Raw genomic sequence first — 60,948 nt, forward strand, 5'->3', positions numbered from 1 at the left:
GGAAAGAGGTGACACACAGAGATAGCAGGATTTTTGTCTTTTGTGATCTAAGTCCTATCATGTGAGTGTGGAGGGGAAAACTGACAACAGAAAAAATAGACAGTCTAGAATTAATAATAATAATAATTTTCAATAACTATTGCAGTCAAAATATATCCAGCTTTATCCAAGCCAGCATGAAATATATACAATAAAGCCATTTTTCCTCTGGCCTTTGGAGATTCACTTGAAAGAGAATCTGGACATAGCTAAAGGTACCAACTGCTTAAATTCGAGTAAGTTTGAAAAGAATTGACTTGTTAGTCTTTCTTCTCTGTCCTTTCTTATCTAATTAAAAATCTTTCATGTAAGTACCTTTTCTTTGTGAACAGTTCGACTTTGACATTACAAGGATTCAATTTTTTGACTTCAAAGGACTTCACATGCTGACTTGTAATGTAAAGTCTAGTTTTATCCGTAAACTACTACTATATCTTATCCACTGAACTTTGAGGATTTATACATCTTTGTATTTTGTTATACAAACAACTGTTTTTGAAATGGAGCATGATCTGCTTTAGATTAATCTAACTGGGTACATTTTTAATTATTGTAGACTAATTTAAAGGGACTTCAAGAGTCCAGATTCTCAGCTGCTTAATATCAGAAAGTTTTCAATGGAAATATGCAAATATTAAAGATCTATGTCTATACCTATATGCATAATAGACTTTTTTTTTCACAACAGTCGGATTTTAAAGTAGTTATTTATTATACAAATGTTTTGAAAATAGGACAGTTAAAATGAGTAAGATTTAAGTTGCAAAATACATTATAAATTAGAAAGTATTTATCTCAACATTCAAGTAGGTTTTTATATTTCAAACTTGAATAGCATTATCTTGTTCTTCAATGTGTTTAGGGCTTATGTTAATTATTAGAACAAGCTTCACTGTAAATAAGACTTATATGAAAGTGCTATAAGTAGTGATACACAGAGAAACATTTCTTATAAGTAAACACAAATTAAAGTTGGAAAAGTACATTCTGTATTGCTTTATTCTCATTTTCCTTATCATAGGTTTTAATGCTTATGCTTACTTACCATTTTCCAAAATTCTGTAAAGAAGGGGGGAACACAGTAATATGTATAAATATCTATTTTAACTATATAATTAAGCAAAAATGGAAAAAGAATACACAGTAGAACTGAATTCCCTTCTGATGGGTTTAAAGGATAGGTTTACCTTTGTATCAGGATCACAGAACCACAGAATATCCTGAGCTGGAAGAGACCCACAAGGATAAGCATGTCCAACTCCTAACTTCAAAAAGGGTAACATAAAACTAAAACATATGTCTAAGAGCATTTCCCAATTGCTTCTTGAACGCTGACAGGCTTGGGTTCATAACCACACTCCAGGGGAATTTGTTCCAGTGTTTGACCATCCCCTCAGTAAAGAATTTTTATCTAGTATCTAATCTGAAATTCCAACTGCAAATTTGGGCCATTCCATCCTGTGACCAGACACCAGACAGTAGAGATCAGCACCCAACCTCTGCCCCCATCATGAGGAAATTGTCAACAACAAGGTCACCCCTCCATCCTCTCCAAACTGAAGAAACCCAGCATTCTCACCCACTCATACCAAGGCATGTCCTCCACTCCTTTCACCACTGCTGCCCACCTGGAGTCACCACATTATATTTTTATATCTGACTTATATTGTGGAGCCCAAAACTGTACAGACTACTCCAGCTGAGACCTCAGCAGTGCTGGGGTTTAGCAGGACAACTGCTTCTTTTGACCCATTCTCTGGACTGTGCTTAAAGTACCGCAGGATACAGTTGGCCCTTGTGGCTACCAGGGAACACTCACAGTTCATAATGAACTTCCCATCAAGCAAAATCTCCAGATCACTTTCTGCAGGGCTGCATGCATACCTCTTGTCTCTCAGTCTATACTTATATCCATATAAGTATACTTATATACTTATATTCATATAAGTATACTTATATATTATCAGAATTACACTGTCCCAGGTGCAGAATCCAGAATTTGTCCTTGTTTCACATGGTTATACTGTGAGGAAAAGGCTAATGCTGCTTTAATTAAGGAGAAACCTGTGAGAAAAGTATTTTCAATTACAGGTCATGCAAAACTATTATTACAAAGCAATTAAAAGCAAATTCTTTGAGTTATTTCATGCACATGTCAATGAGAAATATTTCTCCACTGAAACCAAAGCTGAGGATTGCATTATTTTGCCAGCCAGACAACCTCTCCCAGGGGAAAAATTAGTAGCAGATAAAAAATAGGCAATAAGACAGGATTGATGGCTGCTTAAAATGGGAAGCCTTCAGAAAATTTTAGAGTCATTCCTCTTTTAATGCAATGAATATTTTGCTCTGCAGAAAACCCTTGTTACTCCTGCGGATATGTTAGGAACTTGGGGCATTCTCTGACTTTAGTTAAGCATCCTACTTCAGGCCAACAAAACGGCTAAGCCAAAAGATATTTGTACTGCTCTTGAGAGATATTTTCTAAAGGACCTAGTTAATGAACTGGGTTTTGAAAAACAGGCTTAAAATTGTTGTGAGTTAAAAAAAAAAAAAAAAAGAAAAATTAAAACCCTGGCCAAACCAAACCAATCACCCAAAAAAACCCTAAACATAAAAAGCTGAAAAATTCCTTGTGTTCTTGGCTAAAGCTCTTGCTTTCACAGTCCTTGTCAGGAAATCGTTCCAATTTTGACAGTACCTATGTCCATAAATGTGATAGTCGTTACTGTTCAGAGGAATTTTTTTTAGTAACTAAAGGCAATATGGGTCTATAGGGGCTCAACCCCAAATGAATCTTTAGACTACATCATAAGCAGGGCAAAAATAATAGCAGAAGAAGAAATTACTTTTTGACTGGGGTGTAAATGGGTTTTAGGTTTAAAACCTTGCTATAAAACCCAAGTTAATGAAGAAAGTATCAAATGGTAACATTCTGGCTACTGAAAAGTGAAATAGAGCTTAGTCCCACACCTTCAGCTTCTGTCAGCATTGAAATCCAAGATGAGGTAGGCCAGATACCAGTGAAGAGAAGCAAGTTACTGCTTACATGTTCTTTAGGAAAACACCTTTCTAAAGTTCATTGTTTGATAAAATGAAAGTGTAATCTAAAGCATAATGTAAGGGTTTGGAAGATCTTAAGATGTCAAATATGACAGAAAGCCCTCAGCAGAATGTTATTTTCATTTCATGTTATTTCTTTCCTTTTTGTGAAAGACAAAAAAAGGGTCTATTTTACAACCATAAGGCGAAATTCACAATTTGGGTTCTTATTCTGTGTGTAACTATTGAGTTCATCTGTAATCTCATGAAAAAGTTATGCACCTCTGAGAAGATTAACCAGGCAGTAGATTTTTAAAAACACTGAAGAAACTGAAATTACTTGCATTTCTTCTCTCTTTTAGGATGAATGTTAGAGGGCTTCATATACCACTTTATGATTTATAAACACCAAAATTTTTGCCTAAAATGTCTTTTTTTGGCAGAAGAGATGGGATTGTACCTTCATTGTAAAGCATTTGAGAGGAAAGGTTGATGGAGATAGTTCAATACCTCAGAAGGATTCTGCTGAACAGCACTATTCTCAACCCAAAGGTACTCAGACCCATATTATCATCCTCTGGTGACTATCCTAAACATTTGTTTACAGATGATTCTGATTCTGCTCCGCTCTTCTGCTCTTCCATTCAAATTTTGCTGTACGGCCAAAAAAAAAAAAAATTGTATAAGGATAATTATTGTATCAGAGAAAAGGAACACAAAGGTTTGTCAGTCTCCTTTTAATATCTAGCCTGATTGCACACAGGGCTAAGAACTAGATTCCCACAGAGCACACCCATATTAGCATGGAATGCAGTATCAGGGTATGGCTGTGATGTGAAACCCTCCACTGACTCCCTTAGCCTGTGGTTCATCCCTGGAGCCATCCCCTGCACACGAGTTGAGTTCCTTTTGACTGACTCTAAAGATCTGCTCCTGTTCTGCTCTGCTGCTTGCTAATGAAGACATAGACAAATGCTACTCGAAAACCAGATTAAATATTTATTTGGAGAATAGCTTTAATTCCAGCCTTTTAGGGAGGAAATTCCCTTTGAGATGGAAGGTGTGTGTTTGAACTTCTCAAGATGAGGCAGTGCTTGATCTGAATTCCTTTACAGCTTTACTCACTCTGACACTTCCCTTGTAAAAGGAAAGCAGCACCTCTTCAAAGGAAAGCAGTGGGGAATAATGTGTTTCAGTGAAATTTACCTCTGCTGGTTTGCCCTGGTATCATACTCCTCCCTCCACAACAGACACAGCCATACAAGGCCACATCAAAGGTCCTCACAGGCCAGCATCCTGTCCCCAGCAGAAGCCCATAGGAAATGCCTTGGGAAGGGTATAATTATAGGACAGAAAGTAGTTCTTTACTCACTTGAAGCTGCTCCATTCCTTTGATGGTTATTACTGCCCTTTTCTGAGCACTTTGAAGGTGTAATACTTTTCAGGAGATAAAAACACAAGAATGACACAGAGTTTAATAGATTTTAGTGATTTGAAATGAAGACATAAGGGTGTTTTTATCATGATTCTTTTCCTAATAATTTTTAATATCCTATCTGCTTCCAATTGTTACTGGACCTGGAGTTTTTCAAAATCTATTACAATTCTAAGATCAGATTCCCAAATGGCTGGTTAAACTGCATCGCTGCACAGGTGAAGTTAGGGATGGGAGTTCCCTTTGCATTTTTTCACACTCATCTACATTTACTTTCTTCTGCCATTTTGTCCCCAACTAACTCAGGCAGACCTTTCACTGGTTCTCACAGTCTCACTTTGAATACTTTACATTATTAGGATACCTTTTCACCTTACTTCCCATATTATTTCCCATATTATTTCCCAAAAAGAGCTGAATATTCTGAGAAGCGTAGGCTCAGTGTAAATCTCTCTTGGAAAACGTGAACATTTATTCCTGTGTTTATTTTACAGGTTTGTATGCTATCACTCACACAGGTAAGAACCTTCACTTTCAATCCAAGAATCTCATGTTTGTAGCTGTCAGTAGCTCCCACCAAGACAACATTTCATTGCTTTACCTTCTTTCATAAGATTAATTAATTCTTAAGCTTTATGCATAGAAGCAGAATTTTGAGCATTTAAAATACTTTCAGGACTGGCTGTAGATGAAGCTGAAGTAACAAACTCTGTTTATCACCAGGCCTAACTCACTTTTACTTAGGGCAAAAACCTGGAAACATAGTGAGTGGTGGCTGCCATCACAGGCTGCTGAGGGAGCAAGAGAACAGAACAGAAACTGTGTCAGGCTAAGAGCAAGTAGAATTGTCTCTCAGTGATAGCATAATTCATGCCAGGGATACAGTGCTCTGAAATTTCTTCTGATTATCTCTTAGAGGTCCCACTACCAGATGAACTAGATGATCCTTGTAGGTTTCTTCCAATCGAAATTATTCTATTCTCCATTAGTGGTCACACCACACATTTTTGTGTCAATGCAGAAAAGCACCGAGGCCAAATACTTTGGCAGAAAAATTTAATTTTACTCAACCTGACTATGATTTTCAACAACAGGAGGAAGATTAAAAAAAAAAAAAAAAAAAAAAAAAAAAAAAAAAAAAAAAAGTTAAAAAAAAAAGACTCCTTTAACTTTTGGCATTTCTACCAACTTTTCTGACTAGATATCTCACGTCAGCCTTTGCAAAAAACTAAGTGTCTCTCTGTTTATCTAGACAGCTCAGTATTATCAGCATGAACTCCATTTCCTACCTGTGCTTCTGAAATTTCATTTCCCTTGACCAGAAGTCCTTTCATGCAAAAGTACACATCTGAAAATAAAAGGCACAGGAAAAGCGAGAATCTCTGGAGAATTCAGTTTGGTTCAAGTATCAAATAAGACTTTGGATCTTCAGATGGTCTTAAACTAAAAAATGATTTTTCAGTCTTCGATACAGAAAGGGTTTTTTCATTTCAGAGAGAAATACAGAGTTTTTCTGTCACGTAATCTTCCAGAGCATCCAGACTCATCAGTAGTATAACTCATTATTCTCTAGCTTGCCTGTCAGTCTGTATCATACTCATCAAGAGCATCTGCTACCACACTGCACAGAGAGAGTTACAGATTTCGTGAACAGGTGTTTATTCAATGCTGAATTTATTTAAAAGGTGTTCTGCTACCAACTGATATTCTTCCAGCAACACCAAGATATTTCAGGGATAAAAATATCAGGCACTTAATGAGAATTCTGTCAATAACAGGTGAGAAGACTATGAAAATTCACTCCTTGGCAACACCGGTGAAAAAGTTTTCCTAGCAAATACCCAAAACCAAGTCTACAAAAGTTGTATCTGCTAATAACAATAACCCTTCATTGCACATTGTCTCAAAGTATCTCATACACTAAGAATGCCAAGAGAAAATCTGAAGTCTTTTAAGGGTGCAGGAGAACTACAAGAAGCCAAAACTATTTTCATCAGCCTTTAACTAACACTCCTTATGACAGACAGTAGTGAATATGCAAGACGTGTATAATTCGATGAAATTTGCAAAGGGAAAACATAAATTGTATACATGAAATTTTGAGGCAGGTATCTTCAGAATCCCACATGACTATGGCCCCCCTTTTTAAGACACAGTTTACTTTATACCTCCCTTGACCTGATGAAACCATGATATGCACCTCACATAATACAATTACAAGAAAATGTGTATTTGTTCCAGGATGATAAGAAAACTACTTCTTTTTAACACAGCAGGTCATGTTTATATGAATAACATGCAAAATAAGTAGAATATAATTCCTTTTTTTACATATACTCTAGAGTTCAAACCTAAGCTGTAAGAGATTTCCACTTCATACAAGTCTGTGTAAAAATCTGCAATCATGGTGGTTCACAAAGATCCTGAATTAAAGGCAAGAATAATACTTCTTGTATATTTAAATTCCCTTTGATGTGTAAAACAACAGACTTTTTTTTTTCTGAAAGGTATGAAGAGAAAAAGAGGAAGAGGAAGAGGAAGGGGAAGAGGAAGAGGAAGAGGAAGAGGAAGGGAAGAGGAAGAAGAGAAGAGAGAGAAGAGAAGAGAAGAGAAGAGAAGAGAAGAGAAGAGAAGAGAAGAGAAGAGAAGAGAAGAGAAGAGAAGAGAAGAGAAGAGAAGAGAAGAGAAGAGAAGAGAAGAGAAGAGAAGAGAAGAGAAGAGAGAACAGAAACACAGAAAAGTGAATGCTAGTCTGCAATAAAACCAATTATTCTTCTCAAGCTAAGGGAGAAAACACAAGCCATGAAATAATGATGGGTCTTGTAGCCATGTGTTGACTTTTTGAAGTAGGACAGCACTAGTCCTATTTACTATTTTGAAATAGTAAGCACCAGCAGGATAATTTAAAATATTAACTGCAAATTTGGGCTTGAAGCAGAGGAGAGGATGGAGGAGAGAAAGGGGCTCAGGTGTGACTGGTGGTACTGACAACTGACATGGGGATGAGAACTGCCCAAGCCTCATCAGTGCAGCCAACTCCAAAATGAAACTACTGTCAACTTTATTTCATCTCCACCAGTGTCAGCACTGCACTCCCTCCATTATTACACTACCCTTCCATCTCTTTTCTGATTGCTATTGCAGTTCATACCGCAGGGAATAATGCCACATTATTTTTCACTTTGTGGATAATCACCTGTCTCTTTAAATCAATGTCAGGTGTCGGCCCAGGACCTTGACAACTAAAGAAACTTCTTACTGAGTTGGTGGAAAGTAAGACTCATATCCTAGTGCTTAATCAGTATTTTTAGCAGCTGCTTTATGAAAGCAGTCTCACAGAAGAATCACATTTTCACCTGTTTTTATTGTCCTGACACCACTGTTTTGTATGTGGAAGCATGCTTCTCTGGCTCAATTTGCTTTACTAGGACACACTGCACTGGGGCTTTCACAGCTGTTCTTGATTTGCAAAACAATTACTTACAATGACAGCAGGTCCATATTTCTGTGGGGTTTTCTTTCCCCCAGTGATGCATGGACAATTCTGCTTGGGACAATCCCAACATTTTATGGCTGAACACATCAAATCAGAAACACAAAAAACCCAACAAAAAAACCAAAAGCAGGTGAAAAAAACTCCATTTTTGAAAAGTATCTACATGGTTATTATTCCTTCTAGGAAGAAGGAAATTCTAGGAAGATGAAATCTGACCATTGAGGAAATGCAAAATGAAGCTCTGTAGATGCAGCTGGGTGATTAGAGGGCAGACAGGAACCAAGTTCTGCTGCTTGGAGAGTGTAATAATTTAAGCCAAAGCCAGCACAGAGAGCATTCATCTTCAGGCACTGCTCCTGCCTTAGGCAGTCAGTGAGGCCCAGGAACTGGCCACAGCAACAGAAGTTCATTCAAGACACATATTCATGTGAAATGACTAACCAAGGTCAAAACGCTTGTTTTCTCCAGGAAGGCAGAGAGTGGAACCTCCTCTAGATCTTTATTTCACGTCTTTTTTCCATCTGATGTTACTGGTTGACAGGTACATTACATATTAGAATCCTTCTAGTCAACCCAGATAGGTAAGAAAGTTATAAGGGTGTGATTTCTGCCTTCATTCCTTTAGAAATCCCAGAGATTCACTGGGCCAAAGAAAGAGAAGGAGAAAGAAAAGGGAATAAGGAGCAAGACAAATTATTAAGAGCAGCTTCAGCAATCACTGTATCCCCCTTGAATGGCTCATGATGAGCTGCACCTGTCCCATTTTCAGCTAAGAAGTATTTGAGATGTCTGAGAAGATGAAAAGACTGATTATGAAGGTATTAAAAAAAAAAAAAAGAGACGCATCATTTCTGCAGATATGAGAAAGAGGAATTGGAAGTTGAGCTGCGAAACAAGGGAACAGAAAGATTATAGGTGATACAGATCAAGGGGTAGAAATCTGCAGATAGAGAAGAGAATTGAGGATAAAAAATACATAAAGAGGAAATTACATAGGAAATAAGCTAAGTGGTAAGAAATGAGAAAGGAGTAGCAAAATAAGAAGATTATGTCAAAACATAATGCCATTGCTGGAGAGAAGAACATCTGTTGAGGTAATCAGAGCAGGTGTTGGCCACAGACACTGTGTTCTACCAGGTGCTAGGATGGCTCCAAAGGATCTGAGGTTACACAGACGAGGCTCTTAAGGTCAAAGTGCAACCCTTAGAGAAAGCACACAAGATCCTGCTTCATCACAGGGACAGATAAAACTAAATAGAAAAAATGAGTCAGCTTTTCTTTTTAATGGAGAAACTATTGGCATCTTTTGTGGCATTTTTTCTTTGGGTACTATATTTTCTGTTGTCTTTAGCAACAACAAGGGAAATTTACTTAATTTAATATAGTTACAGTTAGAACAAATTTGTGATGATTGATTTTGGTATTAAGAAAAAAACTGTGGTTAAACAATTAAACAAATACTTGGTGAAAAATCCTTTGTCTACCTTCCCCATGCTAACTTCATTCCAACCCCTCTCCTGGTGTACAAAACCCCCCTACTTCTCACAGTCAAATTTGAAATCAAGAAGCCTTTTATATTCCTACACATAGTCTTCTGTTAATTACCAGACCAAAACTGTTATCGATGAAACGACTCATTAATTCCAACAATAAAGACTAAATTGAATGTTTTGCTGTATATAAGCAATAAATATCTATTGTTGCAGACCATAACATACCTCTGTCCTATGTTTAACCTGCCAATTAACTACAGTAATTAAGATTGATTTCAACACCCACCTTTCCTCTACAATTAGAAATATTCCATCCACTCTATGCTCATTAGTGAATAACATAGTGTGCTTGGAAATAATTCCCTTTTTGCTTACCTGTGTCTGCCTTGACAGGCAAGAAGAGAATTCCTTGTAACATTTTTTAAATGTGTAACTACACTTTTGGCCATATAGGTCAGTTTTGGAGGTGATCTTTTGAGGGACTAGGACATCATCATTAAATTCCCTTTGGCACAAACAACTTCAATAACATGTTAGACCTTTCACCCCTGCATTAATTTCTCAGAATTTTAGGACTGAGATAATGAGAAAATAGAGGGTTTTGTAAGATATATATATAAGAAAAAAAATGTCCTAACTACTGACTTTAATTTATACACTTACTAAATAATTGAAGAGGAGAAGGTAACACTAGACCTGCAAAAGCAGGTCTAGTACTATACTCTGAGAAGAAATTAGGTAGTTTTGGATGTCTAACAAGAGCATGAGAGCCTTTAAAGGAACAAAATGTTACCTAAGCAGGTGCCTTCCAGCTGCTATGCTTTCCAAATTTCATGTGAAATGTTGAATTTCATTGAATTAGTTCAGCTTCTCTCCCTTTACTTTTTGATTTCCATAGGTGTTAACATACAGCAGGAGAGGCCATGGGTGAAAGGGAAGAGTGTGCACTGTAATGGTGATTTCTGAGGCAAGATTTTTAAATGCTGTGCAGTGCAGTTCAATGTATGTGCTTGTTTTATTATCCAGGAAAATAAGATATCTGTATAGTAACAGAAAGGTAGAAAAGCAAACAAACAGACAAGCAAGTAACAAACTTACTCCCAGCTATCATGGGCCTCTGCTAACGTTTGGAAGAAATAGACTTGTTTGAAAAAAAGTTGATGAGCTTCCTCAGAAACAGACACCTGAGCCGAGAGGGAAGGGATTATACATAAACCAGAGCAAAGGAGGTGAAGAAGAAGGATTAGCAGAACTGAGCGTAACCAAAGCAATTTACCCCTTACTGAATTTACTTTGAGCTACTTAGGAGAGAAACACTGTTGTGCTAACTTTTAAGCCTTAAAGGGACAATGTGTGCATTTAAGCTAAAGTACTGTACAGATGCACTTAAAAGTTGTTTGCCAGTCAATTGCTGTTTAACCAGTTTGTTCCCTACATGACACATTGAATGTGAAAGGACTGATATACTGCCATGAAAAAGTCAGCCAGGCATTCTCTGGGTATAACCATCATAAAACATAACCTTGGTCATAGAAACATAATAGTATTGTCTTTTGGTACATACCTTCTACTATTAGTCTTTTTGGTATCAGAATTACTCCTTGACCCACTGCTTGAAAAGGTGCATTTACCCACACACAACATATAGTTAAAAAAAATTCTTTAAAGTTTTATGATGTCCTGCTGACTAACAACACAAGTCATCCTTATTTGCTAAATGACCAGGTTAGCTGCTAAAGGGCCAGCTGATGGAATTAATTATAATTTTGTTTTAAAAGCTGACATACCCCTGTTGCCCTTTAATTGTCTTAACACAAAGTGCAGATGTTTTAATTACAAATTTCATAACAGCTGTCCTTCACCTTAGCTGCCCTACAATTGCTTGAATATCTGCAGTCACCAAGTAGTGAATTCCTCACAGCCTCCATTGATTCCCTTATTCTTACCATTTCCTCCAGTCTTCCAATTCTCCACTAACAGTCACTTGGATGACCTTAAAATTAGTCCAGGTTCTGCATATTCATATGTAATAACTTATTTATAATAACATGCCACCTTCTGCATGAGTTAGAGCCTTCCATTTCTACTTAGAGTGTGAATAACAAAGCTAAAGACATACTTTCCAGTGTTGATATGCAGGACAAAAAAGAAGACAAATAAGAAAGAAGGGAGGGGGTTTATGTGGTTTTTCAGGGTTTTCTGTTTGCTTGTTTGTTTGTTGGTAGTGAAACACATTTTGTGCCCTGTATTTATAACCAAAATATGATGAACAACAAAACTGAAGAAAGATAAAAACATGTCACCCACACATAAACAGACAGACTCACACCCAGTTTTAATAACAGGTGCCTCTGCTCCCATACATTGCTCCTGGCTTTTTTTTAATGCACATTGACTGTCCACCTTAAGTCATTCTTCATGAAGAGGAAATAATACAACTTCTTTTTATTTGTCATAGAAAGTCTTGCAAAATGAAAATTGAAAGAGCATATGAAAGGCTTTCAGAGTTTGTAGTGCTATTTTCAGAGAGCTTTTGGAAGTGTTTTTAGCTGCAATCTCGGCTTTGTTTAGTCATCCTTTTGGCAGTAGGGAAATTCCTAACTCTCTTCTTAGGCCTCATGAGCACCTGCACTCCTGACTTTCACAAAGTATGATATATTTTAGAAATTTCAACTGTTAAAAAAAGGTAACACTACACAAAAGAATATTGTTCTACGTCTTTCCACTGAGATGGCTTTGGTCCACTATGGCAATTTCTGGAAAATTTTAAAGTTGCAGTATTACTTTCAAAGAGTACTGGAGAACTTTTCTATTACTTGTTTCTCAGCTCAGATTTTCAGCAGAAGCACTTTTATTGGTAAGAAGAATTGGTGAAATCGCATTTATGATAAACACTGAAATCTAGATTTTCAAGTAGCTAATGCCTTTAAGATCATCGACCTGACAACCAAGAAATGAATTTTCACAATTTTCCCTTAAAATTTTTTCCTTTAAGTTGTTCTAAGGTATATAGTCAACTATTTGGAGCTCCACATGAGCTTGCAGAAATCTGAGCTCCAAAAATTTGGATGATATTGAACCATATTACATCTCAGTACTATCTTTTAAATTCTGAATCTTTATATAAAAATGTATTTATATATAAATATATATATATATACAAAAAGGTGTCATATTGTCTTTAATCAGGGTCTGAATGTCCTCTAAGAACATATCTTCACAAAAATAATTGTGATCTGCAAGAAACTCATAGAACAGACTTTTCACTCTTACTAGAGTAAAAAAAAAATTATGCTTATCATATTGTTTCTTGATTAACTCTTAAAATTAGTCTGTGTGAAACTATGCATTTTTTAATGACTTCTTTTCCTATGGCTATTCTTATTCAGCCGAGGCAGAATATTTTAATTGTTTCCTAAATTTTTATATGATTTTTCCCATAAATCACATAAATAGAATACTAAATATTTTTTACTTCTGTTCTCCGCCTGCCTGTATTTTATTTAACACAGTTCTTTAAAGAACAGTTTACATATAACTTTCATAGACACTTATTATAAAGAGACAAAAATTACAGAAATGTATTCTCTAGTGAATTATAAATAATGTCTAAGAAGTTTTATTTTCTTTTTTTTACTATTTTTTTATTTTTGAAGGCTTGGAATTTCCTACTTTGCATGAGACGGCTTCTGCTGAAGCTTGATTTCTGAAAATATCATTGTTAAACTAAGCACACATGTATCCACAAAATTCTGTAACTTTCAAAGTTTTGCCTCATTACAAAGGACCATCCAGATGCCAAAGCACTGGAACAGAGTCTACTAGAGGGAGCATCTGGCACTTTGGCAAACTAGTCTGGCAGATGGTTTTACATTTGCTTCTGTTACTTTTTTTATACTGCCATATCATCTTTTTTTTTTCTTGACAAAACTTCATTTTAGAAAACTAGCCACTATTTGAGTAACTATTCTATTCTATACAAATATTTCATTGTTTTCAAACAAGTACTAAAAATAAAGATAGAATAAAATAAAAAATACTTCGTCTGTATTGTAATTACAGTGAACTCACCCATGTAGTATGCATTTACATGTGTGTAGACATTGAATTCTGAATTCAGAAATCATGTTGATTTTTTTAAAACAGATGAGATATGTGTGTCTTCTTACAAACTTCCTCACAATATATTTGTATATGAGAAGCATAAGTAAGGTTCTAAACTGGGGAAATTTTATAAACTTCTGTTTTCAAAACAGTTAACAAAAAGACACACTTCTGTCTTGATTTTTAAAAATAAGCTCTTTTATAGCTGTGATGAACAACTCCACACTACTGAGTTTAAAGTTGTATAGTGTTTCAGAATGAAAATATTACATACTTCTGTTATTCATGTTCCTGAGCAAAAAGCTCAGGCCTTACTACTGGCTAAAAAAACCCAAAAAAATACTGCATCTGGATTTGAAATCCAAAGCTTCACACTGAATTTCTACCTTGTCCAAGGAAGAAGCAGCTAATTCAGACCCTGGGGAGCTAGGAAGTCTGTTTAAGCGATTCCAGGACTATGTCAATATCTGAGATTTGCAAGAATCTTTAATGCCAACAAATTACTAACAGTGTTTGGCAGCTGCAGTGTGGTGTGACATTTGCTGGTGGACTGGTTTATCAAAAATCATTTCATGATGCCTAAATACACAACTTTACTACTGAAATAGTAGTTAGGTGCTCTACCAGCTATGTCATTAAATGTGTCTCTACTGCCACCTACCTGTGTCAGCATATTAAAAAAACCTATGGAAACAATGAAAGCAGCAATAAAAGAAATGCCAGAGATCATCCAAAACTGCACAAACAGACAATGTTTTTCTATTTCCTGCCAGGCAAGAAGGATCTGAATCTAATCATGCTGTTGCACAAAGGTAAAATTTTCTGCACTGGCTTGCCGTAAGTCTTCAGTGGTTTTCGGCTCAAGTCTTCATCTCACTTACTTGTCAGACTTCCAGCAAAATCACAGGAGTATTCATTAAAAAGATGAGTTACTTATACATAGAATTGATGTACTTATACAGATGAGTAAAAGGAGATCTTAAAATAAATATAAAACAAACAACCCTCTCCCCCCCCCAGTGCAGTTAATGATGAATCAAGTGAAAGGAGTAGACAATTTTTATCTTTTCTTGAAAACAGAAAGGTTGAAAAAACATAGCAAACTATTATAGTAAGGGAAACATGGAGAAGGAAGCGACATAAGAAGATTAAGTAAAATTCAGGACACAATGTGGCACAAAAGTAGAGAAAACAAGTGGGGAAGCCCTCAAACTTGAGAGGAGTTACTGCCCTGATAATGATAGGACTTAGGACTGATTCTGTGTCATTGCCAAGAGACCAAGCACTGGACAGTGCAGTCTGAATTATGTGGTAAGGTTTACAAATAAAATCTGGTCATTTGCCTAGGCCGGTATCAGTACATTATGTTTGCTCACTCTTTGCAAAATAGACATTTTGTTGCCTTTAAAATTTTACCTTTTTTGTACATTGATGAGCTCTGGGTCCTGAGAAATTGAATATGTGTGAGAATTTTGCCACCACTGTCTCAACATGATGATTAATATACTGAGGCTTCTCTTAACATTTTTCTTGTAAATAGCTGACAGAAAATGTACTATTTCAAAGCACAGCAAGAACAACAGCAATAACAACTATTTTTTTCCCTTTACAAAGCTTTCTTTCCAGTGTTTTTTCATTTCAGTGGGGAGCCAATTCAAGCACTGAAAAGAAGAAAGAAAGCATTGAAAAGAAGAAAAAAAACATGAGGGAGAAACCAGAACAGGTCCTGAGAGCATTGCAAGTGGCTGCAGACTTTTCTATGCACGTACGAGGCCCTACAGCCTTTATGCCATTAGATAGGTGCCACATTTGAAACAATATTCCTGTATTACTTAACATGTTATTATAATGTTGGCTGCAATTTACTTCTCAATTGAGGTGTGAAAGGCTCCTGGCAAATGCATGTATTTGTTTGTGTGAGCTAAAGCTACTATGCAGATTTTGTCTGAGAAGATCCATTTGAGGAAGGGGAAGAAAACTTCTTGGTCTCACACCTGAAACATGTTGACAGTGAATGCCAATGACACAGTCAGAAGTGTGAGCTTTTATTGTCACAAATTATTGACTGGGACAAAAGTGACGTCCACTAGCCAGGAGAGTGCCACTGCTTGGCAAGGACCACCAGACAGGCACTGTAAGGGGTGTTGGAGGGCACACCAGCCAACATGGACCTGAGACAGAGCCCTGCTGCTCAAAGCAGAAACTCACCATCAGAAAGAGGGTGGATAATGCCTGTGTGGAACTGAGTGACTGTCAGACATTATCCCCATGGACTGTAGACAGCCAGCAGTTCAGCTGAATTGGATGAAGAGAAATAAGTGCAGCCTTTCCAGGAGACATTCCCAGAGCAAGGCCAGAGCTACCCCATCTGCATGGATATATTGAGTTTGCATGGCAAAGTTTCAGTAGTGGAAATGGGGAGGGCTAAACAGGTGGCTTCTGGGGGAAACTGACAGAGACTTCCCCCATGCACAATGGAACCAATACCAGCTGGCTTCAAGACAGGCCCACCACTTGGCAAGACCACAAGTCAACATCAGCGGTAGGGTGTCTGGGGTAACAGATAAGTTGGGGATAAAAGATGCAGTGCAGCAATAACTGGAGCCAGAGAAGAGAAGAATCAGGAAATCTGAGAGAAACAGACCTGCAGACACCAAGGTCATTGAAGAAGGAGAGGAAGGAGCCGCTCCAGGTGCCAGAGCAGAGATTCCCCTCCAGCCCATGGACACCATGGTGAGGCAGCTGCGCCCCTGCAGCCCATGGAGAACAATGGGAATGCAGAGATCCACCTGCAGCCCATGGATGACCCCACACCAGAGCAGGTGGATGTCAGTTGGAGGCTGTAGTCCCATGGGAAGCATGGACTGAAGAAGACTTCTGGTAGGACCTTGCCCTCTTGGAAAGAGGGGGTCATGCTGGAGCAGGTTTGGTGGCAGGACTTGTGACCCCATGGAGAATCCACACTGTTTCTTCCTGTAGGACTGAACCCCATGAAAGGGACCCATGCCAGAGTAGTTCATGGAGGTAATTGTCTCATGGGAATGACCCCATGTTGGAGCAGGAGAGGAGTGTGAGGAATCCTCCCTTAGGAGGGAGAAGGAGCAAAAGCAATGCATTATGACCTGACCAGAATTCCCACTCCCTTTTCCCCTGCACTGTTCAGATGTTTCAGCTGTAGTGTCTCTGAGCCCAGTTTGCACACAGGCTTCAAACTCCCTAAGGGGTTTTGGGAGAGGTTGCAGAGGCAGGGAGTGCAAAAGAAGGACATTACAGACTATTCAGAGCAACTGGGACCTCCCCTGCCTCCAAAACTGACAGTTTGGATATTAAATTATATATTTAAAAGTAATTTTGGGGAGGCAGGTGGAAGTCCCAAGAAGTGTGCAGCATAGTCAAGGTGGGGTGAACTGATTGCTGTGAGATCTTTGGGGACATGCATGGATTTCGGTACAGGTGTCAGGTGACACCCTCTCTCGGCTGGACACAGTTATGGTATTAAGGATGTTGCAGTTTTGGACACAAAAAAAAACATTTTCCAGAATGAGCTTCTGCTGACAACACCATTTGGAAAACACACATGGCATAACAGGTGAAAGAGAGCAACTAATTGTGCAGAGGTATAAGGTAAACTAGCTGTCTTATTGTCTTCTTGGGGAAAAAAAATCACAAAAAACAAACAAACAAAAAAATAAAAACAACTTTGTCTCCACATTGCTTAAAAGGTCTCATTTGAAATATGAAATACAGTATACAAATTCATAAAGGTTTATTTGGGATATGTCTGTTTCTCAAGGTATTTCTGTAGTGTTACCTTCTATATTCCTGCATGGTCAAGTGTGGTACCCTGTAAAAGTCAGACATGATATTTGTGATTATTTGCAGTCTACACTGTATGGAAATCCCAACCTCCAAAAGCATCATCCAAGACTTCCTGAGGAAAAGGTTTATCTCTGTTCTCAGTCCTTCACCTCAGGAGGTACACCCTGGGGCAAGCAGGGACACTGTAAACATGGCCATCTGTTGTGACTGAATGTTAGAATTACTCTCTAAGGAAAAAAGCCAAGTAACCCACAGTATCCTACAAGTCATATGCAGTGTGATATATATCTCTAAAAATTCACAAACGAAATGATATACAAAGAGAATGAAAGATTTTTAGACAAGTGTAAAAGGCCTCACCTTTAATACCCTACTATTAAAGCAACATACTTTTGAATGTTGTGTCTCTTAAATAAAAAAATCATTTGAGGATTTTACAAGATCTGAAAGTTGGTTAGCTTTGACTTCCAATCATTCTGTAAGGTGTGACTTAGCTTCCTCACCCCACTGAAGTATCTAGAAAAAACAGAATATAAAAGGATCTAATATTACAATTTCTGGATTCTGTATAAAATACCATATCAGCTTAAATAATAATGTTATTCAGTACAAAAAAAAAACAAAGCTCTTGCTTACTACTACATTATGTAGTCAACAGTCAGAAATTCCAAGCTGCAGAATCGAGTAAGACTCCCACAAACCACAGTATCATAAAAACACCATGGTTAAATCATCATCATTGTTAAAAACACCTAGGTTAAATCAGCCATTTCAATTCCATTCTTAGCTATATTCCATCAAGGCTTTCTCCTCACACGAAATGTGCAGAAATCCCAACACAGTGAACACTGGGACTGTTGTACTTTGAAAAGCTCAACTAAACATTTAATAACCATCTGAGCAGATGTTCTTGTTTATCCCACCAGTATTTTACTTGTTTAAAGCTGCACAGGGCTAGAAATCTGTTGATTAAGGCCACTGTGCAATGCCTCCAGCAAGGGGGAGAATCTCAACAGATGCAGAATAACTCATCTGACCTCCTTATTATGAGGGATGTACGAGTAATGCTGCAAGTGTATTGGAGAATGGAAGCATGGAATTCAGTCTTTCTCTAGAAAGACTGAATTCTTGCAGAAGCTGCCAGCTGGCATGAGCTATAGGAATGAGAACCTGAAATATCCTAAACTGCAGATCTTCCATCAGAACTGGACAACAACAGCCCCTAAGGACCTTCTTGTGGGATTTCTTTTACTCCTAATTAAAACGTTTTTGAAATACAAACCCAAGTTTTAGTACTTCTCTGAATCTTTTTTTATTTTCCCCATCTGCAACACTTTGTTTGTAAATTTCTCCTACATTTGGCCAATCATGCAATTTTTGGCTGAGAATGGTATGGCAGCTGTAGCTAAAAAGACAAACAAACTCCACTACTAACCTGTGGTATAGAAAATATGTGGACATTATAGAGGAAATGGTGATGTATTATCACCTAAACCACTTTAATATAAGCCAATATGCAGCAAAAAGTTCACACCTAATGTCAAGTGGAATGTACTCCCACCTTGTTGAACAGCTAAATATATGAAGTTGTTACAGATGGTAGGCAAACATCTGTCATGATGCCTTACCTACCCATTGTCCCTGCTCAACCTTTCTTTTCCTTTCTGTTCACACAGTAGAATTTGTCAGCATGAGAAAATAAAGTGCACAGAAGAAAAGGGCTGCATAAGCAAATTTATTCTGTTCCTTCATCACAGGAAAAGGAAATTTTGGGAGAAGAATTATAGGTGGGAAATTTCCATAGTTAAAGCTTCCATAATTAAATTTTCCATAGTAAAAGCTGGATATTTATATGCTGACATTTGGAGGGTTCTGTCAGTAACAGAACACAGGAAGCCTTTTTGATCTCAAGCAACAGCTTGGCTTATGTAAAAATCAGATCTACATTTTCTCATTATTGGGTAAGTTGAAAGATCAAGTCCTGTGTGTTTACTAGGTGGAGTTGCTTTTAAAAGTTAGCATATATTCTTGAAATGAAACTGATTTATAGCACCACAAAATGAACACTTACAGATTGCATGTACAGTTGTGCACTGTGTGGTGTGTAAACCCCATTTCTCACAAACCACAAGAGAGAAGCCGATTCCAGGGCTCCCAGCTGGGTCCCTACTCCCTCAGGCGACCTTGTTAGCAGCCTCCCTGCCAGCTCAGTCCCACACTGTACACTCTCCAGTCCCTCTCCCTCTCTTAAATACCAGGTATCCTAATGAAACATGGATTGCCCGTCAGCAGGGAATGTGAAGCATTGCTTGTCTTCATTTTATGCTTTAAACACATCATTTGTTTTGTTGCTTTCCTTCCCCTTCCCAGTCATTACCTGCTGTCATGTCATCCTGTCTCAGTTCTTCCCTGATGCTTTATGTTTCATTGCTTTTCTTTCACCTTCTCTCCATGCTCTGCTAAGCACCTCGGCTCCAGCCAGCTAGAGGAGATGCTCTCCCTCATTTTGTAGCTTAACAATCATCAGGCTAAACCCTGTTCAGTTTTACTGGGTGCATTAGGATTAGTAACCATTTGTTGTCTCCATGCTTTTTTTACTCTGTCACTGATTTAACGGAGGGAAAAAAAAATGTTTTTAGTGGAAGAAAAAATCTACAGCAAATTATGTAATTTTGGGGTATATCAAATACACTTTCCTCCCTTAATTGCAAAATATATTTTCATATCATTTCACATCGGTCCAAACTTTTTAGTGTAAATGTGCTTTGAAGTCTATGTTGGTCTTAGGCTAAAATATCTAGAAAATCAGGGATGAACATGATAAATCTGGGAACCATTTTGAGAGGATAGGAAATAGATTTTGCCTATATATATGAAGAGGCAAAAAATAAGGAAACAACTTATTTATCGCCTTTTTCCTTCCACCATGCTTCCAACCTCACCTTCTCTTGGCATGACATTATACTCAAAGCAGGACAAGCTGTAGGTTTAGTTTCTCCGCAATTGTAGATGATCCCCTGTCTGATGATTCAACTCAGCTGCCAGTCTCAGTGGTATTTACATTCCAAAACAGAACTCTTAATGTATGTCATGTCCATAAAATGGAAATATTTAGGGTGATGCTACACCCTGTAATTCCTGATGCTTATAAACTTGCCTGGGAAAGCTATATTAACTCCAGCTGTTCCTTTGTGTTGAAGCATGAAGGGGATTTTTGGCATGGATTGTTTATGTGTTGACAGGGAGTTCCGAGTGACTTAGATATCCGATCTTGACCTTAATAGTTTTTTGACCTAGTTGTATAGGTTTAAGTGGTAAAAAAATGTAAGATATATGGGTTTGTTCAGGTTTGCAGTAAAATGGTGTATACATAAAATACTAAGGTTCTTTCAGGCTCTTTCTCCTAAAATTCAGTTAGAGTAAGGAATTAATCTTGGCAAAAATCATACAGGTTTTTGTGACTCAGGAATTATTGTGATTGATAGGCCCTTAACTTGACTGAAATTATCTTTTCTCACTGGAGTGTAAGTTCAATGCATGGCATATGCAGTCAGTGAATGAATAAGTTTGTATCATTTTTCCAGGGCATGCTGATAGGACACAGCATGACATAGTCTGCTATATGAGGAATTGATAAAGAAAAATCACGCCTATTCAAGCAATCACAAACAATTGCTTCTGCACTTGCAGTCAGGGGAAGAACCTAGAAAGCATTCAGGAAAAGACATTTCATTCACCTTGAATTTTACCACTGTGTGAAAGGGACAGTAAAAGCAAGCACAGAAAAAGAACAGCCCAGCTAACTGGGCAGAGGCCTTCAGGACTGTCCAACTCTGAGTGAACACAATGCTCAGCAGTGCAATATCACTGTGTGATACATACACATATGTTTATAGTGTGTGCATTTGCACTAGAATTACGGGACAGAGATGTGCTTTTAAAACTAACCTCTCAAATCTCCCTCTTGTGCTTTGCTTTATATTTCAATGTCATCTTGGAACACATGAACAACATTTATTATGTGCAAGATGATGAGGAAAATAAGATCCACCCATTTAGATGTACTATTGAAGCACATTTTTTTGGGACGTTGGTTTCTCAGCATCAACTGTTCAACTTTACCATTTCACTTGCATTTCCATGTAGACCTACTTTTAAGAGCCAAGGAGAAAGTTAGTGGGCACAAAAAACACGGTCTGTATATACTGTACTCAGTGAAGCTTTTCCAGAAGTAGGGAGGCTAGCCTACCTCTTAGAAGGCAGCTCCTCTTTCCTGATACTCCAGTACAGGTCTACCTGGAAAAGGAAGAATGTAAAACATCAGGAAGAATGTAAAACCCCATGTTCCTTGGGAGTTCTTTTAATTACAAATTGCAAACATGTTTCAGTAGAATAGTTCATTTTGAGTAACTTTTATCTTACTGTTATTTGTTTTCCTCATTTGTCTTAATTAAATAGTATTTTTCCTGTACTGGACAACTACAGTTTTTATTAGCAAAGAGAGACGCTGGAAAGATTCAAAGAGGGACACAAAAGCATCTGGACTAAGTTCTTAATGACAGAGACATTCATAAACAAGTCCTTCTTAAAAACAGTAGGGATTAAAATTTGTTTGCGCTCTCATTTTTTCTTCTTTCTGTATTTGTTTAAGGAAAAAGGTTGCAAAGGTTATCCAAGTGACTCAGACTCACTTATTCAAATAAACATTTGCAAATACTTCCTGCTCTCGATTGTTCTACACATTTTGTTAGCAAAAGCATTCAGATTATTCTGACTACTTGCCTGAGCACAGAGAAACTAAGCATTTCTGAGGTACATTTTGTGGTGGTTTTGTACATTCTGTGCAGTAAAATGCGTATAGAAGTTTACATACTCATATTTGCAATGAAACCTGTTATTTGTAACTCCTTGAGGGGGAGTATTGCTTTTTGTTCCTTAGTTTTGTAGAGAAATCTCCTGTACTGTTTGGGTAAAAATAATCAGACTCGGAGGAATGTTCAAATATGTGTTATGGTGGTAAACACACCCTGTAGACTCTCCAAAGCACAGAGCAGGCACTACCAATAAAATTATCTTCATGGACAGGGACTGTAACTAGCTCCATAGGTATCCTGCCAGCAAAAAAAATTAAAGCTCAAAGCTTGAATGAGAAGTGTTGTTGAAGTCACAGAAATGAAAAGGGTGTAATTATTTGCCCTCCTGAGTTTCATTTTGTAGCGTGTCCTCATGTACATATGTCTATGTACCAAAATCCATTCAGAAATAAGTAATAGTTAGGAACATTTTAGTAGTAACTGTTCACTTAACTGCTTTCTCCTACGTTTCCTGGTTTTACTCATTACTACTGTGTAAATTATAGAACTTACAGAGAATTTCTATAAATTATGAAGACCCTGACTATCGTGTTTAAATGGAGTAGCTTTACACAGCAGTTTCATAACCAGTTTAATATGACATAAGCCAGCTCAATCATCAAAGAGTCATCCCACCACCCCCTCATTCCGGGGTGATTATTTCTCCACCCATAACTGCAGGCACATGAAGTCATACGGCCTTGCAATGAACTACCTCAGGGAAGTCATCTGAGAGAATTAACCTGGAGAAAAAGCCAACAGAAAAAAAAAAAAAAAAAAAAAAAAAAAAAAAAAAAAAAAAAAAAAAAACACCAACAAAGACTGTATTTAAACCTCTTTCTTCCAGCTGGGTGTTTTTTCAAAGAACCTTCTTCAGCTGCCTGGTGGTGTTGGGGGATTTTTTTATTTGTTTTTTGCTTGGTTGTTGTTGTTGTTTCGTAGGTTTTTGGGGGTTTTTTTAGCACAAGGGACAATATTTGGGTCAAGAAAACACGGCCAAGAATTTCAGGTAGTAGTGCTACCTTACGCAGACCTAAACTAACATGAAATTATGTCATCATTTTTCAGTCCCTTCTGTGTACTCCTAAGAGATATTAGCTAAAATGAATACAATGCTACTTAAAGTAAAATGAAAATAGCCTGCTTAAAGAAAACCAATGAAATATGAAGTAAAAAAAACCATATCACATAGACTGCATGTCATGAAGAAACAGTAAATGCAATGCCAGCGTATATGTCTATGGCTTAAAAAAAGAAGCAAGAAATCTGTGAATTTTTCATATATTAAACAAAAAATCAAATTAACTGCGTTATTTCACAACCCAGCCTCTGTTTCCTGCATAAGTAAGAAAACAGAAAGGTATCTTGCATCTTGAGAATTCACCTTAGCACTTGTTATTTTTTCATGAAATAAAGGTGAATTTCACAGTGGGTTAATGCTCATAAAGTGAGATACTGACAGATCCCGGCACCTACATGCAGAGTTCTGAGGACTTTTGCTTGAAGGCACTGTAATTCTGTATGTGCCCAGTTTGTTTCTTCAAACTGGGCAAACTTTGCATCTTGCACATCCCACTCGTACTCTCTGAGCAGTGTGAGCAGCTGATTTGTACCAAAGCCAGGTCAAGATATGCAAGCTAAACATTCTTTAACACACTTGGCACTGACAGCACTGGTATTCCTATAAAGTGCAGCTACTGTTTTCTTTTGTGCGGGAGGAGACAATATTAGGTCTTGTATTCCACAGACTGTTGAATAGCTCATCCTCACAGGAGAAGGAAGTACCTACCCTTAACTAGCAGAATGATATACCTAGGCTGTTTTGTGCAACAAATCTAACATATCGTTCATTTCTCAGTTTAAATTTCTGCTGCTGAACTGAGAGAAATGTACAGGTCATGAAATTTTTGAGCTATAGAGAAGTGATGAGAATGTCTGAGTGACTGAATATTTAAGGTATTATCCTAGGAAGAGAGAATCCCTGTTTTCCTGTCTGCACTCCAAAAATATCTTCTGTTTTTGCTTTTCTTAGAGACTTCAGCAGTTACTGAGTAAAATACAGATGTTGTGTTTAGAATCAAACGTTTCCTCCACCTTAAAATCTAAACTATAAAATCATACTGTATCTCAGCCTGAGTCACATACAACCCTCCATAGTTCATTCTTCTGGTCCATACCCCCTGCTAGATAGTTCCAGAGTCCTTTGCTATGGTGAGTTGGATGGGATAATTTTGAGACAGGCAATTTCTTTTGTTCACTGTATGGGATTTTACGACATTTTTTGGTGTGTTTGATTACGTTTGGGGGATCTGATCACTAAAAATTCAGCACTGAGACAATCTGTCTATCTGGAAAGGGCCTGACCATTTTCTTGCTGGTTTCTGTGAATTATTTATACTGTACATTGGGAGCCTAAAATGCAGGACCATAGTAATTAATAATAATGTTTAGTAAATCATTAATAACAATAATCACTATTGATACACCCATAAAAATAGAAGTAGCAAATAGTTCGCAATTTAAAAGGCAAATTATTGTAGAATAAAGTTATAAGGAAAGAGGAAACAAGGTTTATTTAAGAACTTCTGCCTTTCAAGCAGATAACTTCTTCAGCAGAAATTGTTTATTGATCACTTCAAGTATAAAATCAACCTATTTTACCTCAAATTTTTCTTTCAAAAGTTCTATTTTTTTTTTTTGCTTGAGACACATTTGCTTACTTAATATTTATTATGAGTAAGGCTGTCATATTTATTCTTCACAGGCACATGTTAAGGTTGAAAATTTATTGGAGGCAGAGATACTAACATTTCAATTCCAAAGCTCTATGTTAACCCGATTTTCCAGGGATTTTGTCAGTAATTAGTATTCTTCTGTGTCAATAAATCATTTATATTTTCAATCTCAAACATAATTTCAGCCAGAGTGAAACTGTAATAAATACTTACTATGCACATGATACATTACTAATGAAGAAGATGATAAATTGCTAATGGAAAAAAAAAAAGTATTGTGAAAGCCTTGCTGAAATACAGGCAATAAATTACTACTAGAATACTTAGAATACAATTTTCAGGTGATCAAACATTCTTATTAGATTTCATATGCCTTTTATAAACACAGTGCTCCTCCAGTAAAACTTTATACAGGTTTCTTCCTGCTCCACTGAATCCAGCAGGACTGCGGACACTGGTAACTGTAGGAGGCATGTCAAGCTGGGAACTGCTCAAGGAAGAAAGACATCTAACGTGATTTTATGCATCAACAGGTTGTCCCACTGTCCTGCATGATATCAGGTCTGCAATAAAAGAAAATCATCCAAGGAATATTTAGCAAAATCAGTCCTTGAAGAAGATGGGAGGAATGAAAATTTTGACTGGAGGTCATCGTGCTTGTCAGGAAGCTGCTTGATGGAGGAAGCCGAGAGCCAAGTGTGAGAGTGCTGCCAGCAGGGCAGGGACGCAGGAAACTTTTGAAATGTTATTATGTTCCTTCTTGGGGTTTTAATCACACAGACATCAACTATACAAAAACATTTCCCAAGTGAAAGACCAGATACCAAAGCGATTACAAGAGGTCAAACAAGTAGAATCATCTCTCATGTATATATAAAATACAAATTCGAATTTCTTATCATCTCAAAAAGAAATATTCCCAGTGAACATCTGTCAAAAAAAGAGTTTGACATGCAGTTCAATAATCTTGGATATAAATAACACAAAATGGAGAAAGACTCACATTTTAATGCAAAATCCTTAATCCAGAAAATTTAAAATCAAGGATTTTAACATTGACAGATGTTAGGCAAGGTCAAAACTTGGAGTACGAGTTCTGCATTCCCAGGAAGCTCAAGCAGATTTCCTTAATATATACTCAAGTATATTCAATGCAAATCTTTACTCTTTTGAGAGTATGTATATTCTACCAGACATTGGAAAGTAGATGTCAAAATTCCTTAAGTAAAAGAGGATATTTTAGCACCATTACATACTGATTTTAGGCACTAGGAATGTCAACAACAGGATGTCAATTATTTCCTTCCAAATAACTTACTTCAATGCCTTGATGAGGTTTAATTTTGAGGTCCTTCACATTCAAGCTCTAAGTACTTCAACATTTTAGTGTTATCCCTCAAAACGCTTTTTTAGACAAAAATACACATTTTGGTCTTGCCCTCCAAGTCACTTGAACTACTGAATCAACACACAGGATGTTTTCTACTTGGAAAAAATAAAAACACTTACATTAGTAAGTACATTACATTACCTCTTTTTCTGTTTAGTATTACTTTAATCAGATTTTTTGTCAAAAAAAATCTCACTTGTGTATTATTCTATATTGTTTTTAAACAAAACCAAGTAATTATATTTTTCCAATCCAATATCACAAACCACCTAGTAGTTTTCCTTCTTCTAATATCTGAGACATGTGGTTTAGAATTAAAATGCTCATATTTCACTCTCTCCATTATCTTCCGGATATAGCATTCACAGCTTATTAACTAGGGATTCATTAAGCCATATGGTGAAAAGTAGTTTCACACCAGGTACGACTCAGTCAAATAATTAAACAGTTGCTCTGTTTTAAAAGCACTTTTCAGTCCCAATGAGACAGGTGAAGATAAAACTTACTTAAACATTATTCTACTTAAGTACACTTAAAATAGATTCATATCCTGATTTGCAGTAGCAACTCAAATCCAAACAGATGTGTGCCCAATGTCATTATCTTTTAATCAAACACAACATTGTACCAAATAATGAAGCGGGGCTCAGATCTCTCATTAAAGAAGAGCTCCTTTTCTTTTTCAAAATAATAATAGGAGTTTATCAACTGCAATTTACCCTTTATAGTTTCTGACAAAACTCTTGTGTCCACATAAAAGCTTAGCAAAAGCATCTTAAAATTTACAATCCAAATTGAGTTTGCCTCTTTTAGTTTTTTTATTGATGGGGAAAAGTCTAGCTGTGTTAAGTATAGATTGTCAAATTTTGTCTTACTCCTACCTGAGTCCTAAGATGATAAACAATTTGCACTATATCCAACATATATTGCTGAAAATTCCCATTTTCTTAGCTCTGAAGTGTTTTTAAATTAAATAACAAAAAAAGTACACCCACCTTTCCATTATCTGCTTTTATATTACAATAAAAAGATTTGATGTTTTTATTCTTATTTTCAGATGTTTGCTGATTCACACAAAGAAAACCCCAGATAATTTACAATTTGAAATACTGTTTACAATTTTAAGAGGAGTGTAACTGTTTGGGAAATTCTCCACTGCAGTGATGACAAAGAATTATTTACATTACAACTGAAAGTATGATCTTTTAACTTTTTAAGATTTATATACAAGAGATTTCAGATGCAGTATACCAATATATGTTTGTCCATACTTGTGAAAAGAGGACCAGTGCCTTAGTGCTATTGTAGCTTATTTTTAAACCCGAGACCAAACTGAGTAGAGCTACACTTTTTTAATGAAAACATACTCAATAAACCATGAGCTTTAAAAGTTGCGGAAAAATATAATCCACACATGCAGAAGTTATCTTCCTCTTATAAGTCCTATTAGCTTTCATCTACTAGCACCCTTAGTAGTTCTTCTAAAATTAAAAAAAAAAAAAAAAAAAAAAGGAAAAATAATTTGAAGATACTTTGCTGTTCTATATAACCAAAATAACACAAATGTAAACTATTTAATACTTCCAACACTAGACCATGAATAGACATTCCTATATAATTTCAAATTCGTTTGTTTTCCAGATATGGATCCTCTCTATTCAGAATACCAGACTGTGTTAATCCTTCAGTCATGGCAGCAGCAGGCCTCATGGAGCTGGGGGCATCTGTACATGACTGAGATTCTACTGCACTGACTGAAAGACTTCAGACTGCTGCTGTGAGGAAATTTTATACACAGTTAACATTTTTCTACTTAATTTTACTTATGCAGATGGAAATATATACATTTTGATAGGTATATTTGTAAATATAAAAATTATTTCATCTTTGAAGTCAGTACCTGGTGCAAGTTTTTTTGCAAATTTTCTCCTCTGTCAGCTTTCTAGAGGTCTATCGGCCAAGATACAGAGGACAAAGATGACATTTATGAGCAACTCAAGTAATTTACATCTTTACAATTTAAACCTTCTGGTCGATAACCACTTGCTAAAAAGCAGCACATAGGCCAAGCTTTGAAACAAAGCAACTGAGATAAATGCATTTAGGACAGAAGAAGCTGAACCAGAAACTTCTACTGAGTAAACAACGCCTTTTCTACATAATCTCTGTAATGACTGATGTTTAGGAGCCTTCTCCCTCATTAATACTTTCATTTCGCTCTAAAATAAATGAGGAATATGATGCTGTCTGGAAGGCAAGTGTGTTAGTAGTCCAGACAAGGAGCCAGGCAATGTCAGCAGATAGTTTGTCTTCAACTTTCTAGAGATAACCAAGTAAAAAGCATTTAGCAAAGGAGTAGGTGGAAAAACTTTGTTATGGGGATTATGGACACCACTCAAAACAATAACTATCCATCCCTCTGGGAATCAGCAGAACGAGGCTAAACCTTTCTTTCAGAGTAAAACCAGTATCAAGCACCTGGGAAATTTATATCAAGATGTAGTTTCCTATCTGATTCTTGGCTTACTGGAACTGAATATATCCTTTGCCTCCAGAAATGCCCTTCCCAGACAGACAGAGAAAATTACTGTCTCCTCTGTAATGGGGAAGAGAAAGACAGCACCCTTCTGTTATAGATGGGAAAAAAAAATTATATCATGGGAGAAGCATAAGGAAAGCAAATCTTTTGGAATGTTGATAATACATTTAACTGTGTCCTAGATTTTGGTCTAGCTTGGAACTGTACTCGCTTTTGGCGTTAAAGATGAACACTAAAGGGTAGCTTAAATACAAACGATGAGGGCTATTTATCAACCTTGCAGATATGCGTGTGTTTTCTTCATTCTGAACACATCAAGGATTAAAATATTTAAAGGAATTTGGCCTGGAAATGTCTAGCTTCTAGACCTTGACTTAACTTAAGGGTAATGAGAAGTATACTGGGTTCAATGCGGATCTCACTGGCTCAAAAGTCCATACATATTGGGATATAAATCTCGGCACCTCAAAATTTAAAAAGAAGCAGCAAAGCTCGTACATATCAGCAAAATCAAGATACTGGATATATCTTAATGTAGAATTTGAATATCAGCAGAAATAAGCACGTCCATCACAAAAACTTCACAGCTGTAGTTTTGGGCATTAAGTGTCTAAATTTTGCCTTAAATGAAATAATCCTTCTATATCTTTTTTCTGTCTGATCCATGGTCTTCAAATAAACTTTATATCTAATTTTATAAGAGCATATGAAGTTTCACCGCAAATTTTTTATAAACCAGTGAATCCTGTTTATCATTCCTTCTGCATCGATACTATCCTTGGCAAATGGCCTCAGTCAGTGGTGCAGAGAAGTGCACTTTAGTATTCAGCTAATGTACTGTTGGGACCCCTAATGACTCATGCTACTATAAAATTGACTGAGATCACCTGAAGGAAAGAAATAAGATCATTAAAAAAACCTCAGTATTCTCGGAGTCTTGTAGTGTTTGTGCTCTGAAGACAGAATTCCCTATTAGGTACTCTGAAATGTCTAATGAAGGCTATTGTAGCAATTTTGATGATATTTGCAATTGAGGAGTCTCTAGCTATTCTAATTGTTCCACCTGTTTGGAAAAGAGAGGAAGGGCGAAAAAAAGTCAGAATGAAATTAACAGATAAGCAAAAATTAGAGATGGAGATGCTACATTTAGCTCAGTCAGAACTACAGAATATTTCTTGGTCAGGGTTAATAGCAAGTGTCTCAGTTCTCTACCCAGAAACTGCTGAAGATGATGAATTAGGTTTACCAGTGTATTTTAATAGATTGCAACAGCAAGTATTCCTGGCAATATTTATCTCAAAGACAAGCAACTTCTTATTTCTAATTAATCTAAAGCTAACTTGACATATTGTCATAGTTTTAATGAAATTTGAGTTTTGATATTCAGAAAGAGGAATCAGAGAAACAAGAATCACAGAACAGATTTTCTAAAAGGAAATGGTGTATATTGGTGACAATTATTTACACCATGAGAGAGTATTTTCCCTACTTTACATATAACTCATGGTTTTCTAGGGATTTAATTTTGTCATTTTTTCCAACCAAATCATATGCAGCAGTGAATGCTCTTTATCCAAACCCTGCAGCAATGATAGAAAGCCTGCACTAAACATGTCTTATGGAGAAAACACCCATGCAATTCCAATGTACGATGGCTAGTGAACATGCAAAAAGATAGGTTGCTCAAATAAATAAAGCCATCTACTGAACACCATGAACAGCAACTTTTCTCAGGAGAAAAGAAGGAAAAGTTATGATTAGTTGAAAAGTTAGACAGGTCTGGCCAGTTAGAATATTACAAAACATAATTTAAAATCCAAACTAATGTGGTAGCAGACGTAATTGTTTCTATAAACAAGCAACAGAATAGTAATGAGGGCTCAGCTGTCAACATACACCGTTCTTGATCCCCGGGTTGGGACTAGTTTCTGCTTTCAGCCCTGAATTGGTATCTTGTATTAAACTTTTATTCCGATGTTACTCAGAGTCAGGAAGTTACTCAACACAAATAAGAATAAAGGAGTATTACATAACATACTTTGCAGTTCAAAGACAAAGAAGGAAGAACATATAAAGGTATGGAAGAAATTCTCCCATCTAAGGCACTGAAGCAAAGAAAGAGCAGGGATACCTGCAAAGTATTTGAATAGGATTTCCTTCTACAAATAAAGACCTTTCCTTTCAAAAACACTTCTGCAAATGCAGCATGAAGAAGTCAACTTTTGAAAAGTCAGATATAATGGCAGTTTACAATAGATGACATAAAATTGCTGCATAACAAGTAAATAAATCCTTGTAATCTTTTACCGTTTCAATATTTTCACGTTTTCCTGGTCAGCATTTTGAATTGTTTTTTTTTATACAATTCATAGTATAAAATTATAGTATTTCATAATATATCAAAATACTCTGTTTTATTTTAGCACTATAAAAAATTACTACAGTGTTTCCCTAATTTAATCTTCTTGTCTGATACAATATATAAAATTTAATTTACCTTTATAACTAATGCTAGGTAGGAAATTTGTTCATTGAGTTAAACCTTTCAACATTTTTCTTGCAGGTAATGGAATATATCAAAATAAATCACATTTCACTCAAGCATTTTATGGTATGCTGTCAGCAAATGTCCAAGGAAACACAAACCTAAAGCATTAAAAGTGAAACCATTAACTTGCAGATAAATCATAGGAACTTACCATTTTAAAATTATTTATAAAGGTCTAATGAACTGTTAGGGAAAAGAACTGAAAATTACCACATATTAGAGTCTTCCTCATCTCTAAAATAAATACAACCTTACTTCAGTGGTACACAAAAATAAATTCCACTAGTCCCATTTATACTTTTAAATCACAGAAAAGGTAACTATAACAATGCATGAGCAAACACCTTCTTTCACCTTCAGCGCCTAGGGAAAAATGTGAATATATTTCCCTCACTTAAATAAAATCCATGCCTGAACTGAGATTAAAATTAGAAATTTATTCCTGAACATATAAATATGACAGTACTGTATTTAATTTCTGATGACTATAACTGTCATGCTTGAGCTGGCTTTTCATTCTCTAAAATAGACTTCTTTATGTATCACACCACATTACTGAATACTGTTAATCTTCAATATATTTAATACATTAGGCAAAAAAAAAAAATCTTGGGGTTTTATTGCAAGAAAGTATATTTGAGACAGTCATTTTGGTCTGACTTTGCCAGTTATGGAAAAAAAACGAAACAAAACAAAACAAAAACAAAACAAAAACAAAACAAAAACAAAACAAAAACAAAACAAAACAGAACAGAACCACAAACAAACCAAGCCACCACAAAACAAACCAGAAATTTTGTGGAAATTTCAACCATGTCTCCTGACAAAGGAACTACCATATGAAAAATAGGTTAGAGCTTTCCATTCATAAACACTATAGGAGGAGATAATTTCAATTCTGTTGTTCTGTGGGCTTTTCGCTGTTATTGGTTTGGGGCCTCTTTTTCTTTAGTTGTACGTATGTTGCCCACCCCCTCAATGAGTAAGAGACTGTACAACAGACTTTGATAGGAGACTACAAGTTCCCTTTTTTAATGTCATGCTGTATGAGACAGCGGCCTCAATATAATTTCTTCATTATTAGAATAATTTTGAACTTAAAGGATTTCTGTCTTCTCCTATGGTTCTAGTTAGAATGAACTTACTACATTTGTCTAAAGCAATGCATATTCAGCATATATGGCAGGAAGAGTGCACATGGAGGTTGCACATGCTCTCAACAACTCTAGTGACCAAGCCTTTGGAATTTCTGAAATATGCAATCAGGCTTTTTCCCAGAAATTAGGAACATCAGAGAAGTCATGCCACTACTGGGAAAAGGAATCTGAAATGTTATTTGAGAATTCTTTAGCTACCATGTACTAATAACACTTTTTCCCCAAAAAAAATCACATTTTTTTCTTAAGTAAATACTGACAGTATCTTTTTTATCTCTTCCTCTGTCACCCAAAGTTTGGTTCATTTTGGCATTTCTGGGGATTGAGACTTTTACAGAATTCACGCAGCAAGTCGAAAGGTTTATTGAGAGCAAAGAGGATGGCTTCATTTTTCCTCTAATATCAAACTGAATATTTCAGGTAAAGTAAAAAATTTGCAGATTTCCCCTCATTTCAGATCGTATTCCGAAGCCTTGTTTTCAGACCTTGAGGAAAAGAACAGGAAATTTAACAGAAATGGAGTGAAGATTTAACAAACCAGTTCACTTGCAGAGATTCAGTCATCACTTTTTAAGAAGTATTACTGAAAATAAAAAAGAAACCAAAACAACAGAATGACAGGTGGTTTTTAAATTTCTGTTTTTATTGTCAGTCAGGCAAAGGAATTCTCAGCACATATCTAATGCAGACTATTGAAACTGAATAAAAAAAAACAAGTCACTGAGTTATGATCACTCTACTACAATATCCAGGCAAATCTTTCTTCTACCATACTCAGAATTACTATGCAGTTGATAGTGTTGGCATGTTCATAGCTACCATCTGACACCACACTTTTTCAAAATCCTCAGGTTACTCTATCTCATCGCATAGGGGTGTGAACTACAGTGATACTACTGAAATACTATTGCTACATGGCTGAAGATTCTGCAGCACCAGCAAACTTACCTTACCGCAAAACCCCACTACACTTGCTACTAAAATTAATGGACTACTAGAGGGAAATAATGGAGGGATGGGAGGTGTTATCAGTAAATCCAAAATTCTTATGAGTAAATCAAAAATTCAGGGATAGTTTCATTATGACAATGTGTAATATCAAGTCCTAAAACACCTGGAGAAGGTTAGCGCTGGAAAAGTACTGTCATCTGAAGAAGAGGCAGTACATTCCTTTCACCTACTTTACCTTTCAGCTGGGAGGGCTGGGTGCTGGAAATAAGGATAACATCATACTTCCTTTTCTAAGTTCAGGTCTACTGACAGACTTTTCCTGCTATACTCAATCAAAAAACACAACTGTGGAATTAGAGATTTTCCTAGTAACTTAAATGCATTCAAAGGTATGTGAGAATTTTTTTGAAATATGTTATATGAAAAACTATATAAAAGTTGTAATAGCCAATATATTGTATAAATTATTCATCAAATTTGCAGACTTTCTAACCTGACCTTTGGATTCCTGATAGTAGGTCTGTAATACATCAAGAGCAGTAAAGCTAAAATTATTATTTAAAAAAAAAAAAAAAAGGATAAAAAAAAGGATGCAGGTAAAACCTTCAGGTGATTTGTTACGATTTAGTTGCTCTGTGACCTCCATAGTTTTCAGTGTTACACAACAAGAGAAACAGAGTGCATGCAGAACTGATCTAAGCCACAACAACGCTGGGGTTCAGGGGCCCAGTGTCTGTTAGGTGAGACATAAGGCACGTCTGCTGTCACCTCTGTAGCATCCCAATGACAGCACATTTCATGCAGGGGGAGAGATTTGCTACGAGTGCTGTAGCTCTGGGAAATCTGAGAAATGTGCATTGCAAAAAATCAAGAGAAGAGAGAGTGAAAGCACATCATTTATAAAACAGCTTGACTGAGCAAGTAAGTCTGATTTACCTGCACGGTGTCACTATTGTCACAACGGCTCCGCGGGGAGCACATTCATTTGTCATTTCCACCATACCATATCTCAAGGCGTACATGTATTACATCAAATGCATCCCTCAGCAGCTGGCTGGCAGCCTGCTTTCTGGCACATCTCAAATCCATAGATAAATGCTCTGGAGCAGCATGCTGCTCTTCATCACCCTATTTCTAACCTCTTGTAAAGCATCTGCACACAGGCTTTATTTCACTGCCTTTAGGTTTTCCAGGTTACTCTCTGTTACAGATATTTGCGCTTGAAATAGGTGAGAGTGCTCCTTGTGGGACTCCAGGGCCTGCGGGACCCTGCCAGAGCCAGGGTACTGCCAGAGGGGCACGACCCGGAGCGGGTCAGGGTGGCATAGGGAGAGGGAGAGGTGGAGCGGGGTAGGGTACTGTAGCCAGTGCGGGACAAGGTGTAGGAGGACCGGTTCAAGGAGCTGTACGGTGGGCGTGTAAGTGAGCCGTAGGTAGCGCGGGTAGAGGAGTAGCCCGACCGCCCCTCAGGGCTCCACAGTGAGCGGGAGGAGGGAGCCCACGTGGAGCCCAAGCGAGTGGTGGTGTCATAGGAAGGGCCCCACTGAGAACCACACAATGAGCGAGACCCAGAGGTGCCCACAAGCTGGGAGATGGAGCGAGAGATGGGGGCACAGAGGGAGCGGGCGGTGGGGCCTGCCAGGGGGCGCGGGGATGGGGAGCACGGGAGGCAGGAGGCAGCTGATGAGTCCAAGGGCTGGGCGGCAGGCGAGCTGGCAGGGCGGGCCCCCACGGCCACCACCGAGGCAGAGGTGGGAGAGCACAGGGAGTGAGCTGCAGGGGGCCCTACTGGGCGGGGAGCTGGAGAGCACAGCGAGTGGGAAGCGGGGGGTCCCACGGGACGGGGTGCTGGGGAGCACAGTGAGTGGGATGCAGAGGCACTGCCCACCTGCAGCACCGTTGGGGTGCTGCTACGGTCAGCAGCACGGGGCACCGGGGAAGCCACTGGGGAACACATACCATGGGGTACCGCGGCACTCAGGGGTTGGGAGGGCACAGTGGCCATCGGGCCACACGGAGGCTGTGTTGTGGGAGAGGGTGTGGAGCCGCAAACGACATGTGAGATGGAGGCACCAGGCACTGAAAGGGGAGTTGGAGGTTGCATGGGATTACCAATGGTGTGGACTACTGGAGAGCACATGGAGTAGGATGGTGGAGCAGACATAGGGACTGCCTGGGTTGCCCCACTGGGACTGGGGCCAGCCATGAAGTGGGTCAGCAACGCACTCACCGCATTATTTGCAGGGACTGAGACAGAATAGGACATCGGGCCCCCTCCACCTCCAGAGGGGTGTGTGGGAGCAGGACCTGTCTCAAACACCACATGAGGCATAGGGGTGCAAACAGGGTTGGGTGCTGCAGCTGGCATGGAGCTATACATGGATGGAGCCATTGGAGCACAGGAAGCAGGAGGTACAGTCTCACATATGACACGGAAACCAGGATCGCATCCCATCTCAAACCCAGGATTGATGCTTGGATTGAAGCCTTGGTTGCAGATGGAGTTGCACAAAGGATGGCCCGCAGGAAGGTACACGAAATCATATACAGGCTGCCCCCCTGCACTGCAGTTTGGATTGCACACTGGGATACATATATATTCACACATGGAGTTGAACGCAGGGTCTGCCACAGGCACAGGCCCAGAGCCGTTCGTGGGGACTGAGCCATTCTCACACATTGGGAATGACCCGTTCTGGCTGACGGGCAGGACACCATTCTGGCCTGCGGAGCAACAGACTTCGGCTTTGGCACATCCCTTGCAGTAGGCAAACTTGTGGCACCCAAGGTTGGCCAGGAGTCGGTGGCTGCCAAGCCTGTAAGGTGTGAACTCCACGACGGTCCGTGCTTGTTGGTTGGATGCCAGTGTTCCCAAACTGGAGCAAGACAAAAGAATTAGGACCCTAATCCTTAGCACTCAGAGACCTAAGCGCTACAAGAGGAGCACACAAAATTAAGTTTGAGTTGTTATGACATATTTTAGAAACTGTCTTTGTTATTCTTGTCTTCTTCTAAAAAAAACCATATTCTCTGTTGTGAAAAGCATGGTAAAAACTTTTGTCCCAAGAGAAAAATCCCATAGTCAATTCTGTTATTGGAATTGGAAAATCATTTATGGTACTGACTTGAATTCTTAAAAAATGTAGCACCCTTCTGCCTCAAAGGTATATTTATTGCTTACCATTTCCAGCAGTTCGACAGGGCAGCTTTGTGGAATCCAGTTCATTACTATTCAGTGAGAACAATTCTTAACTTCTTGCCCTCAAAACTAGTCATACTTTTGTCAGTTTTCCTTGTCATGAAGAGAAGCAATGCATATTAATGAACAGCTACTTTTCCTAGAATGTTACAGCATCCTGGAAGTGTCCAGTTTCCTGTGATTAAGGTGTTATGAGCTTAGAATGCATATTGCTATTTCTCACTGTCATTCTCTAATTGTTCCTGTATGTGGTTAGTGCCAATTCATGAATATTTAGAGGAATTTTATTATAAACTCAATAGGATTATAAGGGATGGGAGACCCAGCTAGCACTTCTTGTAAAAACAAGTGTGCAGACAAATATTTGATGCACCCACTTAAATTAAATCTTGAAAAAATTGAAGCAGCAGCATTCCTTGCCAGCTTTAAATGATCATCAGTTTCAAGAGGACTGAGACTTTCAGTGGTGCCTCAAAGTAATAAGAGGCAAAACATCCTGTTCATGTGCTAAACGCCAAAAATATCACAACTATTGCCTCTCTCAAAAGCTGTTCTGAACTGCACACTTTAGTTCAATTCCTAGCACTATCCCCATTTCAAGAATTGATGAACTTACTCAATGGTCATTGGCTCCTTGAATAAACCACACCCTTCTAAGGTCATTACACAATTCTTCATATCTTCCTGGAGAGGATTACAGAAGGAGATCTCTGCAGTACATGGCACTTTCAGTCTGGGTTGGCTCAGTAGCTAGTTAAAAAAGAAACAAACACATTTTATGTTTTTTAATCCTTACAAAATTGACAATGAGGTAAATAAATGGAAGGAAAACAAATTAAAAGGATTATTAATATACATTTCTTTCTGATTGCTTCTATGATCTCTATACATTACTAAGTCAAATGTTTCACTTTAAAAATCACATCAATCTCTCTAAATTAAAAAAAAGGCAATATAATAAAAGAAAAATGTAAAAAGTATTTTAAGTTTATTGACACTGTACTTAGGAAGTGGCCAATAAGAGTTCCCAGGTGTGTTCCTTAGATCCTAAATTCCATAATTAAAGTTTCTTACCTTTACAATAACAGGTGGTCTGTTGACCACAATATCTCTGCTCACCATCAGAACTTCTCCACACTCTGGGTCTGAGAGAGCAACTACTTTCATAATGTTGTGATCATAGAGATAAGGTCCATATTGATTGTATGATATACACAGAGGAATTTTTTTCACTGTAAAACAAATAATTTCAATTTTTTCCTGATTTTTTATTAATAGTCCCACTTTCCTTCCTCCTAAAGTTTAACTCACACTTAAAATGACTAATTAAATATTAAGTTATCATGACATCTTTGAAATAGACAACATTTTTCCTGACTTAGGGTGATACATTGCTATCTTCAGCAGTTTCACAGTTTTCAATTCATCTGTCAATGAATTTGTAAGATTAGTTGACAATTATGATGATGATGATTATTAAGCAAAATTTGCAATCTTTCCTTCCTGTACAATTTTAAAAACAATAATACAAATAGAGGCAAATTAAAGCCTCATAAAATAGAATTTTAATATCAGTATGAAATTTTGTTTTATAATGATGTTGTTTAATTAAAGGGATCTTATTTCTTCCAGAAAATGACATTAACCATGGCATTTATAACAGGCATTTTTGTTCTGCTACACATTTGCACTTCCCAGCCTATGGTATGTCTAGGTGCTCCAAGCAAGTGTTTTACACTGGCTGATACCTTCTGTCAAAGAAAACATTGCTCTGATAGACAATTGCAGCTTTATCTTTGTATTGAGTATATAGTCCAGAACTGAAATTTTAATGAAACAATTTTTTAAACTATCATAAGAATCTCTAGACATTGAGAAATTAAGGAAAGACTACAATTTACATGCCATACATTGTGTTGATTTTTGAGTGACCACCCTAAAGAGAATTCAGCTGTTGATATTTAACCTTGTATGCATTTCAATTCCCACCACTATTAGGAAGTCTCCACAAATCCTAAAAACCAACTATCTCCATAAAAAAGAACAGGGTATTAAACAATTTCACCCACTTACCTTCCCTTGGACCCAATGTGACATTCACACTGTCTTTCCAAAATTGATCCATTGGGCAACCACTGTAGGTTATAATCTGTGCACACAAATTAAACTTCAGGGTTTTGTTCTCATTACGCAAATTTTCAAGCAGCCAGTTGAGTTGGACATCTTCACCATACATTGGGCAGTTGGCCATCTTCAACCTCATGTTAATTCCGGAGTCACTCAGAAATGGGTTTTTCAGAGATGATAACTCTCTGTCGATATGGCAGTTGGAAGCATTGCAATACCCTGGGTGAATTCTTCTGTAAGCCCGGTAATAAGCTTCTTTGCTTTTCACAGAACCTGTTGAAGAAGATATATGATAATGAACCTGCTGGAAGAGCAAGAGCCCTATTATTATTCTACCCAAATATAAAGATAATTAAATTTATTGCTTCTTCTTCCTGGAATCCAAAGTAGCAGGTTCTTGTAGAACAAATGCACCAGATAATATGAAATATGAGATACAGCAGACTGAATGCACAGAAGAAAATAAATACCTCAGGGGAAAATAAAAAATTAAAAACCTTTTTTTACTTTTAAGTAGTTAAATATAAAAATGGTCATGTAAGTCTCAAGATGTATAGCTAAAACAAAACTAAAAATATAACTCTTTAAAAAGATGAGGGTGAATATGAGATGTTACCATTCTCCCAAAAGAAAAAAAATATGCCATTAAAACAAAGAAACTATCAATTGTTTTCCAAACAACCTACCAAAAATAAACCAAAAAACCCCACAGAGCCTGCAAATGTACAGTCAGCTGTGACCTACTGTTCATTCCTTTATGCAATTTTGCTGGTTGAGCTCCTCCCATCTACTGGAATATGAAAAACAGTAATCCCTGGCCCAAAGTAAGAACAGCAGAATATTCTAATAATACAGGAATTTAAAAAGTAGGCAGACTTTTTCTGTTATTTTCTGACAGACCGAGTACAAGAAGCAACAAGTAAGGTGCTAATCCTAGGTTTAGAAGAATTTGTGGGTTTTTTTAGATCATCTCTAATAATAATATTTTATTATATAATCTAATAATGTTTTTAAATACTTTAAAGGTGAGACCAAAACATATCCATAAAAACAGTGCTATTTAAAGGACTGAAACGCATGTCCTGCGAGGAGCAGCTAAGAACTTTGGCTTTGTCTAGTTTGGAGAAAAGAAAACTGAGCAGTGACCTCATTGTTCTTCCTAGCTTCCTGAGAAGAAGAAGGGGAGGTGCTGAGCTCTTTTTCCTGTTGTCCAGTGACAGAAAGCATGGGAATGGTTCAAAGCTGTGCCAAGGAAGGTTTAGACTAGACACCAGGAACTGTTTCTTTATTGTGAGGCTTGTCAAACACTGCAACAGGCTTCCTAGAGAGATGGTTGATGGGCCATGGTTGTCAGTCCCTTAAAAAGAGGTATTCAATAGTATTTTTCCACTTTCAATCAATCCTGATATATGAGACAGTTGGATGAAATGGTTATTGAACGTCCTTCCAGCTGAAATATCCAATCCTATCCTATCCTGTCCTATCCTATCCTATTAGTATGTGCTTTGTTTGAATCATCCAAATATAAGTTTTAAAATCAAGATCTTTGAAGAGAAAATCATCTGCCTTTTTCTCAAAAAATAAGAAGACAATATCAGACTGTTTTGTACATTTAAACACAGGAGAGATTACTTTGATTCTTTTATATTTTTAGCCTGTAAAATTTCCTCTAACCAATTTAATTTGTTTTCATCATACCTAGTTCATGCTTGTAAGCTCCAGTGATATCTTCAAACTGCTCACTGCCAACACTCTTGGTGATTAGACGCTGTCCACATGGCCACGTGTCACAGAAAAATTTTGTTCTTTTGGCATTGTTTTGGGAAAGCCAGCCAACATAGTTTGGATTTACTCGAGAAAACATATGATGACCATCATAATCCAAGTCCAGTTCCCCTTCTCTGATGCTTCGAACCCATGTAGGACCACTGCAAGCTGAACCTAAACCAGAGAACAAAAATGTTATATCACATCATAACCTGAGTAGTAGGGAAACTCAGCAATGTAATCTAAGAGAAATTATTCCAACTACAGTTAAATTACCTCTGCCTGTTTCCAGAGGTGTTGGATCCAGACACTGCCAGTCACCACAGCACTGGTTTATGTCTCTGCGAGCCATCCAAGATTCATTCCAGCAGTGGTATCGCCTGTAGAATGAAGAAGATACAACTAAAGATGTTTCTTGGATTACCAAGTTTAATGTCTATGACAGAGCAAAACCATGTCAGTGATAACTTTTTAGTCAGCTGAAGATTTTGTATGTCATAACACTGTTAATTATGCTTGTGACAGGAGTGATTTTGTTTGTTTTATGTCACTCAGACTGGAAATTTGTTCCAGAACCCCATAGACCTGATTGCAAAACATGTTTCTTTTAGATGATAACATGCCAACACAGTTCTTTTGTTTCAGTTTAACAGAAATTGAAAGGTTTATAAGAATGAAGTAATCCATTACAAGGAACATTAGGAGGACAACATACGTATCAACCAAGTGATTATGACTGAAGACAAAAGTGATAAATTTTCCCTTGCCTTTCATGGTCTACTTTACACTTTCACAGCTACTAAGTTTGATGCCCTTATTTTTTTCAGCTGAGAAAGATAAGCTGAAGAAAGATAAGGCAGCAAGAATTCTCACAAGAGGTTTTGTTTTTTTTCTTTTTTGAAAATCTACATTGAGTAGACAGCCTCTTTTGTAATTTCATAGTTCTGAAATGCATTATTAGGAAACTGAAGAGCATTACCCCACTAAAGAAAGAGATGTACCAAAGATAGACACCAATCTGCTAAATTTATACCAGTTTTCCTATCATGTAACTCTTTGAAAGGGAAAAAGGGGTTTATATTTTTCTTATTTACCATAACTTGTCTTTTCCACACAGGTTTTTACCGGTAGAATCAAAAACCTCATTGATACCAAGGGGATTCTCAATTGAGCAAGGAAAACAGAAGCTTGTGACAACACGGCTTGGAATTCCCAAACACCTCATCACTGTAAGAAAAAAAAAAGTATGAATTGTTACAAATCACAATTAATGAGGCAAATCCTTCATTTATTTTATAAATAATTATCTTATATTCTTGCAGTTATAGAAACACAATGGATAGGAAGCAATATTTGGGACACAGTATCTTCAAAATTGTTTTTAGTTCTTGAAAAGCAGTTTGAAAAAAAGCCTGGCAGAAAGAAATATTTTTTTACTCTTCTATCTTAAAATAAAAATGAAAAAAAAAAACCCAACCAAAAACCAGAGGTTTTAAGTTCAGAAACCATTAACCTGATTCTGCATTAATAAAACACACTTTTTTAATAAATAGTGTTGTACATATAGATTCATCAAGAGGACTTCAATTTAACTTTCTTCATTAAATGTTGAAGCAGGTTCAGTAGATAAATTGTATAAACTTGGAACTCAGATCTTCTGTCTGTAGAGTTTAGTGCACTATTATCTAATCTTTTGCATTAAAAGGAGAATAGAGCCTAATGGTTTTGTGGTTTGGAGATATTACTAGAGGTCTTCTTGTTCATAACTTAGTGGTTTTTCTCATCCTTCAAACATCACCCAAAGCATAAATTTTGACTCCACAATGGGTTGTACTAGCCAACCTTTAAAGGTCCCATCCAACCCCAACTATTCCATGATTCAATGATGTTGCACTTGCTCTGTGTTTTAATAAAAGTTTCAGTATTGATAACTGCATAATATAAAGGTCACAGAGAAGATGGGACTACTTTTTTTGCTCTTCAGCCTGTATAGGAAAGCAAAAGGTTTATAATAAAACCTATATCAGGAGCACGAGAAAAATACTCAATTTCTTTTCTAGTAAAATGCTTAAGCGTGAAATTCTTCGAGTAGTTTTTAGGGTCAGAGGCTTTTGATCCTTGTTTTCTCTTTTCTCTATAAACTAGGTAACGGTAAACTGAAATATCATACCTGTGCACATTACTGAAGCAAGAGATCCACAGTACCCATATCTGACCGGCCTGCACCTGCCACTGTACCATTGCTGTAGAATAGGGACACTTCCATTCCAGGAAAATGGCTTTGTTCCTTTCAGGTAATCATTGTTTTCTGGAATTTTCATTATACTGTTAGTGGTGTGGCTGCTTATCTAGAAAGAGAAAAGAAAAACAACCTTTTCAAACAGCCAGCCATATTTTCATGTTCTAAGCACGTCTCAAAATCAGAGAATAGCATTGCAAGTTTAATTTTCCTGTGAATCTGAGCACAGGAAATACTTTCCCTGCTCTCCTGCTGTGTTAGATTATTGTGCAGTTTGTCCTTCTACAATATAATGAAGTGTGACCTGATCTATTCAGAAGTCTCAAACCCCCACAGATCTTACCATGTGATTCACCACCATGCTGACATGCACAGGGTCATTGCGCCAACAGTGGTCACGATCAGAGCCGTGATGGTAACTTGCACCCATATCTAAGATCTTCAAGCAGATATCCAGAATCCCATCTTCAAACTGAGGAAAAAGAGGGTAACACAGGCATCATGATGTGCTGACACTGCTAAAGCACCTTTCTTATCAATAATCCAGTCCTTTTCACTTATATGAGCTGCCCTCTCTCCTCTCCTGCCCTTCTTTTCTTTTTTTTTCTTTTTTCTTTTTCTTTTTTTTTTTTTTTTCTATTTTTAAATCTAGAACAGCTCCTAGTGGTCTGCATGGTGTTTCCTTTGGTGAAGGAAAACCAAAGGTAAAAACATGTCATTTTTACTTATGTTTGACCAATGGAATAATTTTCCTTCATAAGCACAATATTTGTTTCACCTGTTCCCAGAAGATTCTGCAATTTCCCTCATTTTACTAGATAAAATTTGCTCCAGTTATTTGGGCTGCAGAAAATTCTCAGACATTTTGGTTTGTGTATGCATAGTCTGGACTGATCCTAAAAACTTTTAAACTACCAATAGAGCATACATTTGTGAAAAAAATACAGACAACACTTCATTTATCAGTACATGGAATACATCTATTTCTGAACAAGTGTTAAAAAAAATACCTGTCCAAAGTGCCATGGTCGAGAGGTTATGTGCTTGTGAACTCCTTCATACAGTATTCCATGTTCATTCAGAATATATTCTTCTCTATGGGCCTGATTGTCCAAATATACAGGGTCATCTGGAAAAGATGAAGAGTTTTCATTCAGACAAAATGTATCTTTCTATTACTTTTGTGTTTCTGCATCACTGGATCCCTCTTTCCTTTCCTACCGGTTTTTGGTTTATACTTTTAACTATGTTGAAGGTTGTGGGCTCTTTAAGAACTTACAGACAATTCATTCCTACTTACAGCTAGATAATATCTTTAATAAGTCTCTCTGCTGTTGAACACATGAATGGAAGAATTTGCAATTTATCTTCACACTAAGCTGTTCTACAAGTCAAACACTCAGCACATAGAGTTGTGTATCTGATTAAGATAAAATCAGCACAGACAATGTGAATATTTGACATGTAATGATTTTGGTGAGGTCCTACAGACTCCAGAATTTCTTGCTACCAGAGCCAGATCTACAGAATTTAATTTGTATTTGTATTATAGTATTTTATGATAACACAGTATTCACAGAATTACAAAATGGTTGATATTGGAAGGTGCCTCTGGAGGTGATCTGGTCCAACCTCCAGCCAGTTTCCCAGGCCACATCCAGATGGATGTGATGCTTTTGAGTATCTCCAAGGATGGAGACTCCACAACCTCTCTGGGCAACCTGTGCTAGTACTCAGTCACTCTCACAGCAAAACCGTGTTTCCTGATGAACAGAGGAAACTTTCCAGTGCTTTCTGTCTTATCAAGACACTGTAAAAGTTGTGGGAAAAAAATTGTACCTCACCCCTTCTACCATTAAGAAAAATAAAAAAATTAAATCTCTCCTTGATTCTCAGTTTCTGTTGCTACATCCTTTATATACCAGCTAAAGAATAAATATCTTCAACAGCTTTACTCATGACTAGCTATTTTTCTTAAAACAATCTGATTGTCACTAGAGCTCTTACCTGCACACCAAGGATTAAAAAGGACATAAAAATCTCCAAGACACCGCTGATATGTGTGACCACAGGATGTGATTTGCATATTGAGAATATAGCGGCCAATGCAGACATTGGAGGGAGGAAACACACTGATACTGATGCATTTTGGCTGATGAATCTTGTAGGAAGCACTCCAGCAGGTTTGATCCAGACATCTGCCCATTGGGAAGGTGCATTTCGTCTCATTTGATTCACAGGGTCTGAGGCCTTTTCAGGATAATAAAAACCACTTCCATCAGACTACTAAACAAAGCACATGTAAAAGGCTAGCAATTTGCTTAGGCATCATTTGCAAGGCGAAGCTCCCAAGGGTGGATTTCTTTTCACTTGTCATTTCTCCAGCAAAGTGAGAAAACTTTACATATTAGAAGAACTGCCTGATTTAGGGGAAGGTAGTGTCTTCATACAGAACATGAGTAGGTTATAGGAATATGAAGACTATGAAAGAAGTCTTCTAAAGACTATGGGAAATATTACTAACCAGCAAAGGACAAGGAAAGACTACAGAGTGTTTGGGAGCGTCTACCTGTTTCCACGGTGAAAGCAGCCTGGTCCACGGAGTCATCCCATTCCCGATTTTGGAAACGAGCGTAAAAGCTAAAGGCTTGCCCTCTCCTTATTATCTGTCTGTCAGTTCCGAAGAAATGGGTATTATGTATTTGACAGTTGGAAGGGCAGTTCAAGTCGATTTCTCCCAGCTCAATAACTGCAGGACAGAGAAAGGAGCACAAAGAAAGAGCCCCATATAATTAAGTTCCCAACTTTGACTGTGGATAAGGTTAGGTGAAAGAGGAGACAATGATGAAAGAGAGATAACTCTTTCAAAATTCATTCAAGGCTTTGTTCAAAATTCAGCAAGACTGAAACTGAGACATACATCCATAAAAGTTCCTTTACAAGTTCACCACTTTCCTAGCTTGCAGATGGAAATTTGTCTAACTCTTTGATTTTTAAAGCTGTGCTACAAGTTTCATTTCTTTTATATAGTGCCTGACTGTATTATAAATATCTGATGCTGAAGGACATATTATTACCTCTACTTGAAAAGTTGAATTTGCATTGTAATATTCTCTCCACACATTACAACATGCTGTCTACAGACAGTTACAGTTTTGCACATGCTATCATTTGAGATTTTTGGGTTTGTTTAATAAAAGAAATAAAAAAAACCAAATAGAATAAATAAAAAACTTGATAACTTGATAACTTGTGCATGTATTTTAAAGCCTAAGTGGTACTCTAAATGATTTATGAAAAAAAAAGAGATACGTGTAAATATCTACCCAAAATTTCAAATAATTTTAAATATGCATGCAAATGCCTCAGTCTGCACTCCCAAAATCACAAAAAAAATTTTGCAGATATCTTTGAGGAACCTAATGGAAAAGGAAATATTCACAAATTGTGATATTTTAAAATGTTGACAATCTAGTCCAGGTGCTGTGATTAGTTTGACAAAAATCTTGGCTGACTCCCCCTTAGGCATCCTGCCTGAATATCAGTCATTTCATAGGAGTGATTATGACACTGGTGCCAGAAGGATGGGTGGCAGCATTCGTCTTTACTTATTTGCATACAACTTTTTATTTTCCAAAGTTCTTCACTCTAATTGAAGACGATGGGAGCTACAGATTCTCAGCAGTTTTGGAAATTGGGTTTACTGATGTACGAAGTCTGATATATTATTATAATTTTAAAGGTTAAGTTTGGTCCTACTAAGCCTACAGAAAAATCTAACAATGCAACCTCTCTAACTAAGTGGGTACTCATTGAATACAAAATTAATATTTAAGAGGAAATAATTTTTCCCATGCAAACACAAGGGGAGACTCATAGCTAAGCTCTTAGGACCAGGACATTTTTAACACAAATCAGTGGAGTTTCCCAGGATCACATCCTGAATTAAATAATTTAAATTAATTGGGGGTAGAGGGGGGAAGGGAGGGGGTGGAATAGGAAGGGAGAAGGCAAAAAAAATCTGATTTGTTTTCTTTGAATAAAAATAATATTATTTCTCATCTATCTATTTAAATTTGGTAATGTTTTGGTCATTCAGATCTTCAACAGAGATCAGCAACAAGTGCAGAGCTGGGTGCTACCCATGATAAAAATATGCACATGATCAATTATAACCAAAAAATACAGGAGTGCATTACATCATTATTGCCATGAATACAACATACCTGCTGAGAGGAAAAAGCAACAGAATTGAACTGAAAATCTCGTATCTTAATGACAGTTGTCAACCATAACACAAAGTATTCTGGTCAAACCGAAAGTGCTTATAGTACACATGACAAATTCCTGTGGTTAAGAACACTGAAAGAACCTGATTCTTGCCTGGTCTCTGGAGGTGTTTGCAAACCAAGACAACTACTGCTCATCCACTCAGTAATCCAGCGGAACTGGAACATCAGGGAGCTGAGATATTACGTTTCCCAGGGAAGTTCTCTAAAGTCAGCCCACAGTTTGCTTATCAGATTCAAGTATTGCAACTGGATCACAAAGGAGCTAATGAATGCTTTCTTAAGCAAAGACAGCTCCGAAAAATACGAAAGGCAATTCAGTTTCACATTTCTTACTGGTCTTCTGCTTCTGGTAGAAACCTGTCCATCAATACCAGTGACAGGTTTTTCTATCAATTTCTATCAATTCATATTTTTCCTTCATTCAAGGCAGAATATTTCAGGTATTCATTGGAAAATAATTTCTTCTAGCATGAGAATACTGAAACCTAGCACTCTGTAACTTCTGCTAGAAATAAAATTTATTCTTTTCCATGCTATTTCCTATTTTCACAATGGGCTGTTGTTTCACTAAATCTTTTCCATAGTTCTCTTTTTCCTTCATAATAGTTTTTTTCAAAAGTTGTTTTTTCCTGTTTTTCACTAATTCCACAAAGAAAATCTAAACATACAAGTAATCTCTACACAAAAATATGTGCAATTTTTTAGGTCTGTACACATGACCATTTAATTATTTCTGTTTTCAGCCCTGGTTTAAGGGATATTAAAGTTTCAAGAGACTTACCTTCCATTTTTCTTCCACATGTACTGGTACCTGAAGCACAGTACTGGTGGGGATACCAGCTGCTCAGCAAGACACACTGCAAGGTCTGGCTGATCTCCTCTGAGAACCAGCCTAATTTCCTCTCAGTAACACTTATATTCAGAACTAAGAGGCTGTCACACATGTTGCATCAACAAAATACCAGTTTTAAAAGAGGCCCCACCCATGTGTCTACTGATGCTCATAAATGATTCATTTTAACTTCCAGCATTATTAGGGAGAGTCCTGAGGCTGAAGGGAGGGAAGAGATCTTGGTAACCTCACCTGTAGCACAGTGCGTTTGGTGTCCCACAGCTTGCCCTGTCTCAAAAATACTTTAAAGCCAGGATGAATCTAAACACATTTCAGGGTAGGCCATCATTTTTAGCCATCCAAAGTTGCCATAAACACCAGCACCTACTGTTCCCTTCTGGCTAGACAACTTCAGACAGTTATGGAAAGCAATAAGGAACACTAGACTAAAGCCAAATTTACACTCAGAATATGAAAAAGAGTGGACATTTTTAGTGTAATATAAGCAGAAAGCCCAGATTTCAGAAAGTCTGCACAGCATTCCCTCCAAGGGGAGGCCAGAACAAAATGATCAGTTACAAACTTTTCCAACTAAATTGTAAAATAGGCAGAGAGCATGCACTAAATTGAAGTGGACAATAAGATTTAACCTAAAAATTACTTAATTATTTTATACTTCGTATGTATTTATTTCCTAGCACACAGTTTTGCAGCTTCTTAGCTTACTCCACCTCCCTCCCCCTGTAACTTTGAAAACCATTTCCAACAATATCTGTGAACAAAAACCATGTTAATGCTTTAACACAAAATTTGTGCCATTTTATTTAGGTTCCAGACATATTTAATAAAATAAAATAAAAAAAAAAACAACCACAACAGTGTTCTCTTTGCATTCTCAGTGATGAATATTTTAGCCTGCAAATAGGAGGCATGGATTGAAATTTCTTCTGGCAAAATCAGAATGAACATGTGGTACTAGTTTCCTCCTATCCTTCTTATGCCTCTATGCCAACCTTTTCTCCATAAGCTACCTTCTGAAACCCTCAAAGTTATACTTTGGATTGAAAAAAAAAAAAAACCTAACCCTAAAATAAAACAAAAAATAACCCCAGACAAACCAAAACTAAACACAAAAATCTTTCATTGATACAGAAAGGTTCAGACACAATGACTGAAGTTCAGTGATTTGCATAACTGCCTGGATTGTAGACAGTGCTTTAAGAAACTATGAAATAAAAAAGGTTAACAAAGAGTGAAATAACTTACTAAGCATTACATAACAACTCAGGTATTGTGAAATATTTTGAAAGAAATTAAAGCAAAGAGAAAAATCAGCACATCAGTGGTGGGTTTGGAAGAGAGCAGTTTAAAAATTTGTAAGACTGATGCATATGAAAGTGAACGCAATTTTCAATGTATTCATATTTTGAAAATGTTAGCCAAACATCATAAATGTTTGGCTAGTCAGTAGGAAAACATTAAAAAGTCTGAATCCTAAGTATTTAATTCACTTCTCATACATCTGAAAGATTTCTTTTTTCTTGGTATTTGCCATTTTACTATTAAAATTCAATTCATGGAAAAATGAAAAATTAGAAACACCACTTTTTCATAAGAAATAATTTAGCAGCCATACGCACATAATCAACTTTCAATCAGCCTACCAAATGGGAATGTAGTGGTCAAGTCAGCCACCAGAGACCTGCCTTCAAACAGATGCACATACTAGCATCCAGGGAACAGAACAGAAAAGCACCCAAGTTGGCCACCATTTCCAAAAACATATTAAAATCCCTTCAAATACATCTAGTTCAATCTTCTGACTGAAATATCTTGGTAAATGAAAGCCTGTGACAAATAAAAGAAAACAAATAAGCATCAGTAAGTGGCTGCACCTGTGGGTTCAAAGAGACTTAATTAAGCATTTAAAATAATAAAGACCTGAATCAGGAGAAGAACACTTTCTGTATGGATATGAGTCACTGGCTTTAGTAAGTATGCTTGCTTAGATCCTTGAAGCTGCTTTGGTGCCTATCTGTCTCTGCAGGATCATTATAAAGATGCCCAGCCCCAAAGCAAAACCTCCCATATACCGTATACCCTGCCCATCAGTGTCTGCAGAGCCATCCAATTGCTGCTGCCAGCTCACAGCTATCAGACTCGTTGGTCCTCTCACTCAAGTACAAGCCTCATGCCCCTAAAGTAAGCATCTTTAACAAGGCAGAAAATCATAGCATTCTGGCCCTCTTGATGCACTCAGTCTGTTCTTACTCCTTTTGCCTGCTAAACCCTGCATCAGATTCCTTGCATTTGGGTCATCCATGCAACAGAGCCACCACCCCAAAAAAAGAGCCATAGGAAACTGAGCACAAACAGGAAACACAACTATGGTTCAAAGAAAGGTTTTGCCCCTCAGTTTATGGCCTCTGATGTGTCCCAGCTGCTGACTTCCAAGGCAGGTTGCTGTCATCTGTCCAAAGTGTCTCCTCCTGCATAGAAACAGTTCCACTCCCTGCCTAACTGCCAAGCAGAGGTTGCCAAGCTGAGACTGATGATCCATTGGTCCCAGCTGAGGGTGTTTTCCCTTCTGCCTCCATCTTTTCCCTTCACACTTTACTCATCATTCACACAAGTCGTCCTCGAGGTTACTACAGTATCTGACACATCCAAAATTCTCTGACATGTACAAAGCAGATGATATGCCTGATGCAACCCTGAAAATTCTGCAAGATAGCATAATAATGAAGATTTAGGCACTTCCAGAATTTAAGCCATTTAGGTTATTAAGTTTCTTTAATGACCTTGATGTTGGCCTTACATCAGTAAGACTACACTCACATTTTACAGTAAGCTTGGTTTTCTTTTTAAATATTACTTATGTTGCAATAGACTGACACGTGATGAACATTTACAAAGTCAAGTGGTGGGACTGCTAAGGGTCCAAAACCTCCATAGCTTTCAATTGCCCATTAAACCACCAGGAAAGGGTGAGGAATGAACAACAGGGTAATGCAATCACAGAAAGAACACCTATGAATGGCACTGATGCAGTTCCACTGCATCACTAATATATTTGGGAACAATAGAGAGGTCGCAGAAATCAAGCATCCAAGCAAGGAGTCCTTTCAAGAATAAAGTACACAAAATGACAGCTCAACAGGGGAAAAAGGAAGAAATCAGAAATTGCGTGAACTGAGATTAAAATATTTTGGTGAAAGTCTCATCTACTGGAAAGCTGAGGTAACTGCAGTTGTTAAAAAACACTTCTCAACTTATGCATGTTTCAACAAGCATCCCTAAAGTTCATTTTTTGTACTTGGTCATATAATTGTATTCCTTTGATCACTGGACCTGGAATGGATCTCATAGCAATGACTGACAGTGTAAGAAGATACCTGTCAAGATAGTATATTTGAAATCATTAAGTGGCATCACCCTCTGCTCCTGAGAGTTTAGGAATATTCATGTCTAATAAGGAAAAGGAATAGAGAAGAAAAAATCAGATGCCACAGGTTAACTATAAAATAAGCACATTTTTTAGGAATCCACATATGACATTTAGAAGCTTCATATTACAAGGGCTACAGGCTGGCAAACTAACATGAACTCTGTCATAGAACACACCCTGAGTTTCTTAAAATTAATAAATTAATTTGCAATGGTGTTGCCTTTCATTAAAAAGCCTGAAAGCACTGGAAGGTACTCTGTTAGGTGTAAGCAAGCATTACAACAACATATTTACAGATTAATTAGGACAAAGAAATGCTTCAAATGAAATCTTAAACAAGAAGTCTGTGTTTTAAGAAGTACATGGCAGCTTTGTCTTTCTAGAAGCTGGAGGAAATTAGTAGCATTAAATAATTATAGGTGGTTTCTGACACAACAAAACCACCAGTCTTCATACAAAGAAACCAAAAACTCCTTCAAGGAAGCTCCCATCCCATCCAAGCTTGACCATCACTTGGATTTCTGATGGAGCTACTTGCTCTCTTGTCTCAGCCCTTTTACTGGGTTTCCATTACCTGTGTAAGCCACTATTTTACTCCATGCAGTAGGATGTTTTTTCAATATCTCTGGTGCAGATGAGGAACACACACACCTATAATATTGCACTATATGCAGAATTCAGAAAGGTCAACCACAGGACATGTACCTCATGACAGCAGGCAACATAATTTGTGCTTAAGGCATATTGTCAACATATTTAGAATAGAACCTAGGTAAAATGCTAACCCACAAACCTTAGTAACAACTGTGACCCGGTAAACTGAATGGAATATAACCATAAACATTACATAAGTTTCAATTAGTAGGTTATAATAAAAATAAAAATTTGATATGTTTACAAAAAAAAAAAAATAAAAAAAAAACACACCAAAAAAACAAAAACACAAAAAATCAAGATGTCAACCCCTTTCCACAAACTGAAGGTAAAATTTATAGCTGAGTAATTTGCCAGGTAACCTACTCTAAGTACTGTAAGTTCACTTTCAAATGAGCTTGTTCCCCACTATATTTAAAAATGGAACTGGAATAAGCTAGCACTACTGTAAATTCAACCCTCAGCTCACTGAGCAGTAACTTTCCCACACAGAAAAACCTATAAATCACCCAGCCTGTGATTATAACCCACCAGTCTAACTGCCCCAACAATCCAGTAGATCTCATGGATCTGTTACCTGTACAGGCAATGCTAATTGGAAGAGACTCACTCTGAGCAGTGAGAGTTGAAAGAATAAAACAAGGTGAGACATTAATTAGGTTAGATCATAGGAGATTTGAGGCTCTCTGGAAGAATGCAAATTTTCTCCTAGTCTGTCCTTTAAATTAAAGTTCTAATTTTTAATGAAGCTTGTTTGTTGTTTAAAAATATCCATTTTTCTCCTCAAATGCTTTTTTAGTAGATGTCAGTTTAAAATTTTGTTATATAGGAGTAGAGTTCAACATCTTGGGTCACAGGTCCAAAATACAAATCTCCATCCCAGCAAAAAAGTGAGTCTCAAGTACTGTTATTTGCAATATAAAGAGCTCTTGATTTCATCTGGGAACTATTTAATGTTAAAAACAGAGATGAGGAAATACTTTTATTCTAACAAACTGAGTTCAACACCTGAGTGATCTAACTTTCTCAAGATTTCTGAAATTTTCCACTCATTGCTTATTTTGAACTTAAAAATATGTAGTTATCATCTGGGATTCAGTTGGGAGTAGAAGAAACATACGTTAAGGTCAACAGGGACAGACTCCTTAAATTCTTGTCCCTTTCAGACCTCTACAGCAGATATCTTAAACACATACGCAATATGGTTTATAAAGAAGACAGTAATGTGTATGAAGAGTAAGGAAGAAGCCTTCTACCAGAAATGCAAATCCCAATTTTTATTGGTTTTTAAAACACATACAGGCACCCTTTCTACAGTGAGAAATAACATATTAACTCACTTGTAGGCTCTGGTGTCACTTTGGGGTTGTTTTCTCTGCTTGTTCAGGAATAATTAGTAGGTTTGGGCAGACTAATGACTAACCCATTTGCTGGAATCCCAATCAATGACATTGCTCTAAAGGTATTTGCCTCAGCTTTCAGAGTCTTCCCAAAAGTAGGGGATTAGCAATTGATTTTAGCGAAACATGGAGCTCTGTTTTCAGCAGTGTAAATACAGCACAAGACACAGAATAAAAAGTGTCACAGGCGTCATGAGCTGGAAGTGCTGGCTTAGTTGGAGATGGGCAATAGCACAAACCGAAGCAATAGCTATTGTTCCTCCTTGATGAAAGAATTTTTATGTATTTTTTAAGTTGTCTTATAGGTTCCACTCCACTTCTGATTGCTCATCCAACTCAAACTCTGCTCCTGCAAAAGATTTTAACTTCTAGTTCATTACTTTGTCATAAGGGACAGACAGGTCACCTCAACCAGTAATGGCAATGTATGAAAGGAGGTCAAAACATAAGTCAGGAATGGCATGAGCAAAGCTGATGTCTCTCAATATAAAGCAGAAAATACTCCCAGCTCCTATACAAGCATGGCATACAAACGTAATCTTGGAAAGATGCAGCAAATACTTCCAGCTCTTTTATGAATCCAGCCGTACAGACACAGATGTAAACACCTACACCTTTCTTTGAAGGCCCTTCTCTAGCTTTACTAGAAGTTCCTGAGTCAGTAGGCTTTATTTTACTGCAATAAACACTCTTGGCCTGCCTTGAGGTGTCTGCCTTTTGGCAAGAAAGTCCTTGATGTCATACGTGGCGACAGATGAGGTGTCGTAAAGCACCTTCACATAGAGTGGCTACAATCAGATTTTTAACACAACCACTTCATAGTATTTTATCTTTTCTACAATAGTTTCTGATACACACCTAATTTTATATTAAAAGGTTTTACTAAGCAAAATACCCATTAATATGTTCTATTTGACTACATGTGTGCTGCCATCTTCAAAATGGAAAGATACAAGGTCTTACAAGATTATTTTGAGAAAGGTTTAAGATTTAGAAACTACCTGAGCTTAATTTAGATTCAATATACAGCTGTTATTCAGTAAGCTGTTGTACTCACAGTGCAAGTGTTTTGGCAAAATTTTGTGTAGTTATTCTAGATTCAGCAATAATTCATACCATCAAAAGACATTACAGATTTCACAGGAAGACAGCTGTTTTGGTTGTTTGGCTAGGGATTTTTAGCAAGATGTATATAATGTTACTATGCTCACTGGACTGAATTTTAAGTCAGTTAATAAACTGGGTTTAGACAAGTGTAAGGTGTTAGTTACATCTTACCATGTTTTGTTTTGTCCTAAAAATTGGCATGGACAACTTGTTTTCACAACTTTCAATGAAATTCCTTCACACATTGAAAAACATAGAATAGGGCCGAATATGCACTCTTTTATACCAAGATGACCAGTAATTCAGAAATTATTGGCTATGTGCTGTTCTCCTCTGTACACAGGCAAGTTCTCCTAATGCATCTGAGGAAAACTTCATGATGATGAAAGTAGTGGAATGACAACTTAATTGCATCATTAAAAATAAGCAAGAAGACACCTACACACCCAGATATCACATACTTCAAGCAGCACCATCCAGTTTTTCTAGTCAGCTTTTAAATATGACTGCATTTTAAGGACGTACTAAAATGCTTTGGGCAAGTTTGCTACCTACAAGCATGGATTCTCTGCTTGCTGAAGTTACAGTAGCCATTACCTGGGTTTGCTGCATTTTAAACTAATACAGCTGCCTTCAGTAATGTCTTGGTCTAATTGTGAGCTCAATTATGTTTTAAAGCTTTTCCTTAGCATCAGGTTTCTCTGTTTCTGTGCAAAGAAACTGAATACTCACAAGTTCTATGGCAAATAATTTTCCTACACTTAGAAATCAATAAGATTATCAGGTCTATTTTTTTGCCGGTTTCAAGCACCACACATAAGAGAGTGCCATCCTAACATCCCTTACAATAATATGAAATGAGTTCTTTTTCATAAGCACACATCCAGCTGAGCAGTAATTACAGTGAAATGTGCTGTCATATTTCCAAAGAATAGTAATTAGGGATATGAGCCTGAATGTCTTGTATGCTTATGGAAACATTTTTTTTTCCCAGCTGATGATCAGCCAAATAGTAAATCATTAAAAGGCAAATGACAAAGGATGTGGGTAGTGACTGTCATCAGCCTGGTTCACCAGCCCCAAACTTTGTCATCTTCTGTTGGAAGAGAAAGCTTGGTGATGCTAAAGTTCAATTTCTTTGTGCTTCTTTGGAGAAGAAAACAAGTATAGCTAATTAACCTTGTTATTTTTTATTGGTAACAAATCTCTTCCTTTTTACTGATCTGGGAAAACATCTTTGTATTAGACAGACTACCCCTATTATGGGATATGAAAGGAGTCAAAACCATCTCACAGAAAATGTAGCAGTGTATCTATTACCACTACAATAATTTGAAACACCACCTAAGAGCTCAGGCATATACCTCTCTGAAACTAACTTAGAGTAATCATGACCTTCCGCTCTCTAGTCAGACCAATTTTCACTGCTCACATACTGATTGGCAGGAGGAACACAAAAGACTTCCCGGGTTGCCTCACTGCTCCATTTTTCTGAAAACAAGAATCATTCCTGTTACATGTACGGGTAACAAAGTACCTATTGGACATGAAATCTGGAGCTGGCTTTGGTTTAATGTCATGGTCTCAGATAAATATTTAACAAAGTAACTATTACCAACTCTTGGCGTGGTTTTTTGGGGTTTTGTTTGATTTGGTTTGGGGTTTTTTTTGTTGTCCTTGTTGCTTTTTTTTTTTTTTTTTTTTTTAATTTTTGCAATTAACACTACTAATTGCAACTGGTACCTTCTTCGCAGTTTTTTGAGTGATACTGACGAGTGTGTTATATGACCAGTGCACCAATAACTGTAACATTTTCTTGGGACTTAAAAGAACCAGACTCCAGATATACAGGAAAAGCTGCTTCAAACAAACCTACAGAGCAGATGTGATTTTAGCTCTTATCTTCCAAATTATGTGTGACCTAATCCTACAGCCCTTATGGCAAAGTTTTATCCTCTCCACAATTTTAGTGAAAAATCATATTGTTAAGCAAATAAGCACTTTTTTTTCCCCTCTAATCTCAAGTGTGGCAAAATTAAGTGAATTTCTTCTCAATGGGTGAACACATTCCAATGTAAATAATTTTTTTAACCTACTGCTAATTTTGAGCTGTTCAGAAAAATAATTTTTAGAACATAAGACACATCAGCACAGAAAGAAAACAAAAATTGTGAAGATGATGACAGCAAAGCAGGATTGAGAGATTATTGTTTAATTAAAAAATGCTTCCCTCTTTTCCAAATACTCTGATTAAATTCTTATTGCTTTTTTTCTTTTCCAAAAAAATAAATGTCATCAAATCTATTTAAAACTATTCCCTTTGCAAGTATTTTTTTTTCTTCTGCCAAGCAATGATACATTGCAGGTTTTGCATTTCTTAAGCCAACAGCTGCATACAAACCACAGACATGTTAAGACACAAAGAAACACATTGCATTTCATCAACCTCACCATGATGAAGCCAGTTTGTACATATTCCTGGAGCATTTTATTGCTCACATTTAAGAAATTCCCAAAGTGAGATGGCTGCTATTCATACTTGTAATATATATTAAAAAAAACCCAACCAACAAACAAACAAACAAAAAAAACCCACTGATAAGCCTCTACAACAATATAATTTAAACACAACCCCAGTAAAGTGTGATAAAAGATAGGACACAGGACAAGAACAATAATGGCTTAGGATATTATGCAAGATTTACAAACAATGTAGTTACAATCTGCATTAAGCACTACAAGCAAGCTAATAACACAGCCCGTGGTTTAATCCCAACACAATAACCAGAGATATATATTTTTTTCAGATGCTTGGTGTTGGACACACAGAACTGTAATTATAGGGATATTCCCATTTAGCTGTGCGTAAGGGATGGCAAACACATTATAAAAGCCTCGTGCACAGAGGGAACAGGCTGGCAGTACCTCAGGAGCACGTCTATCTGACATTTGTCATTTACCACGGTCAACAAATCACTCTTGCAGAACAGGTTACACAATTGTACTGAAATTCCACTGCTTTCATTATGACATCAAAGAGTTTCCAATCTAGGAAAACATCAGGGCTGATCTGGATCTCAGAGCTTGTCTACCATTATGACAGTATTCTTCTTTAACCATTTTTTTTTTAAATGGATATATATGTGTTATAAATTGCATATTATATGAGGACACATATACACTTTTCTAGGCTTTTCTAATGCATGCTGCTGCACAATTTTCTCCTTTTCTGTTAAAAATTCCAGTAGATTTTCCACAGTGAGAAACAGATTTATTAGATCTTTTAAACGAGTAAATCCAATACATCCTTCAAAGTCTGCCTATACTCCTGACCAAAATATATTCTTCTCATGGTTTTTCCCATACATATTCAATTAGTATTTATGATTTGGTGGAAATCATGACAAAGCTATGAACCACACTCATTTGTTTATAAGCCATTTATACTTTATTTGTAAAGTCATTTATAATCTGCTGAAAATCAGATCATTCTTTCCTGCACTTAGGTGTTTATTGATACTAATTTATCTTATTCATATATCAATCCTTGTTTATATAATAAAAAAAATCTGTATTTAAATCTGCATCCTGCTATTGTACTGACCTTTCAAAAATATCAGTTCTGACAATCCATCAGTATGATATAAAATTTATACAAGTTTGGCTATATCTGGCAAGTTAACTTTCTGAAACACTCAGCTTATAGTCTTTCAAGTTCATTTACTAGACAGATTATTAACCTGAATGGCTTTTCCTTCTGACAAATTTAAATAGATTAGGAAGTTTATTTTAAAAAAAATAAAAATAAAAGCTCTTCCATAAAACAGAAAAAAATGTATTTTTATTTTAAAAAATGAGTGTTTGCTATACTCTAACTTGGAATTGAATTTCTCATTTTTTATTAAGAGTCACTATAAAACAGCTTAAAAGATAATCTAAACACAACTGGAACAAAATGCCTTTTAAAAAAATGTCATGATAAAACACAAACTATTTTTTATATCAGAAGTGCAAATATGTAGCCAAGTAAGGCATATAAGGCACATTTTTGAATCATTTGATGACTTATTTGCCCACCATTAAGTAGTTACTTAACTATTAACTTCAAAAGAAATAGGTAAAGTGTAATCATATCTCAGCTAGTGTACTGCTCAGTACCCTGGGGATTTTTTCTTTTTCTTTTTTTTTTTTCCTATTAGTGAAACAGGCACAGAAAACAAGCATTAAAATCGGAAATACTGGAGGACACACACAGAAAATGAAAGTTTTTATTGTCTTTCCCAGAGTTCCTACACAAAAATCATACAGAGTGCATGGTCAGATTGCCAAAGTAGCTAACACATGTATTACCAGCATGTTGCAGACCTTAGACATGTTTATAAAGAGTATTCAGGCACCTAAGTGGAGGAGGCTCTTGGCTTCCTTTAAACTGGCATTCCATTCTTTTGGTGAAGAACTGCCTAAATATCTTACATATTGAGCTATTGAGTACTCAGAAAAAAAACCCTCACACTCTACCGTTTTGAAGTATATTTGAAAAAAAAAAAAAAAGTTAGTTGGCAGAAAGCTCTAAAAGTTGCATTTAGAAGAAAATATTGTGTAAGAAATTCAGTTCTGTGACAGTTCCATAGTGCACCACATGAGAAATGTTTCTAGAACAGGACAGAGTATCTTCATACTAGAAATGCCTACATTCACTAACTACAGTTGAGTAAAATTTGTATGAGGAGAAAGGTACTAAAATTAACAAACATCAAATTATAACCCATTTGATTTTGCTACCTCTGTCCCAAATACAGACTACTGAAGACTATCCCAGCATGGAGAAAAAAAGCGTATTCATGGATGAGTCACAACTGTAAAACCAAATGCATGGAGTTACAGTAGCCATGCTTCAGAAAAAAAAAAAAAGAAAAATAGGGTTGAATTCTGTTTTTTCCTTTTCTTTGGTTTGGAAACAGCATCATCACTGACATTTTGTAAGACCACTTGGAACAGCACAGATAAGTAATTTTCAAGCAAATGTACCATTTTAGCAACAGAAAGGTATTATTTTCGATTACTCAAAAGACAGTTGAAGTGGGCAATCAAAGCATTTCTGAAAACTCGTTTATAAAAATCATGCAAACGGCTTGCAGCAGATAATTTAGCTCTACAACTAATATTACAACTTTGACTCAATCCTAACTTAAACACGCAGAATTATTTTAGAGCTGAATCAAATCTGTGATTCCTTGTAACAAGGTAGTTTTTGAGTAGTAGGATTTTTTTTACTGACAATCATCTTTCTTTCAAATGCATAAGTTAGAATTTTAAACAGTTGACCAATTGACCAATTAGACAAATTATTTAAACTGTTGACCAATTACTTTCAAACATAAAGCATTAAAAGCCACTTCTGGGTTTTATTGGTTGACTTTAACTAAAGGGTCACAAAGTGACTCTTCTGAGTTGTGGGGATCATGAATGAATGTTAGAACACTGCAAAGAGAAAAGATTAAAGGAAAAGACTTTTAAAAACTAATATTTGAATTTTCTTTTCTTTTTTTCTTTTTTTTTTTCCTTTGCTATGATCTTCTGTTTCTCAATTGAATTACTTCTAAATATTCAATTATATTACTGGTTTAGGCTGTTGATTATTAAGAGCCCACATTTACACACAGATTCAGAGACTTGGTATTTACTAATATTACCATGTTAACTGAGAAAGATAGCTGGAAGATTAGGACTTGAAATCCCAATTAAATTCCATGGCCTGTTCTCACAAGCGATTGTCCAGTACTGTCTAAATTTCTGTTAAAAAAATGCAAAGTGTTAATTACAGAGATGTTCCCCTGGCATTCTAAAAGTATTTTTCAGGGGGAAAAATCTATATTTTCTCTATTAATTCCCTAGAAACTGAATCATGTGCTGTTAAAAAATTGAATTATACAAATGACTGACAGTTATAATCTTTTTCTCCTTTTATTCATTAGTGTGATTTTTTCCTGAATCTCAGAAGACTTAAAGGATGGATAATTAAACAAACTTTTAATATTGCCCTCATATGAATATATTAAACTGGAAAGACATAGATATTAATTTAAATAGGCATATTATCATTGTTACCTGTGTGACAGTAGCACCTGTGATCTGGGTAAAAAATTTTATTTCATTAACGATGAATTTACTTTGAAGTTTTATATTTTGTCTCTCACTGGGATTTTCAGTTTTAAAGGCAGTTCAATTGTTTCTATGCTTCCACTGTTAACATATAAAGACATTTCAGAGCAACTGTGCAGC

General features: G+C 36.8%; 1 protein-coding gene across 1 annotated transcript; it reads right to left on the reverse strand.

Annotated features, from left to right (window-relative positions):
- Positions 1–33,272: 33,272 nt before the first annotated feature.
- LOC136290458 (protein-glutamine gamma-glutamyltransferase 5-like) lies at positions 33,273–48,169 on the reverse strand. Its single transcript, XM_066184907.1, has 13 exons — positions 48,007–48,169; positions 45,503–45,682; positions 44,941–45,183; positions 43,944–44,062; positions 43,277–43,405; positions 42,865–43,042; positions 41,789–41,921; positions 40,971–41,074; positions 40,626–40,868; positions 38,874–39,200; positions 37,875–38,032; positions 37,417–37,550; positions 33,273–36,477 (listed from the first exon to the last, which is right to left on the reverse strand). The coding sequence occupies exons 1-13, from the start codon at positions 48,167–48,169 to the stop codon at positions 34,806–34,808; spliced, it is 3,783 nt and encodes a 1,260-aa protein (XP_066041004.1). The 3' UTR covers positions 33,273–34,805.
- Positions 48,170–60,948: the final 12,779 nt, after the last annotated feature.

This window comes from Chamaea fasciata, unplaced genomic scaffold (assembly GCF_029207755.1).
Source record: "Chamaea fasciata isolate MVZ Bird 193981 ecotype frontalis unplaced genomic scaffold, bChaFas1.0.hap1 SCAF_1, whole genome shotgun sequence".
NCBI lineage: Eukaryota > Metazoa > Chordata > Aves > Passeriformes > Sylviidae > Chamaea > Chamaea fasciata.

Bases quoted from the DNA above. Each gene is read 5' to 3' on its own strand.
- LOC136290458 (XM_066184907.1), bottom strand. From the start codon at position 48,169: ATGTGTGACAGCCTCTTAGTTCTGAATATAAGTGTTACTGAGAGGAAA. The intron at 43,043-43,276 runs GTAAGATCTGTG...TTCTCTTTCTAG, and splicing joins GCATGGTGGTGAATCACATG to ATAAGCAGCCACACCACTAA. The intron at 41,075-41,788 runs GTAAATAAGAAA...TTCATTCTACAG, and splicing joins TGTGGAAAAGACAAGTTATG to GCGATACCACTGCTGGAATG.